General features: G+C 32.8%; 2 protein-coding genes and 1 long non-coding RNA gene across 3 annotated transcripts; 1 reads left to right on the top strand and 2 right to left on the bottom strand.

Annotated features, from left to right (window-relative positions):
• Positions 1-16,056: 16,056 nt before the first annotated feature.
• On the bottom strand, positions 16,057-17,790 carry LOC143922695 (biogenesis of lysosome-related organelles complex 1 subunit 2-like). Its single transcript, XM_077446026.1, has 4 exons — positions 17,698-17,790; positions 17,104-17,234; positions 16,658-16,769; positions 16,057-16,567 (listed from the first exon to the last, which is right to left on the bottom strand). The coding sequence occupies exons 1-4, from the start codon at positions 17,738-17,740 to the stop codon at positions 16,431-16,433; spliced, it is 423 nt and encodes a 140-aa protein (XP_077302152.1). The 5' UTR covers positions 17,741-17,790; the 3' UTR covers positions 16,057-16,430.
• A 3,127-nt stretch (positions 17,791-20,917) lies between these two features.
• LOC143922531 (uncharacterized) lies at positions 20,918-25,812 on the bottom strand. The gene is made up of 5 exons (XR_013261586.1): positions 25,700-25,812; positions 25,523-25,628; positions 23,297-23,346; positions 22,790-23,223; positions 20,918-21,527 (listed from the first exon to the last, which is right to left on the bottom strand). It is a non-coding gene; the product is annotated as an uncharacterized LOC143922531 (long non-coding RNA).
• An 18,763-nt stretch (positions 25,813-44,575) lies between these two features.
• Ccn (cellular communication network factor protein Ccn) lies at positions 44,576-69,281 on the top strand. Its single transcript, XM_077445798.1, has 9 exons — positions 44,576-44,606; positions 47,219-47,299; positions 49,377-49,460; positions 53,203-53,335; positions 55,055-55,146; positions 56,078-56,207; positions 63,868-64,061; positions 68,492-68,644; positions 68,710-69,281. The coding sequence occupies exons 2-9, from the start codon at positions 47,297-47,299 to the stop codon at positions 69,055-69,057; spliced, it is 1,137 nt and encodes a 378-aa protein (XP_077301924.1). The 5' UTR covers positions 44,576-44,606; positions 47,219-47,296; the 3' UTR covers positions 69,058-69,281.
• Positions 69,282-72,089: the final 2,808 nt, after the last annotated feature.

Below are 72,089 nucleotides of genomic sequence, written 5' to 3'. Positions count from 1 at the left end.
ACAAGATAATGAACTAAGAACAAGAAAAGGTTTTATTTCATTAGCTCTCGAGGAAAAAGGCAAGCAAGCGTCAGTCACCCCTATATTATAAAATTGTCAAGATCCTATTGATTTTAAAAACGTGAAAAACTGAGAACCCTTAATTGCACATTCCAAACCAAGAAGCAGATACTGGTGGAATTGTTTACAAAACAAAGCGTAGAAACAGAAGTGTATCAAAAATAATTGAAATTATAAGAAATTACAATTTCAAACCCCAACCGTAATATATACATATCGATATATGTATACATAAGATAGAGGCGATTGCATCGTAATTGTTACAAAACGTATAATCAGAAATATTTTTGATATTGTAACGTACACTGCACGGTTAAGTGCTCTCGGAAATTATCCATCGCCAAAAGTGTATTCGAAGGTAACAATGGAGACACTCGGATTAGGCCGAGTACCTCTTCCCGCTAGTTCTAGTTCTGGATCAAAAAAGAGAAGATCGAAATTGACCAACTCTTCATGAAAGTCATCACCTTTGTAATGAATTAAACATTAACCCAGACAAAAGGAAACAAATAGAATATGAACTTGCTGAATATGTATCGCCAAGTTTAGATTTCATCAAGTTATTATGATACAATAATCTTGACCGATTGATTCATTTTTTCTTCTATTCTATTTTTCCAATATTTCCATTATTTTTATACTTTAGTTTAGTTATGTAATGTGCTATTTAATCATATTATAGCTTTCATTCTTTTCCTTTTCATTTGTTTATTTTGTATTTACCTTTTTCATTTGTTTTTTATATTTGTAAATTTCAATTTCTTCTTATATTCTATCTTATAACCTTTTCCAAATATTTTAATACTATAGTTTAATTATGCAATGTACTACATATTTTGTCATGCCTTTATTCTTTACTTTTTAATTTGTTTTCCTTATATTTATCTTTTTCATTTTTGTAAAAATCTATTATTGGACTCGGATGTTACATATATTATTTATTTACTTTTTGTTTTTTTTATACCTATCTCTGTACATCCTGTCTGATGATTTTTCAATTAATAAAATAAATAAATAAATAAATAAATACAAAGTTGTAGATTCCATTAAAATTATACCGATCGGCATAAATATGCTATTGGCGAACAATCTACTGTTGTTGGTGCCGACGTGCAAGAGCACGATATTGCATTCGTAGGAGAAACACGGGATTTAAATGCTACTCTCTACAATCCAGAGGCCAGCAGAAATAGTGAAGTCCTATTTATACCCCATAATAAAAAACCGACAGAAGGCAGAGCTTTTTGAATACTAAATTGCTTACTTCAAACCAGGAAGCAGAGACTGGCTGAATTGTTAATCAACTAGGTGTTTACAAAACATAGCTTAGATATAACTGTATTAAAAATATTTGAAATTATTTTAAATTGTCAAATCTCAACCATAATATGTACATACATATATGTATATCTATTTATACATAGAATGTAGGTGAGTGCATCCTAATTGTTACAAAATGATAATTAGAAATATTTATTATGATATCATAATTATGATTTTGTTCTTTTGATATATTTTTAGAGGAGACAGCGTTTCAAAGTTCGTCTGTGGGTTCCACATAGCTCAGAGACAATGCTAGCAGTACAGATATCATCGCAACATAATTAGTTACTATTAGTTTTCAAACAAATACTCCATCGGAAGAGTTCCATCAGTTAGACGTTCACATCGTGTCGTTGTATTGCTTGTAATCTTCAGCAATGTCCTTATAGTGTCTCACATTTAATCGAGCTGAGTTGAATGGCATTTCGCAAGATATAAAGACATATAATAACAAAATGACCACTTGTCTTTTCGATACTACTCACAAAATGGAAGAAAAAGAAGTAGATTGTCACGTTAAAACTTGCCTGGTTAGAATTGCCGTTGATCAGAAAAAATATTTCATTGGTGAACAATCTACTGTAGTTGGTGCCGACGGCAAGAAACATGGGATTTAAATGCTACTGCCTTCAATCCAGAGGCTAGCAAAAATACCGACGTTCTATTAATACCCCATGGGACAAAACCGTCAGAAAGGAGAGCTTTCTGAAGATATCTTCATATTCCCGAACAGTTCTGATAGAAGTTTTATCCAAAAGGAGAGAAATTTATAATGGTTAGATACCAAGGAGAGTCGAAAAATTACCGACTACGATCCAACTATGAAGAAGATATTGGTCGGAAAAGACGTTGTATTCAATGAAAGGGTTAAATCTACAGTGGCAGTTCCTCTTGACGATCACTTTGATGATGAAGGTGACAGCCAGCGCTGTGAAAACGCTGAGTTTGCTTAACTCACACCTATTTTGTAGTTTCCTCACACCTATGTACATAGATTCCGACCAGCTCATCAGTATGAAATATCTCCATATTCTGCAATGCAATAATTAAAATGTGAGTTTCCCATTAAAGGGTGTATCATATAAAAAAAATGTAACATACATACATAAAATGAAAGTAGAACTGTCTTCATTTTTATCCTGCCGCAGGGCATATCTGAAAAAAAAATATAGCCATTTTACATATTTTATAAATACATAGATTAGTTTTTATTTTGAGTAAATCAGTTTATTTCAGAGAGTTATATTTGTTTGAAATAAAAGTTTTAGAAAACGAAGAAACTTTTCAAGTGATGCTAGTATTTCGATCCTATACATATGTACATAGATGGGGTAATTCTTACATACATATATGCATATGTATGTATAATTAATTATACATACATATGCATATGTGAAATATAAGTAATCAAAGTTTAAGAACGTTTTAATACCTTTTTTTTTCAATTAAATCTTATTTCAAATTTAAAAAACAAAAAAGAGAACTTTAAATTAAAAGAAGATATGAACAGTAGAACCTCAATTATCCGGATTGTTGAATACAAACACAAATTTTACGATTTTGCTGCATTGAAATGCATACCACAAAAATTCAAAAATGAGACCGAGAAATGAGTCAGTTGTCTCCAAAATTTAATACTCAAAAGACGTTTGTTTCTTGAAAATTTAATCGCGATTTAAATATTTACTTTTAATATTACCAATATGGAAAAGAAAACGTGTTGTATTATCATTAAAATACAAATTAGATATAATCAATGCTTTAAAAAGCGGTGCCTTACGACGTTTTTTGTCAAATAAATATGGTGTTGGAACGTCAACGATCTCGGATATTAAAAAACAAAGTGAAAAAGTTATGAATTTTACTGATTCTTTAATGTCAGAAGATGGCTTAGAGCGTAAGGTCATGAAAATATCAGGATATGAAGAAGTCGAAGAGCGTATTTTTATGTGGTTCATTCGAAGAGGATCGTCTGGACAGCCAATATCAGGTCCATCATTGTATGAAAACTATTTGCGATTTGGCAGCTTCAAAAAGAACAGCTTACTTAAAGCAAAAATCCATTAATTGAATTTCTTAATAAAGAATAATTTAATATTTATCTCCATATATGTAAATGTAGACAAATAAAAATTATTCATACTGAATGTTCACGTCTTTCCCTGTTAATTGTGATTTTTTCGATTATATGGACTAACTTCATCCCCAATTAGTCTGGATAATAGAGGTTCTACTGTACTTAACGTTTCAAAACCTGTTATACAATATATATTCAATAAATTGATGACGCCAGACGAATTATTACAATGGTAATAAAAATAAAAGTTTTCGAAAACAATATGTACTTGAAAGTGATCGGTATATGGTGATGAAATTCAGTCACGAACTAGTACACGAGAGTTTGACAGAAGAGGTTAGAGAACAATGAAATGTGAAATGAGTGTAAAGATGTTGTAGCTTAAAAAAATATTAGGTTATTGTCGAGACTATTCGTCTTTTGCCCTTTAACAGAGTTGATTGTTATTATACATAAATACATAGAACTATATCAAATATAAATGAAAAAAATATCTAAATAAAAATTTAGCAAAAACATTGATTTTTTCAATGGATGTGGGAAATTAAGAATAACAGTTCGATTGAATTGAAATTACATTTCAAAGAAATTTATGACATATTTATGCGATAGAAGTATGAGAATTTTTCAAACGAATTGATTTAACGATATTTTGCCTTTTAAAATGAATATTTTCAAAGGTTTTTAATTTTTAAAAAGTTCAAAAAAAGCAACAAAAATTCTTATAAGACTCTTATTAGAAGTCGATCGCCATGAAAATTTACATCAAAAAAAAGTAGCTCCCAACCTTAACCCTTTGAGTGCTAACGCCTTTTCTGTAATTTAACATTCTGGCTCGTCACGTAGACCCCAAATAGACATATGCTAGCAATAATACGTGTGGGGTGAGTATTCAGGAGAGTGTCCACATTACAATGCATACATTTATAGGGACATCGTTTTTAGAAAACTGTGGTACCGTTTTTAAAATCTCATGGTACCGCAACTTCGACTGCATGTAGTCTGCTGCGTAGGGCCTTGCAACCTAAAAAAATGCACAAAAACGCAGCTGCAACGCCCATATTGGCCATCATAGAACAAAACAATGCTACAAAAATGCGGTTTTTTGCAATTGAAGACGTACCTCGTGGTCAACTGTATCATAGAAATACTACTTCAATAGGATGCTATATGCGTGGCAACCCTACGCGGCCATCTTAAGAAATAGAACGCGATAGAAATTCCACGAAACGTGAGTCATATTATACATCTTCCGACACACAATCAGCTTCTTATTTAGAGCCATTAAAAACATCAACAAATTGTAAAATCGCCACTTCGAATCATACACAATAGTGACTAAGCTAACAGACAACGAATGGACGCATCTACATACATAGATGATCCGCTCGCGCGATTCCAAAATGGCCGTCGATTAACGCATCAAAACTTGCACGCAAATACACGTGACCAATGAAAACCGAATTCGCACAGCAAAATACATTTATAATAGGTACTTACCAATGAGGTAAAGATTTGTAGACTGCTGATTATTTTGCAATCGAGACTTTGGACGGTTGGCTCAAATTCCTCCATGTCGAATCCGCTGACATCGCCGAATCGGATGCTAAAATCAAATATTGCACAATGAAATTCTCAATTATATTAATTACACAATACATAACAACGCATACATACATCAGAATTTTAACAACGCGCAAATTTTTCATCCCAAGAGGATGAACACACCAAGTTTGGCAACGATAAAACGGGACGCCACATGCTGTCCTTGGAAAGGCTGAGCTCCTACTGGTAAAACTTGGCAAGACAATTTAAAGGAAGGGGGGAAACAAAGCCTGGTGCACACAATGCAATCTTTGTTGTTTATGCCCTGTATAAACTGCACTTTTTAATAATAAGATGAATTATTCCAATACGATCTAAGTACATGGCGTATCTACATATGTATGTATGTCGCGTAATTTTGGATATCGCATTCGGTGCCTTATTTAGCCTCTTAAGCTAATTTCAAAGATCTCGCTTCCTGATTATTTTTCGTCTCGCTGCATACAGTGATATATTTGGTAATTGCAACCAGTGAATTGGAGCGGACTGCTTTTGTAACTGCTCCGCTCCGGGATAAATATTTTGCTCCAGCTCCGCTCCGTGCTCCGCTCCGTGCTCCGCTCCATGCTCCGAGCAAAAAAGCTTCAATAAAATCATGTGCATTCAAACAGTAAATAAATTATTAAAAATTCGGATGTGACCAACCCATGACTCTATCTGTGTATTTGAAGAATATAAGAAGGTCACAAAACAAAATTCTAAACAAAAGCACAGGTTCAAAAGTTCAAAAACAAAAGCACAGGTTGGACCATGTCGTAGGATCTCAAGAGAAGGGGGATGTCAATCAGAAATGTGCAGAAGATTATACATGGCGGAAACGGCGATGATCAGTCTGACAAAGATATGGAAAAACCGTTCTATAATGAGAAAAAATTCGGATGTGACCAACCCATGACTCTATCTGTGTATTTGAAGAATATAAGAAGGTCACAAAACAAAATTCTATATTAAACCGAACAGACACATTCATACATACCGGCAGCATTATGAAATACATACTAATAGCTAAGACAGCATTTTCGATACAAATTGAGAGCAAATGTATGGAAGCTTGCACAAGACAAAAGTTCTACTTCCGGCTGTCGGATATTGTTCAATTTTTTTTTATTACTTAAAATCACTATTATTATCATTATACACATTAAATATCAAGAAAATAAAAATAATTTAAATAGTCAAAATAAAATAATGAAATATTGTATTAAAAAAATACTACGTTTTAGGAGCGTTTTCGATACAAATTGAGAGCAAATGTAGGGAAACTAACACAAGACAAAAGTTCTACTTCCGGTTTACGAATTCTGATCAAAACCTTAACAATTCTAAGTTAATCTAATATATAATTTGGAAATAGACTTTGTATGTAACATTGGTTGGTTCGCTCGTAAATCCGTGACGTCATCGAATAAATGATCCGATTTTTTTCGATTCAAAGGATTCGAAGTCCCTGGAAATGAGGGCGCCGGGAGCGAAGCCTCCGGGGGCGAGGGCGCCGGGGGTGAAGCCTCCGGGGATGAAGGGGTGGGGGGGGGCCACTGGATTCTGGTAAACATATCTGGATGCTTATCAACTTTTATAAATAACATGGTATTAAGCTTAAGCTTCTAGAATTAAATTTCAGTTGAATCAACTGAAGGGTTTCTGAGAAAAATATAACAAAACCTCGATTTTCTAGAGTAAAAGCACTACTTCTGGTTTAGGTAAACATATTTTAAAATATTGATGTATACAATTTATAATTACTATTACGTGTAAAAAATTTGTGGTTTGGGAGGTAATTGAATTCAAAAACTTAAAAAAAAGAGGGCACCCATAATGGAAGGTACCATTTCCGGTCAACTTAAAAAGTTGAAAAAAATTTACGTCGTATCGTAAAGAATTTTAGTGACCGATACTAAATTTATATTCTATAGGATGAATAGTTTTTTAAAAATCCCCAAATACATTGACACACACACATACACACACATTTTTTCTAGATCATGACAACGTGATTAGTGATCGATTCTGAATTGAAGACTTTGTTTGAAAAACAGCACATATCACAAAATACGAATTGTGCAGGAGAGCAAAAAAAAATATTTATGTTCCGTAATTATTGAAAAATACTTTATTTAATACATTTTATATTTAGAAATACAATATACAGTAAGAATAGTTTAAAAATAAAAGTTGTAAAATACACGTAAAAAATAATAAAAAACAAAAACCAGGTGGGACATAGGTCGTTTTTCCACAAATTTCGCAATTATTGAAAAATACTCTATTTAATACATTTTATATTTAAAAATACAATATATAATAAGAATAGATTAAAAATAAAAGTTAAAAAATACACGTAAAAAATAATAATAAATAAAATAACCAATAATTCGTTTTTCCATAAATTGCGCAATTATTGAAAAATACTTTATTTCATACATTTAATATTTAAAAATACAATATTCAAACTTAATAAGTTCCGCCACTTGATCTTTCTAGAACAGTGGTCGGTAACCTGTGGCCCCGGAGTCGCATGAGGCTCTTTGCATCAAAACTCGCGGCTCTCATTGTCTACCAAAGTTTACGTGAAATAATATAAATACGTATTCCGATAAGGGTGTATGAAACATAAATTTCAAAAATTGATTTTCATACATCTCCACAATTTTCAGCTCATAAATGAGTAGGATCTACATATATAAAATTTTAATATACAATCCAAAACTATTATGTTGCGGCTCCCAAACTTTCCAATTTTGCAACTTTTTCCTTGGTTTGGCTCTTAGCTAGAAAAAAGTTCTTCATCACTGTTCTAGAAATATTAAACAAATAATCAATGTGTTCCGATAATAAAGGGGACTGCAAGCAATCCAAACGCTGTAGCAGTCGAGCGTATAACGCGGTATCCTTTCTACAAAAGTGGGATAAGCTAAGGGTGACATTTATGTCCATACAAATCATCACTTTTTATTACCCACTAATTCCAATCTACGTTATTATATATTTGTAAAGAAGCATGTGGAAGTTATGAAAAACGAGGTAAATATGCATACAATCAAAATCATACCTATATGTATGTATATATATATATATATATAGGTATGAAATGTGAAAAAAAAAAATAATATAAAAAAACGATTTTTTAAAATATAAAATTGTGCCATTCGATAGTTTTAAAAAAAAATATTATACCATTAGAAGAAGTTATAAAACATATGACGTCCATACATGCATCGTTTGAGGCCGATCTTGTAGGAAGAACAACATATGTCCCTGGACATATGTTGTTTTTCTAACAAAATGCTTGGACAAGTGTTGTTTTTCCTAAAGTGGCTTTTTTTTGACGCTCATTTTTAGGGACTAAGAGATTTTTTCCACATCCAATAAAAAGTGAGCATGTAGTCCGTGATCAGGACTATCGTTTGCAACAATAAAGTCGATTTCGAAAAAAATGGACATATGCTGTTTTTCAAACGGACTCTTCAATTCAAATCAGTCAAAATCTAGAGATCAAATTTTTGCATGATCACAAAACTTGATCTATTGTTACTACGTACATAGATAAAGTAATAAAAACAGTAATAAGTCAAATTAATAAAAAATAAGCTTTATATAGAATAAAAAATAAATTAAATTAAAATATTCTTTGCTTAATATTGCAAATATACTTAAAGTACAAGTATGAGTACAATACAAACTAAAGGCATTCATTCATTTATCAATCATATTCATCATTGTTTTCTTGATTGATTGTGATTTATGAGTGGAATTTTGATTTACTCTCTTCCATTTGGGCCTCACAGGGATGTTTTGTATTTGCAGTTGGTTCTTATTTATTGGAACTGGCTGTAGGTGCAAGGCATTCCTTATGTTATATTTTATATTTTTACGTATCTGCTATTAAATTACTATTGTTTTTTATGATTATGTATATTTGTCTGTGTATATACATATGTTTATATTTATTTTTCTTTCTCTATTTTCTTTTATAAGACATTCCCTTCTTTGTTGTTTTTTATAATTTGCAATTATTATTATTATTAGTTGTTTGAGTACATATATGTTTTGTTTTTGTTATGTCTAATTTCTTTAGTTATTATCAGGGCTGTGGAGTCGGAGTCGGAGTCGTGGAGTCGCGCTGTTTTGGCCGGAGTCGGAATTGGAGTCGGAGTCATGTAAAATGAGCGACTCCAACCATTTTTTAATGACGAAATTTATGAAATTTCAATTGCGTAATAATGAATGTGTATAGCGTATGAATATTAAACGTGTAGACGCAGGAGTTGCTCCAGACAGTGAGTCATCAAAATGCAATGCATACAAGTCAACGCAAAAATGTTTGGTCCCTTTCTTTCTTATGTCGAAAAGCGAGATCTGATATATGTTTCCGGTCTCCGCGACGAGCCGGAATGTTAAATTACAGAAAACGCAAATATCGGAAGGCAAAGATCGAAAATCCGATCTTTAATTTGCGCGAGCAGGATACAACAGGAACAAGAGGAACAGGCTTTTCCTCCCGTATTAATGTGCGCGCGCAGAATACGGGAGGAAAAGCCTGTTCCTCTTGTTCCTGTTGTACCGTGCTCGCGCAAATTAAGTGAGTATGTAAGTGAGTATGTACCGTTTACCATGCACCCTTTTTTTTTGATCTTTCGACTTAAGATCTTTCGATTTTCGATCTTTGCCTTCCGATATTTGTGTTTTCTGTAATATAACATTCTGGCTCGTCGCGTAGTGTTTATATGTTTCATCTGTTACTCGAAATGCATACATTTGTTTGCTCGGTAAGTTTCTTCAGTCATTGTTTTGCAAAACGCCATGCTATTGAGAGAAAAAAAATTACTAGATAATGATTAGAGGTAGGATAGCCAAGGTGCCGCTCATTGTTCCGTTGTTATAAATCCTTTGTAAAAAAGGTTCGGCAAACCTTTAACAATGCATTTACAACATTTGAACAATACGCGGCACCCTCTGGGTCTGGGCTTTAAATTAATGATATTCTATTGGCTGGGATCTACATATGTTCAGTGGCGGACTGGCCATACAAGCGTACATGCCCGATGGCATGTGGGCCCCACTATCCGTTAGAAAATATGGGCCCTCAGTAAAATTAAATAACTTTTTAACTATTTCACGTGTATAAAAATTTATAGGATATTGCACTTTGGGACCTAGAGTTTGGGTATTTCAACAAAACAAATTTCTTACGATATACACAAACAACTAATACCTGCTTTAACATCCCAAGGATCGGTTAACTTTTTTTATTAGGCTCGAAATGTAAGTTTCAACATTTGCGTGGCCCCTTTTACCGGGCCCATTTCCAACCTCAAGATTATGCATATACCAATACCTATGTAACAACCACCTACTGAAATAAAAATGGGAATGAACAAATTTCCGTCAATAATATAAACTGAATTGTTTAAAACAATTTTGATAGGACGATTCATCATCAACCAGCGATTAAAATTTACTTCATACATACTTTCAAAATAACATTTGATTATACTTCGACGACATAGTAAGATTTAAATTTACAATTTTAAACAGTTTCCGAATATAAAATCTATTCCTAATCTTGACAAATCCATGTATATAGAAACATAGGATAGGGGCCCCCTCCCCAAAATCCTAATTTTCGATTAACATTAATTGAAAATATTATGCATTTTTTGTTTTCACTTAATTTAGGGGGCACTCGCCCCCCTAAATTAAGGAATAGTGTGAATTTAGAAAATATTATGAATTTAATGATTAATGAGATATTATGAATTTAATGATTAATGAGATATTATGAATTTAATGATTAATGAGATACTATGAATGCTGCGTTTATTTCTTATGGATGTTACTTTTGGGTAACTAATAAAATAATCGCTGCTATGTGCTTTGAAAAAATTTTATTATTTTGAAGCAAGTATATTTTGGTTTTTAAGTGGTATGCCTTGGGTAACATTCTTAGAAATTGTTCATCCCATGGAGCGAATCGTTAGAAAGGTTTACTTTACTTTATTTTGTCTCAAAAACGGATGTGTATCGTTTATTTTTCCGAAAGTTCGTATATTTTTTGATATAGTGATACATTTTGATGGTCGATTACACTTTGTAAGCGGGTAGGTCGCGCGGCCGCCTGAAAGGCGAAAGCGGGCGTGTTTTCGCGATATTGCGGTTTACTCTCAATACTCGCTAAAATTCGTATAACTCTCGAAGTTCTCATTGTATTTCAATAAAATTTTTGATTTGTACTCGCCAGTATCTGCAGATTCTATTTATGAACACCACAACACAAAAAAGTTTTACTTTCACTTATAAATACATATTGTTTTTAGTTTTAAAGTTTTAATTAAAAAATGGCTTATAACATAAATAATAGTTTTATACAATATTTACAAATGGTAATTAATAGTTTACGCGTGTATGACATCTATCAAAGCAGGTACCTTTATGAAGTGGAACGTTACAGAACTCGCAAAAGTATCGGGTTTCACTGCTGTTCTTTTGTGCAGTACACATGGATATTTTTTTGTGCCGCTTGTCATTATGGGTCGTAATTTATGACTTCGTAAATCCATAGATAATCCTAGGGGATGGTCCTTTGTCGTTGCACGCTTCGTTGGTGCTGGTGTTGGTGCATTATTATCGGCAAATATTTGATCCTGATCATCAGCACGAGAAGCCATTTTTACGGATTAATTCAAATTCAAATTCACGAAAGCGACTAAAAGAACCGAAAAGGTCAGCGTCTTACGGAAACCTACATCTAGGGTGAAATAGGAAGAAACAAGCGAAAGATTGAAAAAAATGGGTGTGACAAATTTCAAACACATGTTACGAGTTTAAATGGTTCCACGAGACAAAATATATAACACAGGTTCCGATTTTATCATTTGTATATGAAGTATGTATCCAGTTATAGAGATGCCGTTGATTAAAAATATTTTAAGAACACGAGTTTTCTCGTAATCCGCAGTCCAAGAGCAGACTACGTGAACACGAGAATTCTCGCGACCCGCCATCAAGCGTTGGGTACTCAAACACGAGAATTCTCGTGACCCGATCACAAAGTGTTAATAACCATGTGAAGATTTTTGGAAAAAAATTTTCGCCTGCGGCGCTTTTTTGGCTTTTTACATAATAATTTTTTCAAAAATAAGCTTATTTTTTTTCATATTTTATATTTTCCATCTTTATTCCGATTTAAAAAAGTTTTTTTGAAAAAAAATTCAATTTGATCAATCTTTGCATGCCCCCCCCCCCAAAAATGACGTCCCTGATTGTTTTCTACCGAAATTAAAAGCCACTTTTATGCCGCATTCTTTTATGATGCATTCTATTTACCTAGGACAAGGATTAAAACGAAATATACAATGTAATTTATGGATCTATTTTGCTTTTGTAATTTTTCTTGTACCTAAATTTGTTTATTCCCATTTATGAAAATTATATTTATTTTTTGCCCTTGATTTTTAACGTGATGGAAAGAAGAAAATTTTGTTATATGGGGGGGGGGACAAATTTTTTCAACCCTGGGTGGGCCCCCTTTGACTCCTGGAATGCACTGATTTCAGTCCCAGTCCGCCACTGTACATATGTATGTATGTCGCGTAATTTTGGATATCGCATTCGGTGCCTTATTTAGCCTCTTAAGCTAATTTCAAAGATCTCGTTTCCTGATTATTTTTCGTCTCGCTGCATACAGTGATATATTTGGTAATTGCAACCAGTGAATTGGAGCGGACTGCTTTTGTAACTGCTCCGCTCCGGGATAAATGTTTTGCTCCAGCTCCGCTCCGTGCTCCGCTCCATGCTCCGAGCAAAAAAGCTTCAATAAAATCATGTGCATTCAAACAGTAAATAAATTATTAAAAATTCGGATGTGACCAACCCATGACTCTATCTGTGTATTTGAAGAATATAAGAAGGTCACAAATCAAAATTCTAAACAAAAGCACAGGTTCAAAAGTTCAAAAACAAAAGCACAGGTTGGACCATGTCGTAGGATCTCAAGAGAAGGGGGATGTCAATCAGAAATGTGCAGAAGATTATACATGGCGGAAACGGCGATGATCAATCTGACAAAGATATGGAAAAACCGTTCTATAATGAGAAAAAATTCGGGTGTGACCAACCCATGACTTTATCTATGTATTTGAGGAATATAAGAATGTCACAAAACAAAATTCTATATTGAACCGTACAGACGCATTCACACATACCGGCAGCATTATGAAATTTCGATACAAATTGAGCGCAAATGTATGGAAACTTGTACAAGACAAAAGATAGATTTATGTGCTACTGCGTTAAACATACAATAAAAAAAGTAAAATAATTTTAAATACTAATGGCCAATAGGAACCGGTATGCATAGACGTAGAGTGGAGAATAAATAGCACCATACATAAATAATGAAATCGATATCGAGCGGCAGCATTAGGAAATACTAATAGCTATGACAGCATTTTCGATACAAATTGAACGCAAATGTATGAAAACTTGCACAAGACAAAAGTTCTACTTCCGGCTGTCGGATTTTGTTTAAATTATTTTTATTACTTAAAATCACTATCAGTATTATACACAATAAATATCAAGAAGATTAAAATAATTGAAATGGTCAAAATAAAATAATGAAATATTGTTTTAAAAAAAAAACACTACTTCGGTTTACGAATTCTGACCAAAACCTTAGCAGCTCTAAGTTAGTACATAAAGAATATAAATATAAATTTTCAGCTTGATACGTTCAGGGGTGTGGACAGAATCCAGGCGACAACATTTTTGACCTTTCTAAGAGGAAAAAATCCCACTTTTTTTTATTTTCATCACATTGATACAAGAATTATACTTGAATTTTTTCTTGAAGAACAAGCATGTTTAAGGGGTCGAAAAAAATAGTGGAAGAAAAATCGAACAAGAGTAAACTGCGACTTGCAGTTGAACTTTTTATTACGCTTAAACTTCTAGATTTGAAATTTCAGTTCAATAAACCAAAACGTTTCTGAGAAAAACATAATAAACCTCGATTATCAAGAGTAAAAGTACTACTTTCGGTTCAGATAAAAATATAAAGTTATAAAGATTATTATTTCTATTACATGTGAAAAAATTGCAGTCCGATTCAGTTAGCGGTTTGGGAGATAATTGAATTTAAAAACGTAGAAAAAAAGACGACATCTATAGGGGGAGGTACCATTTCCAGTCAACTTAAAAAGTTAACTTGATAAGAATTTCAGTAACCGATACTAAGTTTCAGTTCGATAGGACTAACAGTGTTCAAAAAATTCCCAAAATACATTTATTTCATTCCTGGCTTAATCTTACTTGAAATCAAGGTTTTTATTGTTCTCCACATTCTTGTCGGATCACTATTTAATTTATCTATGTATTTCGTACAATTGCTTTTTTGCGTGTATTACAATGGCTACAGCAGCATTCCTAGTCTTCTTGTATTCACACCAAGCCTTACTTCCAAGAATTTCATAACTTTATTTACAGAATTTTAAATTTAGGAATTTAACACTTTTGTGAACCAACGTTTTAATGAATTATGACATATAAATTTCTTGGATTGTAATGACTTATTTCTTACATCCATTAAAATATTGTACATTTCATTCCACAAAACATTTACATTACCACTATCATTATTCCACTTACATTCTTTCAGCATTTCATTAATTATATTAAAATCTAAGTATTGCTTTTCAATTATACTTATTGCTTCTACACGTCCCTTGCCAACTATTGGTTCCAATAAAATAACAACATTAGAGTGATCTGCTATTTTTGGTTCATCGTTTACATCACATTTTAAACCAACCATATTTGTTATAACTTATAACCAAGTCGATCAGGGATTTAGAATTATCATTCACTCTAGTCATTTCTTTCACAATTTGTTTAAAACCCAATTATATATTTTTTTAGCATAAAATTCATTCAATTTATCCCAATCCCCAAATATTAACATATTTTTACTTACATCTGTTACACTTCGTTCACTGTTATCATATAATTTTTTTAAAAACCTTGCAGAACTTCCATTTGGAGATCGATAAACTATAAACAAAAACATACTTACTCGATTTTTACACTGCCAGTATGTCTGGAATCACTATCGCATCTTATCAAACTATAAATATCCATACTTATTTCATGATCTCAAGTATATCACTAGTCACATGTGTTTCACTTAAGCCTTACATTAACGGTTTTTTAGTTTTAACTAAATAATGAATTTCGTCTTTGTGGGCTCTACACATAGGTGCACATTTACACTATATTTTACATAAACTTTTATCATTAATATTATCTAATTGCTATTTGGTAATAGTCTAGGCTGACCACACTGCGTAGCAATATTATGTCAATCATTTGTTGGGTAACCTCACAGCAGAAATGTTATCCCCCTAAATTTAGGAATAGTGTGAATTTAGAATGCTACGTTTATTTCTAATTTTTCTTTTGGGTAGCTTAGTGGCCAGTAAAATAATCGCTGCATTAAGCTACATATGTACTTTGAAAAAAAAAGTTTTATGATTTCAAAGCAAGTATATTTTGTTTTTTGAATGGTATGCCTTGGGTAAAATTATTAGAAATGGTTCATCCCATGGAGCGAATTTTTAGAAAGGTCCGCCTTACTTTATTTTATATCAGGAACAAATGTGTAACGTATATTTATCCAACAGTTCGTATTTATTGTTTATTTTCAAGAAAGTTGTTTTAAATTACTGAATCGGCTCAATCACAACTGATTTTATTTTATTTCTCGTATTGTAATTTGCGGACATCCAATCTATCACAAAACAATACGAATGAAATGGATTTACAAAACTGTTGCTTTATATACAGAAAATATGAACTTCAATTATTGAAACCAGTTCATCCTGTTTTTGTCACAAAGAAAAATATACGCAAAAAAAATTGTAAATGTTGAACTATTATATCGTTGAGAAAATTAATACAAAAGAGGAATCCAATTTTTTTAATAAAAATGTTTAAATCAGAGTGTAGTAAGTTTATTTTTAACAAAATCTACAATAGTTGTATAGATGTTTTAAAAAATGAGCACATACAACTTTATCTTAAAACATAAAATAACTATTATTTTGTATTTTTATAATAATTAAAATGCAATGTATAAAATATATTAAAAACAAAAACAATATATGTATAATCTTAACTGACTTGCTAAGACATCCACATAATTTAATCTACTTAAAAATAAAACTGACGAGGAATGTATTATATGATAAAACAACCAACGCCGTCTAATAAAAATAATCAATCAATCAACAGTAAATCAGTCCTAGCTTTATATTGTACATATTCATAAATCTACTCCTTAAAACCATATTAAAGAATTCAAAGTTTCAAATCAACGTTTGGTTAAGTATTTAGCTTTGGCTTCCAGTTTCTTTGAATATGCGTCAATTGCATACGCCATTTTCTCCAATTTCAACACGGCTTGTTCAATTTCTTCAATTTTATAAATATGAGGGGCAAGCGATTGATCTGGAATATTACAAAAAAATTAAATTAAACATTGTAATACTTCATAATTCAAAATAAATTTCAACAAAGAAACATATGTATGAGACATACGTATTTTATCCATTCTATTCACAGTTGTTGAAATATTTCCAGTGATCCTGTGAATATCGGTGTATTTCGAAAGTGTCAAATGATTCATCTCTTCCAATCTTTTGTAGGCATCCTGAAACAATTGTAACGCCTAATTAATGCAATAACATTATCAAACTCCAAATATACATTTCCTTGAAGTTAAAGCCCTGATAAATACATTTCCCATATTGAGATTTGCATTGACTCGATAAAATAGATAACAATAACAGCATAAATTATTTTTGAATTGACTATAATCTTATAATATCGATATTCATTCACTTAACAATACCATGATACAGATTCTTCATTCCAAATTGACCCTTTTTCATTTAAAATTGACCCCTTTTCAATGTCAATTTGTCAAAGGGTCAATTTGGAATGAAAAACCTATATAAGATGAGAGTGAATGACGGCATACAAACCTGAGTGGATGTGAACTCTCCGTATAGATAGTCTTCGGTTTTTTGAAACATTGTTGTTGCCAGTCGGCTCAAATTTGGATCGTGAGGGTCGAGAGCTTCGAAGCTCGACGTACTGGTGGATAAAGTTGGACCTGAACAAAAATGTAATAGAAATAATAACGCATTTTACCAGGTAATGCAGTCTCTAGCGTTTCAAATATTCTTTAATTTCGCTATTCATCTACTACTACCATTTTCTTAGTGCTCATCTATTGTACATCAGACAGAAAACCATGAAGATGTTAAGATTCAATGGATTACAAGAGCATTTTAAACTAGCATCCACCTGAATTGGGATACATGTGAAGTGTAGAATGGATCAAAATTGAGTGAATCGATCACTCTGAGTGTAAGAAACGAGCTCAGCCAAGTCATTGTTGATTTTTTTTACTTATTTATATCTGCATCAATGTGTAAACAGGGATATGTAAAATATAATTTATTGAACACTAAAAGTTAATTCAACATCAAATTCATAGCACAATAACACATATGTGTCGAAATGAAATACAAAGTTTTTCTGTACTTCAAAATAATTATAAACGGAAAAATTACCTCTTTTAGGTGATTCGTTAACATTTTGGTTATCTAATGACATGATGCGATATCGCTCGAGCTGTCAAACTGGCACTGACAGCTCGAGTATTGCCAGCAGCAGTGTAAATCAAGTAGCCAACCTAAAATAAATCCACTGTTTACCTTTCAATGTACAATTATGTCCGCTCCCTTTATTTTACGATAATGGATAATATCATCGCATGGGTTATGGCTAGAGACACGTATTTTGGGCATCTATTTTTGTCAATTTTGCATTTTAGCGTTTAGGGCATTAAAAATGTTCAATTTTAGCATCTATTTTTATGAAGAGTTTAATTTTAAATAATAAAAAATTTCAATGAATTTTAATAAAATTAATATACATATATACAATTTAAAGACAAAACAACAATAAAAAAATTCAAAAATGTTTTGGAATTATAATTACAATGAAAAAAACATGAATATAAAAATACAAAGACAAGAAGTATAAATACAAAAATATAATAACAATTAAAATTTATTAAAACTCAACATGGAGCATATTTCTACAGATTCTTTTTTGAGGTTCGTGCGACGATCGGTAACAATTATATTGTATTTGCTGAAATACCTTTCAGCATCCACACTATTAACGGGACACCAAATAGATTTCAGAATGGTACAACCAAACTCTCCATATTTAATTTTTGTTGCCATCAATAATAGCAATATATCCGGCGTGATTCACTTTTTATATTCTCTATTAATTGTCTAAAAAAAGTGCTGATATTTTTCCAAACATTTAGCCTCTGCTAATACATTAAACAATGGCAGGTTTCTAAAAAACAAAACTGTTTCTTTAAAATTAATATTAGATTTTGTACCTGCCACAGATAGATTGAATAGTTTACTCAATATTTGGAGGAATAGATTTGTCTCATTTAGTCTTGAGTGCGAGTCTAGTTTTAAGATGCTTTTTTGAGCAGCCTTTTGGATACACAGCTCCAACTGTCTTCTTTTGTTTACAGTAGTAGACAAAAACAGTTGCTGGTTTCGACAGGAAAAACACCGTCTATGGTAAACTGCACGCTTTGTTTTATCCCCTCAATTTATTCACATATTAAATGGACAAAGGAATAGGAAGACCCTTCTAAATTGTCTATTAATTTTATAAATTTTATACAAATTTCACTTTTGTTAGTTATTTTAGCATCTATTCACATATTTTACGAATTTAGCATTAATAGCAAAATGCCTAAAATACGTGTCTCTAGTTATGGCATATTAAGCTTTTAAAAAATTTGTCGGTTACTTGTTCGATCCGTATACGGTTGTATTTTTTTCAAACACCTTTTAAATACATTTATATTTAATTGTTTAGTATGAAAAAAATTGTACAAACCAAGTACCTACCTACATATAAACAATATAAAACACCAATTGAAAAATTAATTAATTAATTAGTTAAATAAATTTTCAATAGATGTCGCTAAATGCATGGAGACTAATTTGCCTACAGGAAAAAATTTGTAGCAAACAGTATATATAGAAGTTTTTTTGTTGATCTGTTATGATTAGAGGTAGGATAGTTACAGTGCTATCCATTGTTCGGCAAACCTTTAACAATGCATTTACAACCTTTGAACAATAGACGGCCCCCTCAGGCTCCGGTGACTAGTTATGATGTTTTAGCTGTGACGTACATATGTCGATCCGAAACGACTATTATAGTACGGCGAGCGTTATCTTACAGACACATAGAATAGCGATATGATATTTATCATATCAGATTATTAAATACAATAGATCTATATTACAAAATAAAACTTTATAACTGTGATTTAGAAGTGCCTAGACGTCTTAAAAAACATATTAGAAATTTAACGTCCATGTGGACAAAAATCTTTTTGTCCATTTGGACGTATCCAAGCCTGCCATAAATAATTACATACCATTATATATAATTCCATCCATTTTTACTTTTTCTATGTATGTACGTAGTAACAATAGATGAAGTTTTGTGATCATGCGAAAATTCGAACTCGAGATTTTGACCGATTCGAACTCAGAATCGATTACTGATCACGTTTTCATCTAGATCTAGAAAAAATGTGTGTGTGTGTGTGTGTATTTTGGCGATTTTTTGAACACCGTTGGTCCTATCGAACTGAAACTTACTATCGGTCACTGAAATTTTTATCGACACCACGTAAATTTTTTAGCTGACCGGAAATGGTACCTCCTCATATAGGTGTCCTTTTTTTTAAGTTTTTCAATTCAATTATCTCATAAACCGCGTTCTGAATCGGACTGCATTTTTTTTACATGTAATATAAATTATAAATTTTATAATCTAATATTTTATATTCTGTCCATACCCCTGAACGTATCAAGCTGAAAATTTATATTTGTATTTTTTGCTGATAAGGTTTTGGTCAGAATTTGTAAACCGGAAGTAGTATTTTTGTTTAAACAATATTTCATTATTTTATTTTGACAATTTAAATTATTTTTATCGTTTTGATATTTATTGTGTATAATACTGATAGTGATTTTAAGTAATAAAATAATTTAAACAAAATGCGACAACCGGAAGTAGAACTTTTGTATTGTGCAAGTTTCCATAAATTTGCGTTCAATTTGTATCGAAAATGCTGTCATAGCTATGAGTATTTCATAATGCTGCCAGTCGATATCGATTTCATTATTTATGTATGGTACTATTTATTTTCCACTCTACGTCTATGCACACCGGTTCCTATTGGCCATTGGTATTTAAAATTATTTTACTTTTTTTATTGTATGTATAACGCAGTAGCGCGTAAATATACAATAGAAGTTCATGAAAATAAGCGTTACTGACATTTTGTCCGTTGATATATCAATGGGAATATTTGAGAAAGGAATATTGATAGTATGCAGGTATCACTTAAAAATGGCAAAGTTTCAAAAAGATCGGAAGAATGTAGGAATAGTGTAAGCGAAGTGAAACATTGAATAGTCTTGTAAAAAACTAATAGCCAATATACGAATTAAATGGGTTTAATTCCACCGATTAGTGTCAACAATTAGTTTCAAATTGTGAAACTAATTTTCAACAAACAAGAGCTGTTTATTTATAAACTATCAATAAAATCTGTCACACACAATTGCCGATGATAAGTGAAAATATTTGGCCATTAATTTATGTATCAGGAATGTTAACAAAAGTATGAGTGTGAAAAACATCACGATGAAAAAAAAACACAATTATTTTTACAAATAAAATTTTATTTACAAATGAAAGTCCTAAACATTTTTGTGAGTATAAGTATAACGCTGTCGTTAGGTTACTCCACAACAAGTATCAATTTAGCCGCCGATTTTTCTACCATGCGGGGAAATTTTACAAAGTATTATTTTCGACAAGAGATTCATTCAGTTATGCCTGGAAAATGATCTAGTAATTATGAATACATATTTTAAATTATCAAAAAACACACCAGACTCACAACTTAATATTGTACATTTGAAATATCTTGCAGACTCACAACTTAATATTGTACAAAACCTTAGTTACATAATATTGTACAAAACCAGACTACATAGTACATACATATGTATATCACAATCAAACAAAGGTATAGAAATATACCATTTTGGTATATTTCTATTCTATTCTTGTTTGATTGTGCACTACTTTGGTATATTTCTATACCTTTGTTGGTATATGCACTACCAGTACGCATTCATTACATAGGTACCCTTAATGTCTTATGTTGATGTTGAGCTCGTCATCTTTTATTATCTACATATGTATGTAGTTCCTTTTCTTCCATTTTGTGAGAAGTATTGAAGGGACAAGTGGTAATTTTCTTATGACACGTCTTTTTTTTACATCTTAATACGTGGAATGCCGGCTCGATTACAAGTGAGGCATTATATGGACATTGCTGTAGATTACAATGATGTTGGACATTGCTGTAAATACGCCGATGACTGAGAAGATACTCCGATTTTCTGTTTCTCTCTGTTAAGTGCGATTTGCTAATTTTTTATTAGTGTTTCAACTTCATGTTTATTGTGGGATAGTCCATTACTGTTCCACGCGGCTATTCTAGGCAAACTCATTTTAATGCTCTGTTGATTGGAGTTATAATAAAATGCTGTTAAAGCCCTCACGAATTAAGACGATACACAAATAACAGGAAGTCTTGCCACTCAAAACTTTATAGACATGCTCATAAACCAATCACAAAAGATTGATATCCTCATTCATTACATAGGTACCCTTATGGGAATTATTACAACTCCAATCAACAGAGCATTAAAATGAGTTTGCCTTGAATAGCCGCGTGGAACAGTAATGGACTATCCCACAATAAACATGAAGTTGAAACACTAATAAAAAATTAGCAAATCGCACTTAACAGAGAGAAACAGAAAACCGGAGTATTTTCTCAGTCATCGGCGTATTTACAGCAATGTCCAACATCATTGTAATCTACAGCAATGTCCATATAATGCCTCACTTGTAATCGAGCCGGCATTTTGTTATCTCATAATGTTGTAAATTTTGATAATTAATTTTGTTATCTCATAATGTTGTAAAAATGTAATTATTGCTTTTTTTGGAAAGCTCAATTTTTTCCAAATATTTATATTGGACAACGCGAGTTACACAAATACCATCATTGGCTACTATTTCTGAACCAATAAAAGATGACGAGCTCAACATATATTTAAGACATTTGTAGTATCTTCGCAAGGATATCCGGTTAGATTTAATGATATTATAAATCTAAATATTCCAGATAGGGTGATTGATCAATTTAGTGTGAATGTAATTGATAGTGATATCGAATTGCCAGAAAGTCAGACAGATCTGCAAAGTAATATGAATGTACAAGTAAGCAATAATATGCTATTGGCGAACAATCTAGTGTAGTTGGTGCCGACGTGCAAGAGCACGATATTGCATTTGTAGGAGAAATGTGGGATTTAAATGCTACTCTCTACAATCCAGAGTCTTAATGTCTTATGTTGATGTTGAGCTCGTCATCTTTTATTATCTACATATGTATGTAGTTCCTTTTCTTCCATTTTGTGAGAAGTATTGAAGGGACAAGTGGTAATTTTCTTAGTACACGTCTTTTTTTTACATCTTAATACGTGGAATGCCGGCTCGATTACAAGTGAGGCATTATATGGACATTGCTGTAGATTACAATGATTTCATTTTTCATTTTTTTCATTTTCCCAGTTTTTTCAGGCCCCGGGTGCCGAAGGCATCGGGGGCGCTGCCCCCGGGGTGCTGAAGGCATCGGGGGCGCTGAAGACATCGGGGGCGCCCGAGGCGTCGGCGGCGCTGGGGGCGAAGCCCCCGGGGTGCCGGAGGCATCGGGGGCGCTGGGGGCGAAGCCCCTCGGGGTGCCGAAAGCATTGGGGGCGCCGGGGGCGTCGGCGGCGCTGGGGCCGAAGGCCCCGGAGCGACAGAAGCGCCGGGGGCGAAGGCCCCGGGGTTTCCTCACACCTATGTACATAGATTCCGACCAGCTCATCAGTATGAAATATCTCCATATTCTGCAATGCAATAATTAAAATGTGAGTTTCCCATTAAAGGGTGTATCATATAAAAAAAATGTAACATACATACATAAAATGAAAGTAGAACTGTCTTCATTTTTATCCTGCCGCAGGGCATATCTGAAAAAAAAATATAGCCATTTTACATATTTTATAAATACATAGATTAGTTTTTATTTTGAGTAAATCAGTTTATTTCAGAGAGTTATATTTGTTTGAAATAAAAGTTTTAGAAAACGAAGAAACTTTTCAAGTGATACAAACACAAATTTTACGATTTTGCTGCATTGAAATGCATACCACAAAAATTCAAAAATGAGACCGAGAAATGAGTCAGTTGTCTCCAAAATTTAATACTCAAAAGACGTTTGTTTCTTGAAAATTTAATCGCGATTTAAATATTTACTTTTAATATTACCAATATGGAAAAGAAAACGTGTTGTATTATCATTAAAATACAAATTAGATATAATCAATGCTTTAAAAAGCGGTGCCTTACGACGTTTTTTGTCAAATAAATATGGTGTTGGAACGTCAACGATCTCGGATATTAAAAAACAAAGTGAAAAAGTTATGAATTTTACTGATTCTTTAATGTCAGAAGATGGCTTAGAGCGTAAGGTCATGAAAATATCAGGATATGAAGAAGTCGAAGAGCGTATTTTTATGTGGTTCATTCGAAGAGGATCGTCTGGACAGCCAATATCAGGTCCATCATTGTATGAAAACTATTTGCGATTTGGCAGCTTCAAAAAGAACAGCTTACTTAAAGCAAAAATCCATTAATTGAATTTCTTAATAAAGAATAATTTAATATTTATCTCCATATATGTAAATGTAGACAAATAAAAATTATTCATACTGAATGTTCACGTCTTTCCCTGTTAATTGTGATTTTTTCGATTATATGGACTAACTTCATCCCCAATTAGTCTGGATAATAGAGGTTCTACTGTACTTAACGTTTCAAAACCTGTTATACAATATATATTCAATAAATTGATGACGCCAGACGAATTATTACAATGGTAATAAAAATAAAAGTTTTCGAAAACAATATGTACTTGAAAGTGATCGGTATATGGTGATGAAATTCAGTCACGAACTAGTACACGAGAGTTTGACAGAAGAGGTTAGAGAACAATGAAATGTGAAATGAGTGTAAAGATGTTGTAGCTTAAAAAAATATTAGGTTATTGTCGAGACTATTCGTCTTTTGCCCTTTAACAGAGTTGATTGTTATTATACATAAATACATAGAACTATATCAAATATAAATGAAAAAAATATCTAAATAAAAATTTAGCAAAAACATTGATTTTTTCAATGGATGTGGGAAATTAAGAATAACAGTTCGATTGAATTGAAATTACATTTCAAAGAAATTTATGACATATTTATGCGATAGAAGTATGAGAATTTTTCAAACGAATTGATTTAACGATATTTTGCCTTTTAAAATGAATATTTTCAAAGGTTTTTAATTTTTAAAAAGTTCAAAAAAAGCAACAAAAATTCTTATAAGACTCTTATTAGAAGTCGATCGCCATGAAAATTTACATCAAAAAAAAGTAGCTCCCAACCTTAACCCTTTGAGTGCTAACGCCTTTTCTGTAATTTAACATTCTGGCTCGTCACGTAGACCCCAAATAGACATATGCTAGCAATAATACGTGTGGGGTGAGTATTCAGGAGAGTGTCCACATTACAATGCATACATTTATAGGGACATCGTTTTTAGAAAACTGTGGTACCGTTTTTAAAATCTCATGGTACCGCAACTTCGACTGCATGTAGTCTGCTGCGTAGGGCCTTGCAACCTAAAAAAATGCACAAAAACGCAGCTGCAACGCCCATATTGGCCATCATAGAACAAAACAATGCTACAAAAATGCGGTTTTTTGCAATTGAAGACGTACCTCGTGGTCAACTGTATCATAGAAATACTACTTCAATAGGATGCTATATGCGTGGCAACCCTACGCGGCCATCTTAAGAAATAGAACGCGATAGAAATTCCACGAAACGTGAGTCATATTATACATCTTCCGACACACAATCAGCTTCTTATTTAGAGCCATTAAAAACATCAACAAATTGTAAAATCGCCACTTCGAATCATACACAATAGTGACTAAGCTAACAGACAACGAATGGACGCATCTACATACATAGATGATCCGCTCGCGCGATTCCAAAATGGCCGTCGATTAACGCATCAAAACTTGCACGCAAATACACGTGACCAATGAAAACCGAATTCGCACAGCAAAATACATTTATAATAGGTACTTACCAATGAGGTAAAGATTTGTAGACTGCTGATTATTTTGCAATCGAGACTTTGGACGGTTGGCTCAAATTCCTCCATGTCGAATCCGCTGACATCGCCGAATCGGATGCTAAAATCAAATATTGCACAATGAAATTCTCAATTATATTAATTACACAATACATAACAACGCATACATACATCAGAATTTTAACAACGCGCAAATTTTTCATCCCAAGAGGATGAACACACCAAGTTTGGCAACGATAAAACGGGACGCCACATGCTGTCCTTGGAAAGGCTGAGCTCCTACTGGTAAAACTTGGCAAGACAATTTAAAGGAAGGGGGGAAACAAAGCCTGGTGCACACAATGCAATCTTTGTTGTTTATGCCCTGTATAAACTGCACTTTTTAATAATAAGATGAATTATTCCAATACGATCTAAGTACATGGCGTATCTACATATGTATGTATGTCGCGTAATTTTGGATATCGCATTCGGTGCCTTATTTAGCCTCTTAAGCTAATTTCAAAGATCTCGCTTCCTGATTATTTTTCGTCTCGCTGCATACAGTGATATATTTGGTAATTGCAACCAGTGAATTGGAGCGGACTGCTTTTGTAACTGCTCCGCTCCGGGATAAATATTTTGCTCCAGCTCCGCTCCGTGCTCCGCTCCGTGCTCCGCTCCATGCTCCGAGCAAAAAAGCTTCAATAAAATCATGTGCATTCAAACAGTAAATAAATTATTAAAAATTCGGATGTGACCAACCCATGACTCTATCTGTGTATTTGAAGAATATAAGAAGGTCACAAAACAAAATTCTAAACAAAAGCACAGGTTCAAAAGTTCAAAAACAAAAGCACAGGTTGGACCATGTCGTAGGATCTCAAGAGAAGGGGGATGTCAATCAGAAATGTGCAGAAGATTATACATGGCGGAAACGGCGATGATCAGTCTGACAAAGATATGGAAAAACCGTTCTATAATGAGAAAAAATTCGGATGTGACCAACCCATGACTCTATCTGTGTATTTGAAGAATATAAGAAGGTCACAAAACAAAATTCTATATTAAACCGAACAGACACATTCATACATACCGGCAGCATTATGAAATACATACTAATAGCTAAGACAGCATTTTCGATACAAATTGAGAGCAAATGTATGGAAGCTTGCACAAGACAAAAGTTCTACTTCCGGCTGTCGGATATTGTTCAATTTTTTTTTATTACTTAAAATCACTATTATTATCATTATACACATTAAATATCAAGAAAATAAAAATAATTTAAATAGTCAAAATAAAATAATGAAATATTGTATTAAAAAAATACTACGTTTTAGGAGCGTTTTCGATACAAATTGAGAGCAAATGTAGGGAAACTAACACAAGACAAAAGTTCTACTTCCGGTTTACGAATTCTGATCAAAACCTTAACAATTCTAAGTTAATCTAATATATAATTTGGAAATAGACTTTGTATGTAACATTGGTTGGTTCGCTCGTAAATCCGTGACGTCATCGAATAAATGATCCGATTTTTTTCGATTCAAAGGATTCGAAGTCCCTGGAAATGAGGGCGCCGGGAGCGAAGCCTCCGGGGGCGAGGGCGCCGGGGGTGAAGCCTCCGGGGATGAAGGGGTGGGGGGGGGCCACTGGATTCTGGTAAACATATCTGGATGCTTATCAACTTTTATAAATAACATGGTATTAAGCTTAAGCTTCTAGAATTAAATTTCAGTTGAATCAACTGAAGGGTTTCTGAGAAAAATATAACAAAACCTCGATTTTCTAGAGTAAAAGCACTACTTCTGGTTTAGGTAAACATATTTTAAAATATTGATGTATACAATTTATAATTACTATTACGTGTAAAAAATTTGTGGTTTGGGAGGTAATTGAATTCAAAAACTTAAAAAAAAGAGGGCACCCATAATGGAAGGTACCATTTCCGGTCAACTTAAAAAGTTGAAAAAAATTTACGTCGTATCGTAAAGAATTTTAGTGACCGATACTAAATTTATATTCTATAGGATGAATAGTTTTTTAAAAATCCCCAAATACATTGACACACACACATACACACACATTTTTTCTAGATCATGACAACGTGATTAGTGATCGATTCTGAATTGAAGACTTTGTTTGAAAAACAGCACATATCACAAAATACGAATTGTGCAGGAGAGCAAAAAAAAATATTTATGTTCCGTAATTATTGAAAAATACTTTATTTAATACATTTTATATTTAGAAATACAATATACAGTAAGAATAGTTTAAAAATAAAAGTTGTAAAATACACGTAAAAAATAATAAAAAACAAAAACCAGGTGGGACATAGGTCGTTTTTCCACAAATTTCGCAATTATTGAAAAATACTCTATTTAATACATTTTATATTTAAAAATACAATATATAATAAGAATAGATTAAAAATAAAAGTTAAAAAATACACGTAAAAAATAATAATAAATAAAATAACCAATAATTCGTTTTTCCATAAATTGCGCAATTATTGAAAAATACTTTATTTCATACATTTAATATTTAAAAATACAATATTCAAACTTAATAAGTTCCGCCACTTGATCTTTCTAGAACAGTGGTCGGTAACCTGTGGCCCCGGAGTCGCATGAGGCTCTTTGCATCAAAACTCGCGGCTCTCATTGTCTACCAAAGTTTACGTGAAATAATATAAATACGTATTCCGATAAGGGTGTATGAAACATAAATTTCAAAAATTGATTTTCATACATCTCCACAATTTTCAGCTCATAAATGAGTAGGATCTACATATATAAAATTTTAATATACAATCCAAAACTATTATGTTGCGGCTCCCAAACTTTCCAATTTTGCAACTTTTTCCTTGGTTTGGCTCTTAGCTAGAAAAAAGTTCTTCATCACTGTTCTAGAAATATTAAACAAATAATCAATGTGTTCCGATAATAAAGGGGACTGCAAGCAATCCAAACGCTGTAGCAGTCGAGCGTATAACGCGGTATCCTTTCTACAAAAGTGGGATAAGCTAAGGGTGACATTTATGTCCATACAAATCATCACTTTTTATTACCCACTAATTCCAATCTACGTTATTATATATTTGTAAAGAAGCATGTGGAAGTTATGAAAAACGAGGTAAATATGCATACAATCAAAATCATACCTATATGTATGTATATATATATATATATATATATATAGGTATGAAATGTGAAAAAAAAAAAATAATATAAAAAAACGATTTTTTAAAATATAAAATTGTGCCATTCGATAGTTTTAAAAAAAAATATTATACCATTAGAAGAAGTTATAAAACATATGACGTCCATACATGCATCGTTTGAGGCCGATCTTGTAGGAAGAACAACATATGTCCCTGGACATATGTTGTTTTTCTAACAAAATGCTTGGACAAGTGTTGTTTTTCCTAAAGTGGCTTTTTTTTGACGCTCATTTTTAGGGACTAAGAGATTTTTTCCACATCCAATAAAAAGTGAGCATGTAGTCCGTGATCAGGACTATCGTTTGCAACAATAAAGTCGATTTCGAAAAAAATGGACATATGCTGTTTTTCAAACGGACTCTTCAATTCAAATCAGTCAAAATCTAGAGATCAAATTTTTGCATGATCACAAAACTTGATCTATTGTTACTACGTACATAGATAAAGTAATAAAAACAGTAATAAGTCAAATTAATAAAAAATAAGCTTTATATAGAATAAAAAATAAATTAAATTAAAATATTCTTTGCTTAATATTGCAAATATACTTAAAGTACAAGTATGAGTACAATACAAACTAAAGGCATTCATTCATTTATCAATCATATTCATCATTGTTTTCTTGATTGATTGTGATTTATGAGTGGAATTTTGATTTACTCTCTTCCATTTGGGCCTCACAGGGATGTTTTGTATTTGCAGTTGGTTCTTATTTATTGGAACTGGCTGTAGGTGCAAGGCATTCCTTATGTTATATTTTATATTTTTACGTATCTGCTATTAAAATTGCTATTGTTTTTTATGATTATGTATATTTGTCTATGTATATACATATGTTTATATTTATTTTTCTTTCTCTATTTTCTTTTATAAGACATTCCCTTCTTTGTTGTTTTTTATAATTTGTAATTATTATTATTAGTTGTTTGTGTATATATATATTTTTTTTTTTTTTTTTGGTGCCATCTTATCGATTCCCGATAAATCATCACCAGCGATATCGTTGCTCTTCAGATCATGTACGGGCACTACGGAATCATCACTCCGTCCCCAAAATTGTGAATTGGGCTTCTGAATCTCTCACATTCAGAACACCAATTCGTGAGGCTTTTTTCGCTTTAAACGCCTCTGCTGGTGAGTTGTGTCCAATAGCTGCAGCGCTTCTATGTTAGGGTGACGGTGCAGTCTCAACTCGTGCCTCCCGGCGCATTCTCGGATGACTTCTTTTACTTTTTTGATTTTAAGGTCCTTGTGGATCTCTTCATTTGTGACGAAGCGATATGCATCGGTGATAATCCTCAAAAACTGGTTTTGACATCTTTGCATTTTTTCGATATTGGATGGCTTACTGCATCCCCACAGTTGTATGCCATATGTCCATATTGGCTTCACGATTGCCTGGTATATCAGTTTTTTGCATTGTAGGTCTAATTTGGAGTGTCTTCCTATTAGCCAATGCATTTCTCTTTGTTTAATTCGAATCTGTTCTATTTTTTTTTTAATGTGATGCCTCCACGTAAGCCTTGAGTCAAGATGCAGTCCTAAATATTTAGCTGACAAAGCTTGTGGAACTTGGATTCCGTTTATGAAAGTCTGAGTGCTGACACTATTTCGTCGCAGTGCAAATGTGACCTGCATTGATTTTAGCTCGTTGAGTTTCATTTTCCAGTCCTTGGTCCATTTGCTGATCTTGTCCAGTGCACGCTGCAGGCGTTCAAATGCTTCCTCCTGTGACTCGCTCGATGACATAATGACTGTGTCATCTGCAAATGTTCCAATGAATGTCTCTTCGCTTGTCGGGATGTCAGCAGTGTATATCAGGTACAGTATAGGCCCTATTACGCTTCCCTGTGGTACTCCTGCAGAGGCTGTGAAAAAGTTAGAGAATGCCTCTTCATGAGCAACTCTGAATTTGCGTCCGGATAAGTATGATTCCAGTAATTTGACATAATTTCCAGGTAATGACTTGCTGATTTTGTGGATAAGTCCTTCGTGCCATACCCTGTCGAAGGCCTGTGAGACATCAAGAAATACAGCCGGACAATACTTTTTTTCCTCTAGCGATTGCTCTATTTTTGAAATAACACGGTGCACTTGATCGATGGTAGAATGTTTCGACCTAAATCCAAATTGGAAGTCGGGAACATCGATTAAGGGCTTGAGTCTTTTTAATAATAGTTTTTCGAATAGCTTAGAGATCGCAGGCAACAAGGATATTGGTCTGTATGATGTTACTTGTTCGGGTGACTTTTCTGGTTTCTTCAACATTATGATTTGAGCAGTTTTGAAGCACTCTGGCACATGCCTGAGCCGGAAACATGCATTGTATAAGTATGTTAGCATGATAATAGCCTTTTTCGAAAGTTCCTTGAATAGTCCCGGTGAGATTTCGTCAATTCCAGGTGCCTTTTTAGGATTTATGTTGTCATCTATTTCTTTAGCTACTTCCATAGGGGTGACAGTTTTGATTAGTTGCTGTGGTTGATACATTGGTGTATAATCAGCATCAGATTGAATATTGTGTGGTTGGAATACTGTCTCTAAGTGTTGTGCAAACAGCTCAGCTTTTTCTTTGTTGCTTCTTATCCACTCTCCTTGCGCATTTTTCAGAGGTGGTATTTGTAGAATTGGTCGTTTGAATTTCCTAGTTGCTTTCCATAGTGAGTGATTTTTATCAGCTGCAGGGCCCAAACCTTCCAAATATTTTTCAAAACAATTTTGTTTATGCTCTTTAATAAGTCGGTTAACTTTGTTACTTATGTGGTTAAATTCTCTTTTGTCTGCAATATTTCTGGTTCTATGCCATATTCGTCTTGTTCTACGTCTTTCTTTAATCAATTGTCTAATTTCCATGGGGTAATTAATGATTTGGTCTGGTTTTTCTTTTGGTACAGGTGTAGCTTCTTTCGCAGCCTCTCGTACATAGTCAATAAAATTTTGAGTGTGTAGTTCGAGATCTTCTACAGTTTTAAGTTTCACTATTAAATTTATTGATTGGTCTAGTTTTTTCCTGAACATATCCCAGTTAGTGCGTTTATTTGTCAGGTTATGTCTCCTTATTCTTTTAATTACCAGTGTGCTCAGTGTCATTAGCACTGGTGTGTGATCAGAAGTAAGGTCCTCTATTCCTTCGACCTCAATGTGGTTTGGGGCTATTCCTTTGGATATAAAAAAGTCAATTAAATCTGGTACCTTTTTACTGTCGGTCGGCCAGAAGGTTGGTTTTTGTGAGGAATGATACTCGCACGAGGAGCTCTGAATCGCGTATAGAAGGTTGTTTCCTTTACCAGGAGTTATAAGTCGTGATCCCCAAGCTGTATGTTTAACGTTGTAGTCTCCTCCAATAATAAATCTTGGCCCAAGGGAATTAAAGATGTTTATAAATTGGTATTTTGTGATGGTATGCTTTGGAGGACAATATGCTGCAGCAATATTTAAGTCAGCATTGCCATATTTAATTGTGATGATAGTAGCTTGCATGAATGGTTCTCTGATATCTTTTTGTTCGAAGTGCTGGATATTTTTTTTGATTAAAATAGCAGTACCACCGCGAGCTCGTTCACTAGGATGTGTTGTCCAATAAGCCGAGTATCCGTTTATCTTTATGTAACTTCTTTGTGAAAAGTGTGTTTCTGATATTAGTGCTAGATCGATGTTGTTTGTCTTTAGAAACACTTCAAGTTCATGGACTCTCTGATTGAGTCCGTTTGCATTCCATGTTAATATGCGTAGGGAATTATCTGTCATTTTTATTATGTTTACTTGGTGATTTGCACTGATTTTCAATTTTTTCCACTCTGGTTATGAGCCAGTTGAGTTGGTGTTTTATTTCAGTTTGAAAGTCACATAGCAACTGCATCATGCCACCGATGGTAGGTTCAGTTGATTTATTTTCCTGCCCGATATCTTGTTTGCTTTTGTCTGCTTGGGACTTAGCTGCTTCACTATATGTTTTGTCCACAGTTGTTTGTTTATCAACAACTTCAATTTGATTTTGTTGTACGCGTTGTGTTACTGTTACCTTTTTGGGTTGTGATGCTTTTATCTTTTTTTTATAGACCTCACACCCCCTGTAGCTAGCTGGATGTCCTTGCTGGCCACACAGGGCACAAGTTGGGGGAACATTTTTCTGCTTGTTGCATTTTGTTGTGTGATGGTCTGCGGCACATTTGACGCATTTAGGTTGTCGATTGCAAAAATTTTTTGTATGCCCAAGTTGTTGACAGTTTGTACACTGAGGGATGTCTTTTACTTTCATTGGTGGTTCAATTGTTACTCTGCAATGTAGAAGTTCTTTAATACCATATACTTCTTTACAGTTTTCTTTTGGCACCAGGTCTACAAAAAATAGTGGGAAATGTTTTATTTGTCTTTCACCATCGGTTGTAAATTTCTTCATAATATTTGCCACATTGGCCACTTCGTATCCTTTATCTTTGAAAGAATCTTTTATTTCATTAACGTCTGTTGATGGCGGTAAACCTCTAACAACCACTCTATAGCACCTTTCATTCTTGAGTTGATAGGTGTGGTACTCTAGATTGTGAAGGGGGTTTTCGTTGTCTTTACATTCACGTTGTTTTAAATCATTTAGTGTTTTTTTGATTTTGCGATAATCTTCTTCGGTTTGTGTAGTGATTTTGATACTATTATTTGAAATTAATTTAAATTGACATTGAATGGGTGGTGTTTCTGTTGTTGATAATAGATGAGCTCTAAACTTATTGAAGTCAATAACATTGCTCACATAAATAGGCGGTGGAAGTGGTTGTTTGTTAGGTTTATTGGTTTGCTGTTTTTGTGTTTCTTTCAGGTTATTTTGCGGGGAAGATAATACTTTATCTATTTTTCTTTTTTTACTTCTTTTCTCTGCATTTTGGCTAAGTTCATTTTCAAGTTCTTCTTCATCCGTGTGGTAGTCTTTATTCATATTGTCAAGACTTTTGCTCCTATTTAGAATAGATGTAGAAGGCCTGGATTTTTTTTCCATTATTTCAATTCTTTTCTTTAAATCGGTTATAGTTATCTCATATTGTTTGCATCTGATTTCATATTGTTGGCATAGATGTGTAAGTTGATCATACGGATCGTACTGCTGCGCCAGAGGCACTGGATTATCTGTGTTCATTTTTCAGAACGGGTGCAAAACTGTGCCGCGCCGGTAACAGCGCGGCAACAGTTTGATTTTGTTGTTGTATATTCACTTATTATATTATATTATTGCAACTTTAAATTTTATTATAATAATTATTATATATTTATAAAATTTATAAATGTTATATCGAACGCGATAAGGCGATAACGCACATCGACCGATTGCAACCGTGTACGGCGACGAACTTATAAGAATAATGATAATGTATATTTGTCTATGTATATACATATGTTTATATTTATTTTTCTTTCTCTATTTTCTTTTATAAGACATTCCCTTCTTTGTTGTTTTTTATAATTTGTAATTATTATTATTAGTTGTTTGTGTATATATGTATATGTTTTGTTTTTGTTATGTCTAATTTCTTTAGTTATTATCAAGGCTGTGGAGTCGGAGTCGGAGTCGTGGAGTCGCGCTGTTTTGGCCGGAGTCGTGAAAAATGAGCGACTCTGACCATTTTTTAATTACGAAATTTATGAAATTTCAATTGCGTAATAATGAATGTGTATAGCGTATGAATATTAAACGTGTAGACGCAGGAGTCGCTCCAGACAGTGAGTCATAAAAATGCAATGCATACAAGTCAACGCAAAAATGTTTGGTCCCTTTCTTTCTTATGTCGAAAAGCGAGATCTGATATATGTTTCCGGTCTCCGCGACGAGCCGGAATGTTAAATTACAGAAAACGCAAATATCGGAAGGCAAAGATCGAAAATCCGATCTTTAATTTGCGCGAGCAGGATACAACAGGAACAAGAGGAACAGGCTTTTCCTCCCGTATTAATGTGCGCGCGCAGAATACGGGAGGAAAAGCCTGTTCCTCTTGTTCCTGTTGTATCGTGCTCGCGCAAATTAAGTGAGTATGTACGTGAGTATGTACCGTTTACCATGCACCCTTTTTTTTTGATCTTTCGACTTAAGATCTTTCGATTTTCGATCTTTGCCTTCCGATATTTGTGTTTTCTGTAATTTAACATTCTGGCTCGTCACGTAGTGTTTATATGTTTCATCTGTTACTCGAAATGCATACATTTGTTTGCTCGGTAAGTTTCTTCAGTCATTGTTTTGCAAAACGCCATGCTATTGAGAGAAAAAAAATTACTAGATAATGATTAGAGGTAGGATAGCCAAGGTGCCGCTCATTGTTCCGTTGTTATAAATCCTTTGTAAAAAAGGTTCGGCAAACCTTTAACAATGCATTTACAACATTTGAACAATACGCGGCACCCTCTGGGTCTGGGCTTTAAATTAATGATATTCTATTGGCTGGGATCTACATATGTTGACCCCATGGTGCTGTCTATGTATATTGACAGAAGCGCAAATGAATAGAGCTAAGAACGCTCTGTTTGAAGTAACAATTCGGATGAATGGTCTTGGAGTGGGAAACGACACGACATCAGGCAGGTTTGATCAATCAATACTTGAATTATCATCATCTTCATCCGAAACCGCTGAATCCGAAGACGATTTTGATAAATATCTCAATGAACAAGATGAAATAAAACGTCCTCGTTTGAGTCCCAATATAGTAAACAAAGAAGACTCCATTTCAAAATTTAAAAATGAATTTTACGATGCATTGTAAATGGTGGTAAAAATTGACCGAGCTAATAATTTAAATGTTAAAATGGCAATACAGCAGTATCCAGAAATCATAAAAAAAATCAGCGTTGATCGTTACAGCATTACCGCCAACCCAAGTGTCCGTAGAGCGATTATTTTCCGCTCTTAAAATCCTTAATTCTGATTTGAGAGCTTCTATGAATACAGATTTATTAGAAGCAATGTTGTTTTTAAGAATAAATTCAAATAAATAATAAATAAAGTTTGATTTGATCTTGTTTTATTTTAATGCCTATAACATGAAAAATATTATAAAAATAAATATAAGGATAGGAAAACAACCTGATAAAATTTAGCATTTTTGAGTCGGAGTTAGAGTCGGTGTCAGAGTCGGAGTTGGAGTCGGAGTCGGAGTCGTGTTGTTGGTAAATATCGGAATCGGAGTTGGAGTCGGAGTCGTGATTTTTTTAACGACTCCACAGCCCTGGTTTTCTTGATTGATTGTGATTTATGAGTGGAATTTTGATTTAATCTCTTCCATTTGGGCCTCACAGGGATGTTTTGTATTTGCAGTTGGTTCTTATTTATTGGAACTGGCTGTATGTAGGTGTTGTTATGTTGTAGCTGTTATGTTATATTTTATATTTGATATTTTTACGTATCTGCTATTAAAATTGCTATTGTTTTTTATGATTATGTATATTTGTCTGTGTATATATGTACATATGTTTATATTTATTTTTCTTTCACTCTTTTCTTTTATAAGACATTCCTTTCTTTGTTGTTTTTTATAATTTGTAATTATTATTATTATTAGTTGTTTGTGCATATATGTTATGTTAAGTGTATATGTTTTATTTTTGTTATGTCTAATTTATTTAGTTATTATTTTGTTTATTTTCATTTCTGTTATATTTTTGACCATTGTGGCGCATTAGGAATTCCTGTAATGCTACAATGGTGAAAATCGCGAATACACAATATTTGGCACTCAAGTTCTCGTTAATATGATAGTTATCGTTAGTATGATGGACTTTTCGGCTGCCAGATGTTCCGTTATAGAGATTTTAGTGACTTTGTGACCAGTAATCACCGAACCAATAACGGCATAGGTAGGCTGAAAATAAAAATATATTCGGAGCGTGGAGCGCTACAAAATGTTAGGTGCTCCGCTCCGCTCCTGCTCCGGGCAAAATCTCATCGCTCCACTGTTCCATGATCCATGCTCCTTCTCCGTTCCAATTCTCTGATTGCAACCACTACATCATCTGGCATCGAAACACAGCGATGAACGACACATCGTGTGCATGGCTCCTCGCCGTGGGTGGTCTCTTACATTTCTTCAAATATGGGATACATCGTTATCGATCACTGAAAAGTAAGGATAAATACAGGCATACAATTTGACCAAAAAAGGTCCAGAGGGTCGTTTTGGGACGCCGCATGCTGCCCGTCCCATGGATCTGTGCATGGCACGCCTCATTTTTTTCACATGTTTAAAAGTATCTAAAAAAAAAACACATTCCACATTCACTGCTGTGTGATTTCGCCCTTAACCGTTGATAGTCTTTTGAAGTGTGTTAGTTGAGAGTGTCACGTTGCTACTTGTTTTAACAGGAATTCGTTGATTGCTTACACACGTTTAAAAAAATATATATCGAATAACACTGAATACCGATAAGTAAATTTGACAATATCCATATTGATTCATTTAACACATCGTAATGATAATATAGGTATTTATAATAACGGACGCGATGTATTGATATTGAGCGCCGAGCGACGTTAGGCCGAGTTACGGGTGACGTCAGCGTCAGATGAGCTGCGTGGGAGCGTACACACATACACAAATCCACGAAACCACACACACATTCATTCATCATTTCGAACGGGTGAATATAGCATATGGCATCGCACGCCGTAAAGCTCGTCTTGTTATCTGACACTTATAAAACAAGTATAAGTGAGAATGAAATACATATATGTAAGGGCGCAAAATCATCATATGGTTGAATTTTTAATACAAATTCTAAATGAATACGACGAATTACTGATTTTTAAGTGAAATAATCAGAATCAGAACAAGATCCATTATAATTACAAGAAAACACTACATATAAAAACGGGCAAGGAAAATAATTCAAATAAAGATGAGCATAACTGTTATGCCATAACATAAAATGGATAGAAGGAATTCTTAATGTTCCGGAAGAAAACGGCATTTTTGGGATTAGAAACACTGCCAGAAGAAGTGACAAGTCTTGAAAATCTATAGGATTTTTTCAAATATGTACTTTTTTACTACTGACAAATTTATAAATTTGTCAGTAGTCATAAAATGTAATAAATTTGTTCATTAATTACATCGTTAAATCAAACACGCTCGATTTAATGATGTTATTGATATGAATATTCCAGATTAGGTCATAGATCCATTTAATGTGAATGCAATTGATACTATGTATGTACAGTGGCGTAGCGAAGGGGGGGGGTCCGGGGGTCTGAACCCCCCCCCCCCCTTGGCGGTGGAAAAATATCCTACTCATGCCATTTAATAGGTGCCACTGAGTAGAATTTTGCAAACGGAAAATATAGATTTATGCACTGCAATGGATGTGGCCATAAACGTCGAATCTATAGTAAAAAACCTTAAACAAAATAATGAATCTGAATTTTCAATTATATTCCATGACGTTAGGAGGACTGTACACCCGAAACCTTAATTTTGTTGCCGTTCCTTTATTCGATATATATATATATATATATTGAGTGAATGCGACAATATATATCAATATATATATTGAGTGAATGCGATAGTTGCGCTTCGACCAGATAATATGTATTTTAAATCGACAAAATCAAGGTTTCGTATTCTCCAATTTTCTCCTCCGAAACTGGACTAATTTAAAAAAAAAACACTAATTTTAAATGAAAAGTTTTGCGAAAAGAGAATATTATTATGAATATTGATTATCATTTGTCGATAGAATTAAATATTTTTGGTAATAATACATGCAAATTAAAATCATTCATTGTGTCTTCATTAAAGCGTAAGGATTGTAAATAGGTTTTTGAGCTCTTTTTCCTATTATGCTGTAGATTAACATTAGAATAATATAATACTATGATTAATAACCAAATTAAATTAAATTGTAAAATAGAAAATGATCAGTAGATCAGTAGCTATTAAAATAGATATAAGATGTATTGTGAACATAATTTCGTAATAATAAAAAGCATTTAAAAATCAAAATCAATTAAAGCGTGATTTTATATCTTCTATTATTTCATCCAACACGTGGAATGAAAGTACTCCGTCGATAGTATTCTTCTGGCCAGGCCCAGATTTAGGGGCCAAACTGGGCATTTTCCCAGGGGTGGCATATTTGAGGGGCGGCAAAAATTGGCAAATGTAAACTAAAAAAAAATTATAAAACACAAACGTGCCGTTTCGCGCATTTTCAACGCTCCGCAGGTACTTTGAAACTTGGTGTAGGCGAATAGACCAAACAATAACAATAACCAACGGAGATCATCTGATATAAATTCAATTGACCTTGCAGTTCTGTGCACATTAATAGAGAAAAATGTCCCCAAGGTTAGTATTAAAATTCATTAAAATCAGTTGCAAATGGTGAAAGAAGATTTTTCCAAATTAAAGATAGATTAAATGGATTGGCTATGATGGCTATAAAACTATGTAAATAAATAATGCTTTAAGAATTCTTACGAGATTTTGCCGAAAAAAAGTGAGATGAAAATTTTTCCTGATTTTACCTTAGTTCAATGATTTTTTAAAATATTGTTTATTATCCTTTTTGATATCAAATAATTAAAGGGGTGTTGCATTTTTTTTATTATTAATTTTGTGTTTGTGATGTTTCTTTGATTTTTAAAAATATTTCCTTTTTTGCTTTTTTAAAATTAAATGTATAAAGGCATATTATATTACTGGTTATAATTTTATATGCAATATGTACCTACATATGTATATATAAATATTAAATTAGATTTTTATTTTTTAAAAATAACCACAAAATTTGATGTTGGAAAATTTTATTTTAAAATAATAATAAATAATGGGTGGCAAAAATAATTTTTTCCCAGGGTAGCGAGGAAGCTGAATCGGGGCCTGCTTTTGGCAATCCTTGGGCAATTTTGCGGCAATCCTTGGGATTTCGAGATTTATATCTAATTATTTTGCTAATTTAGAAGTTTCTTCCCAAATATTCAGCAACTCGGAATTCAGCAACAAAGGTAGGTCTTTAATGATATTACCAGCCGAAAATAGATCGAGTGTTGTTTTTTGCAATAAATTGCTTAAGATAATACAATTGCTTTGGAAAAGATATATATATATATATATATATATATATATATATATATATATATATATATATATATATATATATATATATATATATATATATATATATATATATATATTATGCATCGAAGTGATACGATTTATAAGAAGATGAGCTTTTGTAGATGATACACTATCCTCCCAGGTTTCAATATTTTCTAATGTTATTTTTATGAAAATATTGTCGTACCATGTCTCTCCAGACAGCGAATGTCACACAACTTTCTTTTATAATATGAAATTTCTTGCCGCCGATACGTTGAAAAAAAAATGACTGCTTTTATTATAACAAAAGAATTTCGTGCACAATGCAAGCCCACAAATTAAAAAAAAGGGAAACCAAATATGCACACGGTATTAAATTTATACGGCTTTCGACCGATTGCTTACAAAGTTGTATTGCCTATGAAAAGTTTAATTTTTGTCGAAAGATCGAACACCTGCAATTGTTTTTGTTGTTTTCCAAGTAAAATCTACCAACAGCGACTCAGATTTCAAACCAACCTTCTTTTGCTAAAAGCGCTATGCCATAAATTATGAGAATTTTAACAGCACAAATGGTTACTTTAACCTTGCATTAAACTTAGCCCGCCTACCCGAAAGGGTCGTGTAGATATGCAAAAACTACATATAAGGGCGAAATCACACAGCGTGAGATGCGGGACGTGGTTTTTTTTTAGATAGTTTTAAACACAGAAAAACTGTGGCATCCGCGGTACCATACCTGGTACAAACGAAACATTTGAGCTGTTTCGTTGAAATCTATAGTAGAGTTTATCCTTGTTTGACAGTGCTATATAACAAAACGACCCTATATACCATTTTCGGTAAAATTTTATCCTTGCTTGACAGTGATCGATAAAGGTGTATCCCATATTTAAAAACATATACATAGGAGAACATGTCGAAATAATATGATCGTACGAATGTTTGATCTTTGTATTGTATGGATTTTAAATTATAAATAGATTCGTACTGTCGTACAGCTTCTATTTTTCAGACATTATGTAAATATGTACATCGTATGAACTGCGATGTACCAAGCTCAAATGACGAACTGTTTGTGACGTTAAACACAGTGCTCCAATTGCAGTCACCACTTTCAGTGTCAGTTAGTTACGGTCAATAAGTAGTGCACTACATATGTAGAACCCTTTATGCAGAAAACATCTTTGTCCGTTTGTTTATGAATGGCATGTGTCGTTTCAAATGAGTATTTAATTCTTAAACCTACCCGGAAATTAGTCAATTTTTGTTTACAAACGGAACACTTGTTTATGTATTTTTGTTAATTGTTTACTAATTAAGTTTAAACCTGAATTATTAAACAATAAAAGCTTGAAATCCTTAATGTCATTTTTATTTCCTACGATCTTATTATTTCGACAAGTTCTCCTACATGTTTTCAAATATGGGATACACCGCTATCGATCACTGTCAAGCAAGGATAAAATTTTACTGAAAATGGTCTATAACAGGTCTGGGCAAACTTTTTGGATGAAGGGCCACATTAGAAATTAAAAATGAGCGGCGGGCAGCAAGTAAAATACTATTTTTAGATATACATTATTCATTATCGTGAAAGGAATTAAAACATTTTTTTTTAAATTTCATACAATACAACAATTTAATTTGACGAATGAAACTGTTTTACATTTTTAACAGTTTTAATTTCAGGAGAAAATTTTGTAGTTGAAATTTTTAAAAATACTTGTAAATTTTCATCTGTGATGCTTGATTGTAAAGAAATTTTATTGATACTAATGATTGAAAATGTTTGTTTACATATTTAGGTTGATCAAAAATGTCTTGTCAAAAAAGTTTGTCGAATTTTTCCGTATTTTTTTTAAGGGCGTCGTAAAATTTGCAAATTTCTTCATAACGGTGTATGTAATTCCCTTAAATCAGCATCCCACTGTAAATATATAATCACTAGAGGTAGGATAGTCACAGTGCTATCCATTGTTCCATTATTGTAAATCCATTGTAAAAAAGGTTCGGCAAACCTTTAACATTGCATTTACGACCTTTGAACAATACAATACTTTCTGGGTCCGGTGACTAATAATCACCACTTAAATCGTTGATAATTTCACCATAGTCTTCAAATTTATTTTCTGGTATCTTCAGCAATTTCATGGTTGAAAAGTGGTCTACCCGTTTAATCAATAAATGGTGAAAAAAACAGTCGTAGTTTTAATTTAAATGCATTCAAACTTTTCACCATATCATGGACATATAAATTTTCCCCTTGGAAGACTGTGATGAAAGTATTTAAATGTGTCGCGATGTCCAAAGTAAAAGCAAAATCACACACCCAGTCATTATCAGTTAATTTGGGAAAGTCGATAATATTTTTCATTTCTAAAAATAGAACGATTTCTTCTTTTGTATCTCATACTCGCTGAAGTATTTTTCCTAGACTAAGCCCTCGAATATGATTATGATAAATAATATGAAATATCTGTGAAGTGAGATTTAATAACTTGAAGAAAAGCAATGAATTGTCTGTGTTTCAAGCCACTCGATCGTATTAAATTTAATGACAAGAGCCCTTCAATAATTTCAAATTGAGTTACATCCGTGGATGAAAATTAATACATGGGCGGTATCTTTTCGATCATTACTTTCGTCGAGAGCTATCGAGTACCATGTGGTCGATTCTAATATTGATGAGAATAGCTAATTAAAATTTGTATTTTAGTTTGGCTCAAATTCGAATTCTATCTTATCAGAAACGATAAAATATTTAACAAATCAACAAAAAAAATTTAGATCAGAAAAAAGTAAACTTGAATTTGAATTGAATTTTGCTCGCGGGCCGCACCAAAATACTCGGCGGGCCGCATGCGTCCCGCGGGCCGCAGTTTGCCCAGGCCTGGCCTATAGGGTCGTTTTGGTATATATCACTGTCAAGCAAGGATAAACACTACTATAGATTTCAACGAAACAGCTCAAATGTTTCGTTTGTACCAGGTATGGTACGGTGACACGACAACTCGTTCACAGATTTTCCGTAAACCGAGGATGCGCTCCAGGCATTACGTATACGGCCATCTCTTTCTCACCCCGTCTGTTCACCAAGATCTCGTTTACTATGCCATTAAGTATGCAGCCATCTCTTTCACAGACCGTCTGTTCACCGATAACAGACGGTCTGTGAAAGAGATGGCTGTATACGTAATGGCATAGTAAACGAGATCTTGGTGAACAGACGGGGTGAGAAAGAGATGGCCGTATACGTAATGCCTGGAGCGCATCCTCAGTTTACGGAAAATCTGTGCACGAGTTGTCAGGTAACCGTATGGTACTGCGAATGCCACAGTTTTTCTATATGTTTAAAACTATATAAAAAAAAACCACGCCCCGCATCCCACGCTGTGTGATTTCGCCCTAAGGGGGACTCGGAACAAAAATATATTTGTAAAAATATAAACATATTGCGAATAATATATTTAAATATGAAAAATTCGATATATGAAATTGAATTCGTCCAACTGGGTGCCATGGCACCCCTTTAGATCCGCCAGTGAGTTTGAATGTACATAACTCGCCATATGAATCAACTTACGTAGCTTAGACGGAATATATTTCAACTAGTCAAAATATATTACAACTAGAAGACTAGATTGCTTCGTGTATGAACAAACTAGTGATAAAATAATAAGATAAACTCAATGATAATGAGAATACAATAAAAGTATGTAGAATTAGGTGCTTTTGCCTTTCCGATGCTTTTATGCAGAGGCGCCTGTGTGCAATCTTAAATCGGCCGCTCGTTAATTTTATTGGAATTTGTATAAATCATATTAATAAATAAAGGAGGTATGTAAAAAATGAAGTGCATGCGAGTAACGTAAAAATCTTACCTTGTGATAACCATCGTGTGAGAAACATGGTGTTTAAAATTTTAATCACAATAAAAATTAACCAGAAAACCAAAACGATTAGTTCTGAACAGGACCAGACGACAAGAGAGACAACGTTTTAAAGTTTATTCGTGATGACTAGAGGTAGGACCGGAAGCGTGCCGTTTATTGTTCAATTGTTGTAAATGCTTTGTAAAAAAGGTTCGGCAAACCTTTAACAATGCATTTACAACATTTGAACAATAAACGGCCCCCTCAGGGTCCAGGCTTTAATGATGACCAACCAATACTCAACATCCTTGAAGAAACACATCTGGCAGTCGCAAAGATAATAGATCATAAAAAAAATCTAGCTCTATGCGGACCGAAGCTATACCTGCTATCCCGTTATTTCCCTGAATTATAGTTCAGGTATGTATACAAAAAGACAACCAAAATGCATTTTAAAAATTGCGATGTCTTGTTTTGTATTTTTCAAGGAATATACTTATTTCGACGGCCGCCTTCATTTTTTGGCCGCCTGTGTGCGTTGCTCATATTTGTACATATGGTAGGCGCTGCCCTGCTTTTATGGAATCGTAATAAATAGATATTGGTGAGCAAAAACTCCAATCCACCATATGTATGTATGTATGTATATAACCCGTACTACATATGGTGGATTGGAACCTTCGACTGGCGAAAGGCCAACCTTAATTAACAACAAACAGTGTAAAGGTAGCGTATCGGAAAATAGTCACGTTTGCAACGAAAAGTTCCACAATACAGCCAGATTAACGTGTGCTAATTGATTATGCGACTACAGCCATCACGCAATGCACTACGCTGTACGTAAAACTACCCCTACGACCTACGGGGGGTAGGTCTACGAAAGGTAGTCGTCAGTTGAGTCGCGTCCGTCGACTACGATACAGGTTCGTTCTACTCACATAGTTGGAATCGATACAATATTGCAATACAACTTCGTCTCTTCGACGGACCTAACTAGCACATTACAATAAAAAAAACTGCGCAATTATAATTTTGACTTTCGACAAAGATCAAAACGAAAAAAATGGTAAAACCATTCGCACTTTGCGGATTTTCATTTTGATGTGCGCGATTTGAAATAGTGCTGTGCATCTTTAATTGCGATTTTTGTGTCGATCCAGCGACTCATTGCCTGTCCTCATTTTTATATTTTCTTATTATTCTCTTTGGTATTGGAAAATTTGCGCGAAAATTCGACATTTTTTGCAAAATAGCGTCTTACACTCACTACATTCGCGACAGTGTTAAAGTTTCAAGCGTTTAAATATGTTCCAAACGTTCAGTGTCAACTTAGCACATAATATACAATAAATAACAGAATCGAACACTCCCAGCATACTTTATTATAATATTCAATTCATTTTACATAAAAGACTTAAGTTATAGATTCTAAAAATAGTACTTATCGTATTGGTTGTCTAAACATTACATAGATATGCAAAATTTAAAGCTAGAATGTAACTTAAACAAGTTGATATACTGATAGCCCATAACAAAAATTACTTACTCGAATCCAAATAGTATAATATGATTCCTTTATAAATCTGTAATTTTAATAGTTGAATTAATATAATTGTAGACCATAATGTAAGAAGTGCCTTTGTTATGTTATATTGGGGAACAATTTAAATGCACATTTTATAAAACAATTGCGCATTTATCGTTAGCATTTCATAAAATTTGTTTGAATTAAAAAAAATATATTATATGTATTATTTAAAAATATAAATGTACAATTTTAAAATAATTTCTAATATATTAAACAAAACAGCAATAGAAAAATATTATAATTAGAACACCTAAGTCTTATGTTCCCCTAATATAATGTACACTTAAAAAAATAAAATAACCAATAAGACAAAAACCTCTTAATAAGAATAAAAGAAACACTTGATCATTTGAAAAATTAAAAAACAATTGTTTTAAGTAGGTCAGCATTTTGATATCAAATTTGATAAATTACTTTCATAACATAAAAAAATAAAGCAAACTAAAATTAATGAAATGCGCATTAACGCTGAGACCTTTAAATGCACGCTTTTTAATTGTTAAATAATCGGAAAATTATTTTTATTTCATACTACAAATGAAAAATTGCCCAATGTGACATTTTTTATTTAACAGAAATATATTTATTCAATACGAAAATGATATTTTTAAAATGCACCGCTACAACGTACCCGTTACATTGTCACATTTGTTCACATATTTTATGAAAGAAATGTCTACGTATGTCGCATTAGTATTTTAACATATGTAGACATGCATTTAACATAAATCCCATTTGTTTTACATTCTAGCATTAAAAATATGATGATTTCCAAATACTTGCATAGTTTAAATTTGTCAAATTTGGACAAAGGCACTTCTTACACTAGGTCCAAAATTATAAATGCGGAATTTTGAAGTATTCTTGCGATTATGTAGTAAAGTAATAGTATAAATGAATGTTCGACACTAAAAAATACAAAAAAAAAGCAATGAATTTTATGATCTGATCTATATATGTATGTATATCGGGATTGGCAAGGCTTAATAGTGAAAATTTGAGCGGTCTACATATGTACATATATAATGCAAGGGTCAGTAACTTATTCATCACGTGTTGCAAAATGTGCCGAGTTAAAAATGCATCTGCGAATTCTCTTTTACTTCTTTTCTTATTTATTTTTAACCGACCAAGTTGTCGATTTATGATTTCTGAATTATATATGCATTTCGTTGATCGTGATTACTTGTATATTGATGAAATCGCGCGGTATTACCATTTTTTTTAGCATTCACAATGGAATTAATTTAAAACCGGACAGTTATGACAAAATTAATTAAACGTATCATCGACTTCGTTTATTTAAATATTTTACCCGCATCTGTACTACACACGAAATACATACATATTACATATTACATATTACATATTACATGTACATATTACACAATGCGCACGAAGTTCATCCGAATAGTATCAATTAAAATTCGATCAATCAAAAACACACACACATACGTTCAATTTGTGCATTGTTTCAAATCACACAAATAATCTCCCTAGTTCGGACATTTATAGATGAAAATTTTAATGATAAAATTTGCAACGACATAAAACAACGAATTTTTAATATAAAGTGATTAATTTTGGACCAGCACGCAACTCACACAAAAAACAACGCGATATTGCAATTGCAATTTTTTTTTTTTTCATATTACAATAAAAACCTGATTTTAATATAATAATATTATATTATATATCATATTTCGAAAATTTTATCTGCAACACCGTACACCGTACACCTTACAATGGAACGTGAGCTTCCACATAAATAGTTACCAGCTCATTTAATATATTATGCATACATACCTACATATATACATATTGTATACATAATACATGTTTTGTCGCAGCACATGCACATATACGCTTTGGCGATGTATACAATTTTCGACATTATTTTTAGAAGCATAAAGTTATGGTGTTTCATATTTACATGTGTGTTTAAAGGTTGACAGGGGAATGGGGAGGTGTTACCGCTTTTAAGCCATAATCTACAGACGAGGGAATTAAAAAGCAACATATAATATGGTGAGATTTTCTTCTCGTATTTTGAATAGCACGCTGTATGTTTGTATGTGTGGTGAATATTGTATGTAATATGGGAAACTTTTCATACCAAACGCATGCTAGTGGTGAATTGCAATAAAGTGCAATTTAAAATTGCAATAAACCGTTCCTGAGATAAAACGCTTTCGTTCAAATATATTCATAATAATTTTAAATACATACTCTATTTTTAACCTTTGTATATACATATGTACCTACATAGTAAACGAGTGCTTCCGGATTTGAAAGACCAGTGACAGCGACTACTTTTTTTTAGACTGCGACTATTTCAGACAGAGAGAATAAAGTTCTGGTCAATATTCCATAATATTGACCAAAAATGTCGCAGTGGCGATCGTAGAATCTGAAAACAGACTTTTGACTTTTTTTTGTACAAAAGTCGATCGATTTTTCATGCTTGTTGAATAAAAATGTTTTTATATATTTTACATTAAATTATCATTGTCTTTGTAAGAGCGATTTAATTTACTCACTAAACTTTTAGAATCTTTTTTTAAAACGACCCCAATTATGTACTTCTAGTAATTAGTCGGAGAATTCAATCTATGTACTTGGTCAGGGATGGCGAACCTATGCACGCGTGCCAATGGTGGGACGTATGAAAATTTAGATGGCACGCGAATGATTTATCAAAATGTCAGCTCGTTTGACAATTTTTTTTCGGTATTAATAAAAAAACTAGTGTTTTCACCCGACTTCGTTCGGTATTTGTAATGTAAGCCGCCTACACATGGCAAATATAATAGTAAAAATTTTATTAAATTTATTTGAATAGTTTTATTTTATTTAAATTTATTTGAATATTAATTTGCTTTTTTTTTAAATTGAACGTCACGGATTTTACGAACCATACAAACATACATACATATGTACATACAAAGTCTCTTTCGAAATTATTATTAGATATCAATCAATGAATGCACTCAGTAAAAGGGAAATAGATCTTTCCAGAATCGAAGAAATGCAATTAATTGATTTCCAATCCAGTTCTATGTATTTGGAAACAAAAGTTTTAGTTCTAATAAATAGCTCAGAAATCATCGAAGATGATCGATTATCGAACGTAATTAAAAAAAAAAAACATAAAGTTAAAATGCACAAGAAGATGTACTAAAAACTTGGAAAACCATTTCAGAAGCCTTTAACTGTTTGGAAAAATAAACGAGGGTGATAGTAATAATATTTTCTTCTACGTACGCTTGTGAGTCATTATTATTTAAAATGAATTTTATAAAATCTAGTTTGAGAAATTCATTGACTGACGAATCGTGTTGGGCATCCATATGGATGAAAGACACAAAATATGAAGCGGATGTAAAACATTTGGCTTCAAATAAACAGCACCAATAATCTCATTAATAATATATACCCGCTTGTTGTTTTTTTTATTTTTACATTTATGTAAATCTAAAGTTTTGTTGTTTGATTTTTTTTTTATATTATATTTTCATGTTTATTACTATAGATTTTAATTTATTTTACGTAACTTAAACTTTATAATTTTGTTTAAATTTTTTCAATATAATTCTTGAGAGCCCCTTTTTTTCTTCACTGAAAATTCCTTGTCATGCCTAACATTCAGTAATTAAATATTTGGAAATTTTGGCACATGAACGTAAACGGGTTCGCTACCCCTGTACTAGGCAATAGAAACTATTGCTTGAAACTAGTAACTATTAAATAGTTAGTAGGTCGTTCAAAAGCTTATTGACATTATTAAACAATGAACTAGACGCAAATTTTGCTAACCGCAGTCTAGTACTAAGTTTGATTGATCTCAAAATTGCATTAGATTGTTCATGAATTCTATAGAAACAGACCTGTTACAGACAGATATCGCTCGAAAACCATATTTCATATAAAATAACTCACTGATCATAATGTCAGTCACAATCAGTTTTCTAAACCTTTTCTAAACTGTTTCCAAGTCATTCAAAGTTGCTCTGAATAACTTCCCTAACATCGACATTTTTTTGAACCAATACTCACATTTATAATATACCTGAGATGATTATTAAAACGTACTGTATGCTTTCAGAGGTTTCACTTTTTTTGCGTGTTTTTGCTGACGATGCTAATCGGCGAAATATGTCAAGCTGTGCCAAGTCGAGATTCCTTACAGGTTTGAATTGAAATTTATTTAATAATAATATACATAGGTTCATAGAATTCCTTCTAAGTTTTCCACTTTGTAGTTTGTATATTCATCCTAGTCTAGTTCGACGGTGGGGTGGGGTGGGGTGGTTGCTGTGGATGGGGTTGTTTTATTTATTTTGTCGAGAGGGCTATATTACTTCCGATCTTCGAGAGGAGGTATGTTCAGTTCAGCCGATAAGACCTCTGATGACTGCTCGAATCAAAAAAGAAACTTTCAGACGATGCTGCTGAGCGTTTTCGATGCTGAAATTTTTCTATAGAATTTTGAGGGTACTGGTAAAATGTACCGGAGTTCATCTGTCTATTTAACCGCTATACGAATCGTGTTAAATGTACGCAAGTGTGTAAATATATATCGAAATGAGACGCCATCGTTTAAGTACATTAATTTGATACTCAATGTTAATGTGAATAACAAAATGTTTTGCAATTTTTGCATTTTTGTGGGTTTCTTCGAGAAAGCTGTTAAATTCAATTTTACTTGGCAAACATTTTACAATCAGCGTTTCAAAAGCCAACTTTTTCCATTTTACACGGTAAAACAAATAATGTAGACTGTCGTTTTGCTAGTATGGATATAATATTATTATACGTATAAATATCGTGAAAAATAACATTCACTGTAAACATTTTCCTCGCTCAAATGTATCACAAGTTCGTCATGATTTTTTCTTTATATGTACATAATTCATACGTAAAATTATAAGAACTCTACAAATATGTATCCATGTTTCCTACAGATTAATTAATTTACTTTATTCTAAAAAAACAGAAACAAACAGCATTACAGCGTATATAAAATTGACACCAAAAAAAGTTTCAAAACATTAATAACAACAATGAAAAAAAAATGAAATAAAAACAAAGAAGAAAAGCATTGAATAATGGTAGTTATGGGATATGATATATGTTCATATGTATTACTAAGAAAAATTATTGAACAATAGTAATTTAAAGCGAGAAAAGGAACAACAAAAAGGGGTATTAGGAGGGGGTAATATTATAAAAAGAACAGCAAGTTCTACATATAAAAATAAATGGAATAGTTGGTAGAACAGGGATTGATGTGAAATAATGATCTGATTGTACATTGGAATAGGATCCTACTTAATAGATATCAATCATATAATTCAAAAGCTTAAGCAAAAAACATAAATCATAAATTTTCATCCGTGATTGTAAGGAAACAAAACGATCATTGTAGTTTATTACTATTTGATTTCATACACAGCACTATAATCGTACAAAAAATGCAGTGTTTAAAAAATACACGAAACAATATGATAACACTTTCTTTAGTACGGGTGCAATCGCCACTATGACGTCACATAATGCCTGGCCAAAGAAAACCAATTCTGCCTGATACGTTACAGTGACCTGCACTGCTGCATAATATGAATAGATCGTGTCGGTTGCTGCTGTTACAGTTCGTTGCACCAACTTGAAATATCTCGAGACTCGTTTTCTCAACTTTTCGTCTTAAACAGAATTTGTATATGTAATATTTTAAATATACGAGACATATTGTGATCATTCATAGATTTTTAAGCTATCAACACACCTTTAAAATATTTAAAAAATAATTTTTACAATATCATTTTAATAGGTAATGTTTATCTCGTAAAATAAGTATTTCACTATTTGAAACATTTTCGTATATGTGTTTTGTATATGTATATATACAAACTCGACGGCGAAATACACCGAAAAAGTTGGGAAAATGAGTCTTGAGATATTGCAAGTTGGTGGAACGAGGTAGACCCGTTACGAATACGCTACGTACATGCTACGAAACATATGCATATGTCCATATTTAATATTCTAACGCAGTGGTTTCCAAACTTTATGCTACTACGCCTCCCTAAAAAAATTTTTTTTTCCGCGCCTCCCTACCTTTTATTTTTTAATAGATATAATAATATAGACACGTTTTAAATAATAAATCTTTATTTAAAAATAAAATACTGAACTCTACAATAGACAGAATAATAAAAAGGTTTTGCTATAACATAAATTTATACGAACACGTACATATATTTATTTTTATATTAAATTACTAATTAAACTACATCTAACACATCAAAATTGAATGCGAAGGATGTTGTTGTTTATTGGCACAAAGTTTATCAAATCTTGGGGGGCAATATGGAGAGTGCCACTTGTAACTCCTTTTCGACTATTAACCTGGCTCGATATTTGGTTTTCATTGCAGCTAGTGCCGAAAAGCCCGTTTCACATAAATAAGACGTTACGAACGGTAGCAGCACTTGCATTTATGTGCAATACAAAGATTCATACTCTCCACTAGGATTCATCCAAAATTTAATTATGGTTTCATTTTGAAACTTTTGTTTTAGTGAGCTATCGCATGATAATTCTATCAATTTTTATTTTTCGATGGATTATGTATCCACAAAAACTTTGAGAAATCAAGGTCTTTGAAATAATTGGAAAAATTCAGCACTAAAACATCCAAGTGGTCGGTAAAAATATTTTTACTTACTTCAATATTGGCTGTGGCCCAGAAATCTTTGGAAAGTGAAAACCTATCCAACCCATTCTTTTGTAAATTTGATTTCCATAACTTTAATTTTTTAATGAAAGCTTTTACTTTGTCTTTTTGAACAAGTGGGTGTATTTGTGATCCCTGCATTGATTTATTTAAACCGCTCAATTTTCCAAAAATTTCAACCAAATAGGCAAGTTTAACAATAAAATTATCGTTCGTCATACAAAAGTGAGGTATAATTAGCTTCCATATCAGCACACAGCTTTGCAAACAGCCTTGCTCTCAAAGGACTATTCTTAATGTAGTTTATAATTTTTATAACTTTTGTAAAAATGCTGCTCTGAGAATCATACAGTGTGTCCAGATAGCATGTGGTGCTTTCTTTTTGATCAATGCTTTAAGACCTACTTTGTCCGGACATTGAGTGAGCTCCGTCGGTACACAGTCCAATTATTATTTTATGTCGTTCACAACGCAATTATTTCACTTTATGTCGTTTTCTTCAACAAAACTGTCTATTATATTAAAATTTTCAATGGATGTGGTCTTCCCAAGAATGTGTTTGCAAAATAATATATCTTCTAATATATTATTATCCGCGACATATCGAACATATGCAATTAAATGGGCTAAAACAGAGCGTATGCAAAGGCGCAATTTTTAAAATCTTCTTCTCCGGATAATTTTTTATAGGAATTAAATGTATATATAAAAATGAAAGAAAAATAAAAATAAACATTCATGCATTGAATTTTTACTGTTAAGCTACGATATGAAGTTTTATTTATTTGTAGATTAATTTGGTATGAAAATTATTTTTTTATTAAAAAGTTTTGGCGCCTCCCCTGGCAATATTCCGCGCCTCCCAGTTTGGAAACCGCTGTTCTAACGAATATTTTTCGTACTAGTGTTAAACTAGTGCACGAAACTAAAGTGGAACGGTGGGGATTTACCTCACAAACCTAACCTGTTTCTTACCGGCTGTTTATGTAATGGAAGTTTTACTTCTTTGGTGTGTAGTGTATGCATAATACAATTCGCCCCTTTTTTCAATGGGGATCGTGAGATAAAATACGCCGTGGTGAGGTAGAAAAGCTGTATATACGCAGGTTGACTGAAACAATCGTCCGACTGAGGACGACAAATATTTCGGACAAACTCTGAACGGTAGCATTGCGGTGTGTTTTGGTGTTTGCAGGGTGCTTGGAGAGGGTGTGAAGACTGCGAGCGCCCCCTGGGGGCCCCATGTGGTCACGATATGGGGGCCCGTTGCCGTCGGGGGCTCACCTGCCGCTACCATCGCAGGGATGACCCAGTAGGAGTGTGCAAGGGTGAGTAGCACACCGGAAACAACATCAACCCCCATCACTTTATATTGACCACTCGCATATATTCCTATTGACGTGGCGATTTATTGGTTACGCCACGGGTAACAATAAATCGTTTAATTTATTATCAAACTCATAATCATCATCATCATCATCACCTATCGTCCTCTACCGTTGGATGAAAGCCTCCGCAAACCTCTTTCACTTTTGCTCATCGCATCCATCGTCAACTACCGTGTTCCATACATTTTTTAGCAGGTACTTTCTTCTCCATCTCCTTTGTAGGCTTATTCCTTCGTGCCGTATCCAATATCCGTTTAAATTAAAAATATACGTAATATCTTAAATTTAATTTAAAAGCGTAATAAAGCGTATCATTTATCAATGTAGTGAACGAATTAAATAGTTTCTCGTGACTGGAATCAGAAAAGAGTGAATTTAAGTGGATTTGCTGAACGGATCGTCGCTTTTTCAATCTGATATTAGCTTTCACTTATTGAATGCATCTTCTCAATATTTTTTATCAATGCCTGATTTGTTAGGTGTAAGGTTCATATTATTTAAAAATAAATTGGAAAAGAATAAATAAAAATTCAATTTGAAGCACATTTAACTTTTTAAGAGTACAAAAACGGCTATTCGAAGATCTGTTTATTTAAAGTTATTATAACTTAAAATGTTTTTATTTATGATTCATCTCAAGTTATGAATTTATCATGGTACATATGTATGTACGTAGCTTATTGCCCTCTCCAGAACTTTGCCCTTTGTATATGTATGTATAGGTATACGTACAGTGACCATATTATTTTGGAGAAAATAAAGGACATATGAAGAAATAATAAAGAACGCTTTATAATTTTATAACATTTAGAATTTTAACCAATCATATTTCTTACACATCATTAAAATTTTAATGACATGAATTTTGATATTTTTCACAAGAATTATTTTTTTAATAACGCAGGTGCTTTTTAAAAAATACAAAGTTACATAGAGTTCATTTCTAAGTTGCATTTTGGTATAAATGCATGCTTCTAGTGTGTCTATTTTTAATTGGGATCTTTCTACATATTGTTCACTCATGAAAATATTTATTCAATGGGGGGGGGGGGGCATTAGATCCAGGGAGACACGAGGAAAATTCAACGATTTTTAAAATGTTTATGAAATTTCTTAATCTAAGAAATATTCAAAAAAAAATTTTTTGAGGATTTGCCTTCACAAAATAAATGACAGAAGGGCAATTTTAGAAAATAATTAATTCTAAATGATATAGCAGTGAAATAAAGAACTGTCTTCTTAAATATAGTCTATATGGTCAGCGTATATATGCATTTAATATTATTTAAAAATTTAGAATCAAACACAAATACATAAATAACGAGGTTTTTAAGTATATATATACACACACTATTTTAAGCACGCAAATTACATATATACATATGTATGTATCTACATACAGATTGCACTTAATAGGATAACTTAATTGCATATTTATCTTCAAGATATGAGGGTCAGATATTAATAGAACATACACACATGCCAACAAATGTCAATCGAATAACGTACATTCCATAGATGTGAAGACAAAGCAACTTTAAACGATTTTGTAGGTTTTTAATGAACTTTCATAAACTATGTAGTTTTCATACCTGTTTTCGACATCGTTAGGAACATTTTCCGTTGAAATTGTGTACTTTATGTACTTTTATTTTTTAGTGCCCGTAGCTAAAGGATGTTTGATTGACACACGTTTTTATCAGCATGGAGAACAATTTTCTCTAGATTGTCGAACCCAATGTATTTGTCAGGTGAGTAGCAATCAATCAATTTAATATTCTAGCCGTACACCTATACTCATTGATTGCTTAAAGTTAATACAGCATTACATATGTATATGTATGTATGTCTCATGTAAAAAATATATCGATTAATGTATTTGTTTCAATAGTGTTATCTAATTTATAACATTTTTGAAAACACGTATGAATGTGTATACAATTTATCTCCTCTTCTCAAATGATAAGCCCGTTTATTTTGTAAAATTAACGATAAAGCAAAATTGCAGTGCAACGTTGCACGCGATGCTAATTTAGCATTTTGAAATCATACTTAATTGTAAACAAATTTAAATAATATTTTGAAACATGTGTTAAAAATATCAAATGGAAGATGGAGATGATATACATAACAATTCATACATACATTTACATAGGTACATATACAAGGTTTACTATGCAATTATTGCACAAGTGCCGAATCCTGCACCGGAAAATATTATTCATGGCCTTACGCCAAATACGAGAGTGACCTCTCTATGAACTACTGCCATGGCTAAAATAATGACATTGTTAAAAAATAACTGAGTTAATTTGAAACTGGTACGGGACGATCGACAAGTTGGTTAAAAGAACGATGGAAAAAGTCGAAAGTATTATTTTGAAACTTTAGACTTAAATATTGTATGTATACATATTTCATCGAAACTAAGAAATATGCATTTCAATAGAATTTATCAAAAAACTTACAAATACCAAATACGTATATATACAGTGTATGTCTCTTTCAATTTATGTATGTATTATTATTTTTAATAAGCAGTGTATTCAGAATAATGAAATATCCTATTGTTTTCAAGTAGCAAAGTCGATCGACATTGGTATATGTAAATAGCAATGTGAATTTCAATAAGTTTACAAATTGTATTATAAATAGATGGTTTAATCATTCGAATTATTGCAGAATGGAACATACGTTTGTGCATCTAGATGTCCCAACGAGAATATTTCACCTAAAGGCTCCTGCACACACCCGAGACTGATTGATTTACCTGGACATTGCTGTCGACAATGGCTGTGTGATGCACCTATGGGTTAGTGCTTCATTTAATTTCATAATATTTTTTTCGTCGGATGAAAGTTTAGCGCCGAGTTTTTAATCGATATTTTAAATGGAAGAATCTTAGAATCCTATTTACTAGCCTCGGGCCAGACCGCTCAACATGGTTGACGAGGTTTGTTGCTTTGAAGTTACAAAATGATCGATCCCAAACAAATTGTATGGGATCACATTGTATCAGGCCACACTCTGCAACATATCAGTCTCTCGGGTCCGGGCCGCACCGCTCAACTCGCTAATAACTTGGTTGACGTGACGTGTACTTCTGAAGTTGCAAAATGACCGATCCCATACACATTGTATGGGGTTACATTTTATCAGGCCGCACCCTGCAACATGGCGGTCTCTCGGGTAATTAAAGTCCGACGACGGTTGATATCATTTGAAGCCGTTTTTATGAACTGAACGACCGACACGATCGTTAAAAATGTATAGTTTTGGATGGGGGTAGACCGGACCCAGCGACAAGCGCGCGACTCCATACAAAAAAAAACTCATCAACGCACGCCGATTCATGCAACTATGTAGTCGAACTATGTAGACGAACGTTGAACCAACGAGAATTATATAATTAAATGGATTCAACACCATACTGTGAGCAATCTACGACATGCCTCTATTGTATATATCTTCTTTCAGATATTCAAATATCTTTACTATATAAGTTTGTTAAATCTATCGAGTACAATAAACATTAATTTGAAATAACAACAATATAACAATGGAATTTGCCGGAGATCGAGGAAGAAGAGACGAAATACAATTAGTTGGAGAAAATTAAAAAAAAATGTGGTCTACAAATTATGTGGATAATATAAATAACAGTGTCCTTGTGTATTTAACAATAGACAGCGGTTTTGGAGGACTTTCGACACATGCAACACTTGCATAGAGTTGTAAGAAGATTTAAACAGCTGCTGCAATAAATCTTCTGAACAATGATTTCTAAACAGTTCCTGTAACTGTATCGTTTTTACTCATTGTTTCATATTGAAATCTCTAATATACATATATTATTTTAAATGTACATGATGTGCCTGTGTCGTGTAAAATTAACATTTGAAATAATAGAGATGTTGAAAACCCCAATAAATTACAATATATACGTTAGATCTGAGCGGTATTGTATTGTATTTTGAGATCATACGACTATCTTTTGGTCTCTATAGTGAAAAAACTATTAGCACGTGTGACAGTATGGTCAGATTTATTGTCGTCCGCGAGTTGAAATAAAAACGGCGACATTATGCAACTTGTCAGAGACAAACCCCGTCAACCAAGTCGTTCATAGGTTGAGTGGTCTGGCCCTACACTTAACCTTTTACATTCTCTCGGGTACCATTCTAGCACTTCTCTTGTCCATTCTTCTAACTACGTGACCCGCCCATTGCCATTTTAACCTCTTCACTCTCTCCACTACCCTCGTCATAACTCTCACCCATGTATTCCTCTTCTTATCTTATCTCGTTATGCCGAGCATGCAGGGTTCTATACTTCTTTGAGTGCTTCGGACTTTGTGTAGCATCGAAGATCTTTTTTTACAGGCAAATCGGTATCTTTTGATTCTAAAACGGCATTCATTCGCCCAAATGCATTCCGAACTAATTCCATACGTCTCTTTATGTCATCATTTTTACTACCGGACATGTCTATTATTTGTCTTAAATAAATATTGACTATAACAGATAAAATCTCCGTGTACTAAACATTCATTGTGCAAAATATCATTGAATTTATATAATTTATAAAAATGCTTTTAACTCCACAAATTCTACTCTGACGTTTGGCTTCTTCTGTATAAGCATTTTATATAAAAATATCAAAGTAAGCAATGTTTGATGTTTAGCCCCTTATGTATAATTACTTTTATACAAAAAATATCAAAGGAAACAATGTTTTCAGAGGAAAAATAATTCAAAACAACAACATGTTTTGTTTTTGTTTTTATGTTTATCGCGACGATTCATTACGAACGTTTCGAAGCACTTTCAAAGGTCAGGTGTTATGAGTCGATGATTGTTGATGTTAGGTGAGAAGTTCTTTTATTTCATATATAATATATTTATTTTCACAAATTTCTCAGAGAGTTGTTTGAATTTTGTTCGGGTAAATAGGAAAGGTGTTTAAATTCTGCTTATAATGAAGGACCGTTTGGAGAGGTTTGTTTAATTCTCGTTTTCGAACTGAAAGACCGTTCCGAATGAGAGTTGTTTAAATGCCGACTGCATGTTCTCACACATATTTATACTATAAAATAAATAAAGGACTCTAGGATAGAGGGGTGGGCTTAGTTCATGCGGAAACTGCACGTTTCACGCGTCTTATAAATTAAAAAAAAGGGTCGACTGGAGATTAGACAGGACAAGAAAGCTTTATATGGAAGGATCCAAAGCAATCAATACATAAGCGTGTAATACATATGTATATTATAATATGACAGCTTTGTCCATGTCAAGTTCCGATTACATATTAAATTAAAATATCCATTGAAAACTAAATAGAGGAGTTCGAACACAACAAATATGCAACTATTGTACTTTGAAGTTTATAACATCACAATTGAATGAAAACTCAACTCGAGCATAATTTAAAGTATACTTGTAATATAGTAATCATCGATACAATATTGGAATATTCAATATTGGAATATTCAATATTGGAATATACAATATTGGAATATTTAATATTGGAAACCTCGATGAATGAGCAAATTAATATCAAATTCATCGTCGTAATACACATACATACATATGACTATGTAATATACAGTGCCGGCAGTTAAATTTGAAGATCGGGTCATTCCAGTATATTTTTTACAAAATACAAAATACCCCACGTCTTTGAATATCCGTTTAACTGTTGGATTCTAAAATAATTTCTTCGGTAATAAAATTGCACGTAATGAATAAAATTTGCCGAGTACAAATGTTTGAGCTTAGAAAGTAGAGGCGTCTTTCGCAATCTAATCATAAATATTGTAGGTCATTTAGCGCTCTAATTTTAAATTTTAAAGCGACTTCGGCGCATCGATTGGCGCCCTTGGGTGCCGCCCGACTCAGCCCCCCCCCCTAAAACCGGCACTGGTAATATACATACATACATATCTAGGGGAAACTGGGTGTGTATCAGTTGGTGGCTCATAAGCGCATTTGCAAACATGTATTTATCGATTTATACCTAATAATTGGACATCTACTTTGAGCACGTTCGTTTGTGCGTGAATACTGTGTATCTTTGTCCGTATATACACATGTGTATATACATATAGTCATTGCACAGTTTTATTTGCACATATTCTATCACACGTGTTTACATCAGTGCTACTCAAACTTTTTCAGCTGGCGGACCAGTATATATATTTCAGTAATTCTCACGGACTGGCATCATATTTTAAAATAAAAAGGTTATATATGTATATGCTTGAAAACTTGTAAACAAATAAAAATAAAATAAAATCTAAGTAGTAAAAATTATTTTATTTAATTCAAAGAAGTACAATATGTATGTATATACTTAGACAAAGATAAAAAATGAAAATACAAAAAAAAAAAACTAATGAGACATACATATGAGCTTGTTTGTTATTAGTAGTCACCGGAGCCTGAGGGGGCCGTGTATTGTTCAAAGGTTGTAAATGCATTGTTAAAGGTTTGCCGAACAATGGATAGCACTGTGACTATCCTACCTCTAGTTATTAGATAACTTATCCAGTCGTGGTTTAATCGAAGACAATGCCACACGCAATGGATCATAAATATCCACACTATTACGATTTTTTGTTTTAATTATACTCATGATTGAGAAACCAGTCTCGCAAAGGTAAGTTGATGCAAATGGTAAAAGAGTTTTCACTGGAAGTTTATAAATATATGAGAATTCTACTTTTAATTTGATCCAAAAGCCTGCAAGTGAAGTTGTGGTTTCAAAACATTTTTTTTTAATTCTTGATTTGTAGTCAGATCAATTAGTTTATCTTCCAAATAGGGTGATGTATTGTCATTCCATGGCAAAAATTAATTTCGTGGATCGTCATCTGGTGGAAAATAGAAATCGAATCGCTCTGATAAATTTGTCAAATGACAACTGATTATATCGCGCAAAGAAATCATAGCTCCTCTCCTCCTTCGTAAATAATATCAGCCAAATTGTGAAACATGTCATAGCAATCTTTTGAAACACGAATCTTCCATGTTTTTAGTTTTCGTTTCAACCCATCTGTATTGTCTGCCATTGTGAAACAAGATGACATTCTTCCTTGCATGGATAAGTTAAGGTCATTCAAAACGCAAAAAATATCTGTCAAATAAGCTAGCTTGGCTATCCAGTCTATATTTTGAAATAGTTCTGACATAAGCTATTGTTTTATTTTTTTTAATTACGTCTTTCTCCGCGGACCAGTAATGGGCCGCGGACCATAGTTTGAGTAGCACTGGTTTACATGCATGCACATGCCTATAAGGAATGAGTGCAGATGACGTTAATCTCCGGTTTGCATATTGAAATTTTAATCAGACCGCATAAGCAAAGACTTGGCTCACTTACATTCGTACAGTGAGCGACAAAAACGTTGCTATGCAAATAAAAAACAAAATTAGATAACGAAACAAACATATGTAAATGTGTGTATGTATTTGAGGAATATATAATAATAAGTATAAAAAGCAAAATTCAAGATTGGAGTATTGTGTTTGTGTGAAACTTCGACTTTGATTACATACATATGTATGTCATTCTTATCATATAATTGTTTTTAACAATGTCGTCGTGTTTACAACGCAATTTATGCCATTTTCGCAATTATCACTTACATGTTTTGAATCAGAATTAGTTATTGGTGTCGATATTGATTTGGCTCATTCAACTACTGTCTCGACACACCATTAACAAAATCGCATCGAGTAACATTTTTAAAAAAATGACAAATTAAGAACACTCCGATTAATATTTTATGTATGTATGTATGTAATGGAATTTCAGCAATGCATATTTATCCAGTGTACATATCAAATATGTATACAGTAAGTCCTCTATTAAGTCGAAAACCGCGTTAGTCGAGGAATTCTTTAATGTATTAGTATTTTTGTATCAAGGGACAAAAGTGTATAAATCTTCATTAAAGTAACATTTACTTGGTAGGATTGTATAGGTACATTAGTATAAGAACATATACAAAATTAAAAAAAAGTAATAAAACAATACATACATATGTACGCATGTACATCTATAAGTGTATGTATGTAGGTATTATAAAATTACAATATCCTCAGACTTTGATGATGATGAAATGGGACCTCTTTCATTTAATTCATCTTTAAGTACATCAATATGTACTTGTCCAGTGATGTTTGTACTGTAGCCCTTTGTTTCATAATTAATCAGTTTATAACAGGCAATAGCATCCTGCACTGCTTTATTCACTTGCGTAAACCGATCAGTGTCCGTTGATTTTGATCAACGTCATCAAAAAAACTGAGGAGTGAGCTTCTTCCAAACGCCTTTCATGGTAGATATTGAAACTTCATTCCAGGCAGCACCGATGTTTCTTTCAATTTCTTCAATAAATTCGCCTCTTTTTTTAGCAATGATCCTTCCTTGCAATGGAGCATATTTTTTTACATGTTCCATATTTCTAACTTTATAAGTATGATAGTTCTGACGGCCGATTCATTTAATTTATAATAATGTGCTATGTCTATGGTCTCATTACCATTTCCATGACTTTTAATAATTACCACTTTGGTCTCCATAGTTATACATAGTCTATGGTCTCATTACCATTTCCATGACTTTTAATAATTATCACTTTGGTCTCCATAGTTATACTTATAATGTTTCGCTTCTTAATATTTTTTTAAACATATTTAGTTTTATGCAAAAAACGGCTGTCTTTGACTGACTTTGCTGAAATTTGACTGATCATGGTGAACTTGAAGATCGAGTACATACAAGTGGAAGTGGTCGCGTTGCCATTGTTATTTAGTGCGAAATGTATTTTCGTCCATATGTGTCAGCTGCACGTGCCAATGACGCCAGAAATCGGTGAAACTGCGTAGTTGATTTTTTTTTAAATTCTCAACCGTGTAAGTACGAATTCGCGAAGTCGAGGACTTACTGTATTTACATATTTGATATTTACATTTATTCACATATTGATATAAATGAAATTGAGTATTTTATTTAGAGCTCGTTAAAATTTTTTGAAACCAACCAACTATATATTGTCTATTTATCTCGTCGAGGTGCGGTTAATTTTCTGTACAATACATATATTTTCGGACGGATTTTTGCGAACGCTTATTATTCCAGACCAAAAATTAACCGTTTTTTGTTGTTTTAATTATTTTGAAAAGATTTTTGACTAGATGCAGCAGAGAAATGTCATAATAATAGAAGCACCATTTCGAATACATTTCTTGTTTCAATAACACGGGTATCGTTTCCATAACTAAAGAGCGGACCAACTTTGCGGCGTTCTTTGTTCATTGTTCATTTTTATGGTGAACCTTTTTAATGCTCTCTAGCTTTGTAGTTTGTATTTTTCCTGGAAAATAGACCCAAAATGCCCTATTTCCTAGAAAAAGCACGCTTCCGGTCCTACCTCTATCCATAACTACGCATTATTGTACGCGTATGCGTATGCTATTGCCGAATGCTAGCTGTCGCCATGACGCTTTCATGAAAACTATCATATATGATGTTAATTGAATAATATATTACTTAAATGATCAATTTTCTTATAAAAATGTATCCCCTGTTGTTTATTGTGTGTTTTTGAATGCATCGTGCAATTTTTAACGATGCATTTGCCGATTGCCCTTGCACAGAGAAGTTTTTATCGGACATACGTCAACCACCAAGCATCAAATACAATCGTCACTTGACAACAATATAACGCCTAAAGCCACTTATATTATTATAACATTTCTCTGAGATGCAGTCAATAAAAATGAGAAAATGAATGTAGAATAATAATTAATTATGATTTTTAGGTAATTTTAATTAAGTCTTTCGCAAATATGCGCCCCAAAGCTAATTTTTATTACATGTTTGGTATTTACACATTATGATGTATTGAATACGGTGGTACAGACATCTCATCTAACAGCTCGAGCGCATCCTAATTACCTTTTTCCATTGTTGAAGGCGACATTCTTGTCTATATCCGTTCGACGGATCTTCATATGAAAATGGAATATTAAAACGCCAATGTTTCAACAGCGAAAGCGGAGATTCATGAGTCGTAATTGAAAGTGCCATTTTTGCTTTATTTCGAAAAATATTCCGCAAAAAATTAAATATAATGTTTTGCGTCTAACAATATTTAAAAATAATTCTGGCCTATTTATTATACGTTTATTCTGCTTTTCCGAGATAATGGACATATCGAATTAAAATCAGTGATAACAATTTGTGAATTAAGTTAAACAGGTACCTATAGTGTATTTGGAAGTGAAAATTGGACTTTGGCCACTTTCAAATATACCGGCTCATATGTGAGATGATAAAAAAATCACGTCCACACGTCACATATTGTATTTCATATATGTATGTATTTTGAAAACTTCTCATGTTTGTATTTTGAAAACTTCTCATGTTTGTATTTTGAAAACTTCTCATGTTTGTATTTTATCCAGTGACCGATCCTCCAAAATGCATTGAAAAGGCTACTCCCTGGAGTGAATGCTCGATTACATGTGGAACTGGGCTATCCTTCAGGACATCGAACGTCAATCCTTCATGCATAATGAGAAAGGAAACCCGTCTGTGTCAGAGGAAATCCTGTATTCCAGTTCGACAGGCGAATTTCAGCGCTACACATCATATAAGGGTTAGTTATATATGTACATTCATACATATGTATTCAATCTACTATTATAATATGTATTTGCAGATGTTTTTAAATTTCTTGAATTTAAATCTGGTGATACTTTATTGACGGTTTTAAAATACGTATAATTGCACAATAAAAACAATTGCCTCGATTTTAAAAGTAACTTTAAAAGAGGTATTAGATTGTTTTGAAGTATATTGATTTCTCAATATCAAAAAACAATTGAATCACGCATATGAAATATTCAAATAATGCAAAAACTACACCATCCGATTACAATATTGAATGATTTAGAAAATGAGAGTAAGGGCCGGGCCGCACCGTGCAACTTGCGAGCGACTTGGTTGAGGGCGACCAGACTAATGGTTGCAGGTAGACATGCCACACCCGTTAACTTGTTTGTCGCACACATTTCCATACATTTTTTCGTGTTGCGCAACTAGTCGGCCGACTAAGTTGCACGGTGGAGCCCGGCCCTAGGGCGAAAACATATAGCGATGAACGGCACACCGCGTGCATGGCTACTCGCCATGGGTGGTCTCCTACATTTCTTCAAATATGGAATACACCGTTATCGATCACTGTCAAGCAAGGATAAATATTTAGCACACGAATTTAACCGAAATAGGTCCAAATGATCATTGTGGGGTGGGGCATGCCGGTTCGTTCCATGAATGGCCGGCACGGCACTGAAAGGCACGCATAATTTTTTTCGCATTTTTAAAAGTATATAATAAAAAAAAACCACGTGCCACATTCACCGCTGTGCGATTTCGCCCTAAAGGACCAATGCATGTTGAGATGTGTCAGATACATCGGCTATCTCGAAATCGTGTTTCATTGGTATGTATGTCCTCGTTTCGAACTAAACCAATGTTTCAGAGGTTTGTAAACCGTAGTCCATGTTTACAAACCTCCTTTATTCAAAACTTTCATATGTATGTAGTTGAAGTGCAAAGATTTTGTTTAGTATGAAAAACGTTTATCGATTCTAGCGTAAGCTAAATGCTATAACCAGGTCAAGGATGATCTATTTTACCTCACATGAAAATGGAAACTTGCTTATCGATTGTAGAGCTCACGTGCTCGAAATCCATGCATGCGAAGTCGTAACCTCATAAACGAAAAACTTAAATTACCCTCCAAACTTACATACATTTTTATTTCTGATTTGATTTCTAAATAAATAACTAAACCATGCGGTGAAATACTGGTTTATTAGTTCCACGTTTTATTTCCATTTAGTTGAAAATGGTATACTAAGCCAGCGTTTCTCAACCTGGGTCCACGTGGGCCCCTTGGGAGGCCCAGACCCTCTCAAGGGGGGCACAAACCAAAATTCTACTTTTGGGGAGGCCTAACGAGCTCTAGGGGAGTCAGAAAAAAGTTATAAAATTTTCATATTTAAACTAGCTGAACCCGGCATACGTTGTAATGCCACAATAACGCATGCAATTCCCGTTCCCGTTGTACTGGCGGTACTTGCGCCGAAGTTAAATTTATGGGGGTCAGATTATCCTCACACCGTTTTTGTTGCTAAATTTCTAAAGCTAACATTCCTTGTGAAGTATTGAAAAGATCTTTTGTAAATAAAACTATTTTTGGATAATGTTATTCTAATTATATTTCAATATTTCGTACTGCCGCCTCGGTTTTGAATAGTCACCAATATGCTTTGATTTCGTACAGTGAATTTAAACATTCCGTCGTAATATCATTTTCCCAAGTTTCGGTTATATTTTTACGCAATTCTATAATATTTGATGTACGTCGTTTTGCCAATTTTCTCTTTAAAATAGCCTCATAGGTTTTCGATTAGATTCAGATCTGGATTGTTTCCCGGCCATTCTAATGATTTGATGCCCAGTATATTCTTAAATTCTGTGATCTGTAAGTGATAAAGGATATTATTAATCATTTAGTAAAAGATTTAGACAAAAAAAATCGAAATTGTACTTTCGGCTCGTGAGCGATGACATGGTGCAGAATCGCTTGATTAAATCGGATTTTTGAATGTTGCGTTATTTTCTCGATCGTTGGAATTACAAAATTTAAAAGTACATTTCTGCATTCATTATTCCCTCAATAATTGTTAGGGATTCTAAACCATATGCGGTCATACACCCTTAAACCATTAAATGCGGCGAATGCGCAACGACCGGAGAAATGCAATAACTTTCGCCAACTTTCCGACGAATAATGGGCATCCCATCCTGCCCAAAGAAATTGAACTTCGATTTTTCAGAAACTACAACCCTTTTCCAATCATCGACAGTCTCATGAGTTATGAGTCATGACTCATGACTCATGAGTCATGACCATAGTCCCATAGAACCATAGTCATGACTAGAGGCAGGATAGCCAAGGTGCCGCTCATTGTTCCATTGTTGTAAATCCTTTGTAAAAAAGGTTCGGAAACCTTTTAACAATGCATTTACAACATTTGAACAATACGCGGCACCCTCTGGGTCCGGGCTTTAGTCATGACTCATGACTATGGCTCTTAGCCCAATTTAGATATTTTTTCAAAAATCGACGAACTGAGCTCTCTCCAAATCCCACTCGACGAGATATTTCACGTATAGAAAGATTTGCTTCGAATAACGTAATAATTTTTGATTTTAAAACAATCGACATCTGTTTCGAGTTATCCATTTTTTGCGAGATGTTTTGCGCGATGACGTCCAACAAAAAACTGTCGAACCTTAAACACTTGCTTTGTATCCAAATATCGAGTACCTGAAGTTCGCCATACCTAAAAACAAAAAAAAATGAAAACAATCGAGACAGAATTCTGAGAAAAAACCCAAATTGAATGTACATACTATGCAGTCATGCGGCATTTTTTACGTGTACGACTGTATATTATATAAACTTACTTCTACTTTCCAGAAAAAAATGGGAGGGAGGTAGAGAAGGGAGGGGGCCACGGTCCAAAAAAGGTTTAAAAAATTGAGTACAAATCTGGAATTTTAAAATATAATATCAATGAGAGAAGTCCAATCATTTCTTACGCACAACATCGCTTCAAGAAAAGTGGGGAAAATAAGCCACGATTAAAACTTTTGGGTCATACCTTTCGTCCGAGCGATTCTAGTGCAGCAAAACTGCAACGTAGACTCAATATCTTGTTCACAATAGATTTATTGAAGCACAAATGTCTGGCGAAAATCTCTGTACAAAATCAGTGAAACGAATAGATTTCAAATGGAACAAACTTACAAAATAAGCATTTTGTTATTTCATTTACGTATACAATATATATGTACATATGTATTTGTTTTGTTTTAAAATCGCGTGCAGATAAAGGTGTGTCTGACCGTGAACTCATTAATTTCGCAATAAAATTACACGTTAATAATAATCAAGTGGAATAATGACTTAAAAATCTATATTTGCGCACTTAGGCTGGCCGCGCATTGTACTTATGTACATATATTGTACTTATGCATGTATAATACATATGTACATATGAAAATAAAAACCGTCACATTAAAATTGTTTAACGAATAAGCTTTGAATGAAATTCAACAGACGTCTATCATTCAATATATATTTTTTGGTTTTTAATAGGGCTATGATTATAATTCATTTTTATTCATATGCATGGCATTCAAATCAATCTGAAACATTTCAGTGAGTTGTAATTATTAACAAGTTATTATTTTGCTTTTAATACTCGATTTCATTGTAAAAGTTAAAATATGGTCAACGGAAAATTACAACACAATCAAAATTGAAAGCTAACAATAAATCACTGATTTATTTGAAACTTAAGAGAATATTCATTATGATTTCATTTCATTTACAAGTTTGTATTGTAATTATCATATATAGATGGGAAAAAGACTCGTCTCATTTATTTTTTGATTTTAAATGCTTTTTATTATTACTAAATCATGTTCACAATGCATCTTATATATTTTTAATAGCTACTGATCTACTGATCATTTTCTATTTTACAATTTTATTTTATTTTTGTTAGTAATTTAAGTATTATATTATTCTAACGAAAAAGTACAGCATAATAAGAAAAAGAGCTCAAAAACCTATTTACAATTCTTATATGTAAATACTCATAATACATCTTATACATAATATTAACTAAAGACTCTACAAAGTCGACGTTCTAAAGCAGATTGTGTTTAGGTAATCTGTGTTTATACCTGAAAGGTATAGACATTTTGTTGTAATCACCGAGACTCTTTACAAGTATGTTAGTATGGTTTTTAGTGAGTCTGTCATAGAATCTACTGGTTTGTTTGTTAGTAATGTCTGTGACTAACGGAATATTATTTTATTTATTTGAAAGTAATCTTACCGTCTTTAAAATGTTATAACCACTCAAATATTTGTCAAACTTTTCAATTTGCAAAATTTTCAAATTCATTTTAATTTTTTATACTTTTCTTATTTTCCACATACAGAGGAGGCATTGGTGCAAAACTATGCAACGTTGGAAAGGTGTACATTTACGTTTAGGTCCTTGCTCGTCCCGTAAACCCTATTCACCTCGTCACTGTGGACCGTGTCCTCAAGCGGACGTTTGCTGTCTTCCAACAAAAACTACAACCATCACAGTCAGTATATTCAACAAATACAAATACAGTGATTGAATGTAAATATAATACATATAATATTTCAGGTGGAGATTAAGTGTCACAACTTCCCAATGCTAATACTCGACGAGGTGTCTGAAGATGTGAATACTTTTTTTGTCAGTCTCTTAGAACCCGGCGAAGATATGTGGACTCCCATTGATAAACATTCATCGCGCCATGTAGAGAAATATAAATTCAAGCCGAAATCCACGAAGATGAACATGAACCAGGTGCATTTAGGTCGAGATTTTGGTAACACGTATGTCTTGAAAGTCGAATGGCCACTTAAGTGTGAGTGTGGAAAGTCTTTGTGCAACAGAGAAAATAATGAGGCAAAATGGGAAGACGAAGATGCATTGCCTCTTCTAAGTCGAGTTCATCGCACTGTCTAAAGAAAGACTCATCCTAATTCTCTTGGAATATTTTCCTGATATACCCATATATGTAATACATAATGTACATACATTGATGAATATGGTGTATTTAATTGTCTATTTATCGTGTGTATAATTCACGAATGTTTATGTTAAATATGTGTCTATTTATGCTCTGCAACAATTCCATTAAATGGCGTCATTCTTGCAATTAATCAAATAAATAAATAATATTGACTGTGTATTATTTTTCATATCAAATAAGCGCATGATAAGTATTTTCAACGCATGTGTTATGTAATATTGTGAATTTCAGAATGAAAATATAAATCAACACTTTATTTTGATCATCTAACAAGATTTAGATCATCTAACGTTTAATAATATTTTTCCGACAAAAAAAACATCCAGATGAATATTTTGACGTGTAAAAATAAATAAATTTTGGAATATATGTAGCTACATAATGAAATGCTACAGAAAGGAATTTTCTTTAGTGATTTCTGGACCGAATAGAAAATGATTGATGGAAGGAGTATTGATTTGGATTTATTTATTTTATTTTATATACGGCCGCAAGGACCATTGAACAATAATAATATAGAACATACATAATAATAATACATAGAACAATAAAACAAAAAAAAACCACAATATAATATTAGAAAAGAAAAGAAAAAATACGATTTTTAATATTAATTGAAGAAATAAATTAATTAATTAAAAAAATAAAATAAAATTCATTTAGCATTTGTATAAATTAGTAAAATGATCATGCAACAATTTTTTAAAACTATTTTTACTAATATTAAAAAAATCAAATTGGCTAAAATTGGTTTCCCAGTTTATGAAGTCGGGGTGGCGTTGATTTTTTTTTTATAACTAGTGGCATAATTTTTGATGTGGAATAAATAGTTGCATCTGGTAAATCTCCCCGGTGTATGAAAATTTATGAGGTCCACTAATTCACTACAGTCCATAACTCCGCTGAGTACACGAAACAGACATAATAAATCATTGATTATTCTCCTGTCACAAAGTTTGATCATATTCAATTTAATATACTTGTTGGTGACGGGGTCAGATTTTGTAAAAAAATTAAAATCAATGAATCTAATAAATCTATTCTGAATCCTCTCAATGGAATTACTATGTACGTGTAAATTAGGGGACCATATTGGCGAATTGTATTCAAGTCGATTCCTTACCAATGAGAAAAATAATAATTTAATCGTGTTAATATTGTTCAAATTAATTGAATTTCTTATAACAAAGCCTAGGATTTTTATTATATGCATATTGAATAAGAAGAATAATTTATTTCTTATTTTACAATCTTAAAAATTATTCTATCAATATTCAATATAATTTTATAAAAAGTGAAGAGACTCAAAAAGATTAAGCAAATTTGCTCCAACTAAATATTTAAGTCGACATTGATTACTATGTAAGCTAGCAAGACATTCTCCAAAACTCGAAAACCTGAAAACTAGATTGTATTTCGCTTGTAAAAGTTACAAAATCAATCTAAAATAGTTGGTTTGAAGACACGAATCATAAAAGGGTTAAAAAAATTTTTCAGGTATATTCGACAAGCTACGTAGCTTGTTAGACGCTAGATGATTTTATCTTATTCAATGCTATTTTTCTATACATTTCGCTGCCGTTTCCGCATATGTTTAAAATAAATATTACAATGAATACATTGTTACACTAAAATAGATACGTAACACGTATATATTACATATTGTTCATATGGTTGATATTGATCAGGTTAAATGTTAACAAAAATTGCATATTGTTCAGCTTACATTGACATTTGCACTGACTGATACAATTTATTGTGATTATTCGAGTTTTTACTGTTTCCAAGAGATTATAATATTAAAAATAAAACATATATGTTTTCAATTTCTACTATTTAACCTTCAATGAAATTGTAATCAGAAGAATTTAATTCGGATACAAGAGAAATTCTTAGACGGCAAGACAATTTATTTTTAAGAAAATCCTAATGGAGTGAATAAAAACTATATTAATGAAAACCAATTGCTAGAATACGTCAATTCAAGCACAACAGACTATCTCCGGGCAGCTAGTAAATTGACAGAATCAAACATCATCAATATTTTCAGGAGATTATGAAACATCATTTGGAATATAGGAGAAGAAAACAGATTTCATTTCTGGTATCTCATGATGGAGTGATTTGGAAACAAGATAAAAATGTATTAAAATTAATTTCTACTTTAAAATATAAAGCAGTTTTGATTTTTAGTTATTAGTAAATTATATTTTGTTTACAAAATTTCATATTTTCTAGAACTACATTATACTTTTGAATCGTCAGCATTATGTATAATAGATTGACGCAGTTTACATACATTTTTCATATCATTCAATTAATTTATCTCATTTTTACAATGTTGCAATGTTATTTATCATATCAAAGTCACTATAATAATCCAGTAATAACTAGTTGTGACTAATTGCATATAATGTTTACTTGCATTTATATAATAATAATTGAAAATTTAAGAAAAATGGGTATGTAAGCACGTGTAAAATGATTATATCTAGTCCCATTTATTGAAAAACATCACATAATAAAATATTTAACATAATTTATTTTTACATAAGAAGCTGTTGAAAAGAAAGGTCTACAGTTCAAATCTGTTTAACATTACTGATTTTCATCGATATGTGTGTGTGTATTCACCCTACTGTGCCAATTCTCACTAACACAAGCTTCAGATTTAGATATAAATACAGTGTGCCGTTTTCAAAGAGCCATTCGAAGTAAGTTAAGCATAGGACCAACAATCATTTGTACAGTCTACTGCCACTTGGACCGGATCGAATTGTGAAGAATCCGTGGGTGTCACCGACACCCATGGATAAGATGGACGACAAGTCGAGGAGGGCGAGGCGAAACCTTCGGACGAAGCAGCATTCCCCCTACAAATTTCACAGACAAGACTTTCGATGGAAAACATAGAAGACTTGTGCTTTAGATAGTTTCAAATTGTAGTTGAAATTAGTAGCCCGGT

This window comes from Arctopsyche grandis, chromosome 2 (genome assembly GCF_051622035.1).
Source record: "Arctopsyche grandis isolate Sample6627 chromosome 2, ASM5162203v2, whole genome shotgun sequence".
Lineage (NCBI taxonomy): Eukaryota > Metazoa > Arthropoda > Insecta > Trichoptera > Hydropsychidae > Arctopsyche > Arctopsyche grandis.
The sequence above is the reverse complement of the archived record's forward strand: the minus strand, read 5'-3'. Positions and strand labels throughout refer to the sequence as shown.

Excerpts from the sequence above, each read along its gene's own strand:
- LOC143922695 (XM_077446026.1), bottom strand. The coding sequence starts at position 17,740 with ATGTCATTAGATAACCAAAATGTTAACGAATCACCTAAAAGAG. Across the intron at positions 17,235-17,697 it reads TAACGAATCACCTAAAAGAG|GTCCAACTTTATCCACCAGT; the intron begins GTAATTTTTCCG and ends ATTTTTGTTCAG. Across the intron at positions 16,770-17,103 it reads GAGAGTTCACATCCACTCAG|GATGCCTACAAAAGATTGGA; the intron begins GTTTGTATGCCG and ends CAATTGTTTCAG.
- Ccn (XM_077445798.1), top strand. Across the intron at positions 56,208-63,867 it reads GCTGTGTGATGCACCTATGG|TGACCGATCCTCCAAAATGC; the intron begins GTTAGTGCTTCA and ends TATTTTATCCAG. Across the intron at positions 64,062-68,491 it reads GCGCTACACATCATATAAGG|AGGAGGCATTGGTGCAAAAC; the intron begins GTTAGTTATATA and ends TTCCACATACAG.